General features: G+C 48.8%; 3 protein-coding genes and 1 non-coding gene across 4 annotated transcripts; 1 reads left to right on the forward strand and 3 right to left on the reverse strand.

Moving 5' to 3' along the window:
- Positions 1-3,694: 3,694 nt before the first annotated feature.
- On the reverse strand, positions 3,695-3,767 carry Trnar-acg. Its single transcript has one exon. It is a non-coding gene; the product is annotated as a tRNA-Arg (tRNA).
- Positions 3,768-3,992: 225 nt separating this feature from the next.
- Prmt5 (protein arginine methyltransferase 5) lies at positions 3,993-14,189 on the forward strand. The gene is made up of 17 exons (XM_038310010.1): positions 3,993-4,223; positions 4,836-4,954; positions 5,245-5,330; positions 6,114-6,248; positions 6,707-6,819; positions 6,934-6,983; positions 8,115-8,278; positions 9,445-9,606; positions 10,013-10,090; positions 10,183-10,241; positions 10,324-10,446; positions 10,533-10,708; positions 11,406-11,515; positions 11,815-11,908; positions 12,078-12,194; positions 12,421-12,485; positions 13,463-14,189. The coding sequence occupies exons 1-17, from the start codon at positions 4,114-4,116 to the stop codon at positions 13,613-13,615; spliced, it is 1,914 nt and encodes a 637-aa protein (XP_038165938.1). The 5' UTR covers positions 3,993-4,113; the 3' UTR covers positions 13,616-14,189.
- Positions 14,190-41,604: 27,415 nt separating this feature from the next.
- Positions 41,605-45,737, reverse strand: Rem2 (RRAD and GEM like GTPase 2). Its single transcript, XM_038310306.1, has 5 exons — positions 45,573-45,737; positions 44,134-44,478; positions 43,929-44,002; positions 42,911-43,118; positions 41,605-42,559 (listed from the first exon to the last, which is right to left on the reverse strand). The coding sequence occupies exons 1-5, from the start codon at positions 45,673-45,675 to the stop codon at positions 42,264-42,266; spliced, it is 1,026 nt and encodes a 341-aa protein (XP_038166234.1). The 5' UTR covers positions 45,676-45,737; the 3' UTR covers positions 41,605-42,263.
- A 5,290-nt stretch (positions 45,738-51,027) lies between these two features.
- Lrp10 (LDL receptor related protein 10) lies at positions 51,028-57,216 on the reverse strand. Its single transcript, XM_038310627.2, has 7 exons — positions 56,770-57,216; positions 56,431-56,475; positions 55,536-55,671; positions 53,936-54,126; positions 52,586-53,603; positions 52,180-52,309; positions 51,028-52,075 (listed from the first exon to the last, which is right to left on the reverse strand). Exons 1-7 carry the CDS (start codon positions 56,804-56,806, stop codon positions 51,488-51,490), a joined length of 2,145 nt encoding a protein of 714 aa, XP_038166555.1. The 5' UTR covers positions 56,807-57,216; the 3' UTR covers positions 51,028-51,487.
- Positions 57,217-69,373: the final 12,157 nt, after the last annotated feature.

Raw genomic sequence — 69,373 nt, forward strand, 5'->3', positions numbered from 1 at the left:
CGCAGTCACATGCTCTGCTTCCCCTCCCCCAGGGACATAGGAAAAGGTTGTAGGAGAGCAGGGCTGGGAACAGAGTTCCCAGGAGCTCTCAGCATCATATCCAATAGGCAACAAAGTCGGGTTTTTGGTTTGTTTGTTTCTCAAGATAGGGCTTCTCCATAGCTATGGAATTTGTTCTGAAACTTCCTCTGTAGACCAAGCTGGCCTCAAACTCACAGAGATCTGCCTGCCTCTGCCTCCTGAGTGCTGGGATTAAAGGTGTGCGCCACTACTGCCCTACTGAATTAGGTCAGTTTTAATAAAGAACAAAGACAACACAGATGGGAAAAATTCAGCTCCATGAGCATCCATGCTCCTGAAAGTCATTTTAACTAGTGAAAAAACAGTAGTCTACACATTTCTCTTCTTTTGGATTTCATAAAAAATAATTAACTTAATTCTATATTCATTGGTCTGAAGGTATCTGATTCCCCCGGTACTGAAATTACAGACAGTTGTGAGCTGCCATGTGGGTGCTGGGAATTGAATCTGGGTCCTCTTGAAGAGAAGAGCTCTTCACCGCTGAGCCATCCCTCCATCCCTCACCTGTGGATTTTTTTCGGGGGTGGGGCGGTTTCAAGACAGGGTTTTTCCTGTAGCTTTGGAGCCTGACCTGGAACTAGCTCTTGTAGACCAGGCTGGCCTCGAACTCACAGAGATCCGCCTGCCTCTGCCTCCTGAGTGCTGAGACTAAAGGCGTGCGCCACCACCGCCCGGCTTCACCTGTGGATTTTTAAGTCAGTGGAGCAACCACTACCTTGCTATCAGGAGTGAGACCCCAGCAACGACACAGATGGTCCACAACTAGAACCTTAGCTTCTCCAGAACAAACACTTCCCAAGCCTTCTGTGGATGTAGTTTGCTGGGTGCAGCTGAGGCAGAGAAAGGAGCCTTAGCAGCTGCTTTGTGTCCTGGGCTGTGGGCAGCGCCCTCACTTCCCAGGGACATCCACCTACTGGGGAAAGATCTGCAGCGAGGAATTGCAGATAAATTCTACAGATCTGGTCCCCATAGGGAGGAACTGGAGCTCTGCACTCGGGGTGTGGGCAGGGACGCGCGGAGTGAGATCCTTCCGGAAAGTATAGTGGGGACAGCGTCATAGGTAGAAAGGGAAAAAAAGAGGTCATACCTTTGTGAGTGTGTGTGTGTGTGAGAGAGAGAGAGATAGTGTTTGTGCATGAGTATGTGAGAGAGTGTGTGTATGAGTGTGTGTGAGTGTGTTTGTGTGTGTGAGAGTGTGTATGAGTGTGTGAGAGTCTGTGTATGAGTGAGTGTGTGTGTGAATGAGTGTGTATGAGTGAGTGTGTGTGTGAATGTGTGTATGAATGAGTGTGTATGAGTGAGTGTGTGTGTGGGGGCTGGTTTCAAGAGATCTTCCAGACGCAGTTTCCCAGAGAGCAGGGACTGTAAGTATACAGCTGCACCCGGTGGGAGACACCAGGCTCTCCTCCCGGCAATGCTGACACTCAGCATAGAAGTCATGCTGAAAGAGTTCACCGCTGTTATTATGGGATGGAAACGGCATGAGGCAGGGTGCTTGCTGGAAGTTTGAGGCCAGCCTGGGTTACACGGTGAATTCCAAGTCAGCCTCAGCTACAGAGGAAAACCCTTTTCCAAAAACCCAAGAACGGGGAAAGAAGGGAATGAGGAATGGAGGGAAGGAGGGATAGAGTAGGAGAGAAGAAAGAGGGAAGAGACAGGGAGGGAGGGAGTCTCTGAGTCTCCTATCTCTGATTTTCTTTCCCAGTCTAATCATGAGAACTTTCCATGTTGGAGAAGTTCCAACAGAAAGGTATCTTACAATATGCCTGTGTGGTGGTGTGGTGCTGGGAGTGTGGTGTGGTGTGGTGTGCTGTGCTGTGGTGTGCTGTGGTGTGGTGGTGTGGTATGATGTGGTGTGGTGTGGTGGTGTGGTGTGGTGTGGTGGTATGGTGTGGTGGTGTGCTGTGGTGGTGTGGTGTGCTGTGGTGGTGTGGTGTGGTGTGGTGGTGTGGTGGTGTGGTGTCATGTGCTGTGGTGATGTGGTGTGCTGTGGTGGTGTGGTGGTGTGGTGTGGTGTGGTGGTGTGCTGTGGTGGTGTGGTGGTGTGGTGTGGTGTGGTGGTGTGGTGTGGTGTGGTGTGGTGGTGTGGTGTGGTGTGGTGGTGTGGTTGTGGTGGTGTGTGGTGTGGTATGGTGTGCTGTGGTGGTGTGGTGGTGTGGTGTGGTGTGGTGGTGTGGTGTGGTGGTGTGGTGTGGTATGGTATGGTGTGATGTGGTGGTGTGGTGTGGTGGTGTGGTGTGGTGGTGTGTTGTGGTGGTGTGGTGTGTGGTGGTGTGATGTGGTGGTGTGGTGGTGTGGTGTGGGGTGGTGGTGTGGTATGGTGTGGTGTGGTGGTGTGGTGTGGTGTGGTATGGTGTGCTGTGGTGGTGTGGTGGTGTGGTGTGGTGTGGTATGGTGTGCTGTGGTGGTGTGGTGGTGTGGTGTGGTGGTGGTGTGGTGGTGGTGTGGTGTGGTATGGTGTGGTGTGGTGGTGTGGTGGTCATATGGTGTGCAGCTGGTACTGTAGTTGTACAAAAACATCCTCACCTCTCATGGTCCATTTTCTTGGTTCTCTGGTTCCTGACTGTCCTTCTTAGGGGTGCGGGGGAGTGAGACTTCCATTACCCAGGGCTCCTTAGAGCACATCCAATCCGCATCCTTCCTGTGTTGCCAAGGGCACTGTCTCCCAGAATCCACGATGATCTCACTAGTCAAGCTTTCTCGTCTGGAAACTTCCAAATATTGTCTGGTCCAGATGATTGTTCATGCACCTCTCTATTACACAGCACCCTCCTGATGACCAATTCTACACACCCGAACCCCAGATCTGATTCTCCCTGAATGCTCCCACTGCAAGGACAAACCGGTGGATGTCATCCCTATCCTGCACCCCCTCCCCTCCACCCCTACTCCTTGGTTCCTTGCTACTGAGTGAGTCCCTGAATTCTGTCAACGCCTCCTTGTCCTGGTTAGTTTTTTGTTTTTTGTGGTTTTTTTTTTTTTTTGTTTGCTTGTTTTTGTCAAGCTGACACAAGGCAGAGGGAACTTCAGCTGAGGAAATGCCTCCATCAGACTGGCCTGGAGGGCCCTCAACATTTGTGGGCGTCTTACCTTCAGGTATGTGTTTCTTATTTCCCTCCCTAGATCCTTCCTTCCTCTGTCATTTCCTTCCTTTCCAGCTGTGGACAGGAGGAAATGCGGAACAGTTTCATGATTCTTGGGCATTGTAACCTCCATTGAATTCTTTTTCTCTGAGGGGTGTGCGCACGCGAAGATGTTTATTTACATCTGAGTTTGAGACAGAATCACCAGGAATTAGTGGCTAAGTTACTATGGTCTATTTGTAAGTGTAGCATAGTAATGAGACAAAGCTCATCTTAATAGTCCATTCACTGAAATTTTCATGCTCAGATTCACTTAATTATACAAGAAGCGGCTTTGAAAAGACGAGTAGAAACGCCAGCATGCTTTGGCTACAACACCCAAGCAGGTTAAGACCTGAAATTGACAGCGTGAGCAGAATGAAGCAAATAAAGTGGTTGATAGACAAGGAAAGAAAAATACGTCTAAACTCGTTGTTTAGGAACAAATAATCTATTTGCAAGGGATGCAAATAAAGGAGTACCAGTCCCAACGAGCCAGCCAGGAGTCGAACCTGGAATCTTCTGATCCGTAGTCAGACGCGTTATCCATTGCGCCACTGGCCCGCAGACATTCTGGCCTGGCCCAATGATGATCCTTCAGGCTTATGCTGCAGGGTTGCATGGGACCTGTAGTCTCTCCGGAGCGCTTCAGACCGACAGGGCATTCTGGGAGATTGCTGGACGTCACCAGTGCGAGGTTGTCATTGGTAGAACCGGGGAGCCACAGCTACGTCACCGTGAGGCCTGTGGATTGGCGGGAGCGGCCGCAGGGTCCCTTCGCCTCCGCTCTGGAGCTTTGAAGACGCTCTGGTTGTTAGGGCGACTTGTCCCGCCTCCCGGGGACTCTTCTCAGCTTTGTGATTGGTCCTTAGTATCAAGGAATCCCGGCGTGGGCCGCGCGAGGGAAAAGATGGCGGCGATGGCAGTCGGAGGTGCCGGTGGCAGCCGCGTGTCCAGCGGCAGGGACCTGAATTGCGTCCCCGAAATAGCTGATACACTGGGTGCTGTGGCCAAGCAGGGGTGAGGGCTGGGCTTCCGCCAGAGGAATACGGGATCCAAAATTGGGGGACCAAGGAGGGCAGACTAGTCCCCCGCAGGGGATGAGGGCTTGAGACACCATTACTCTTTGAGTGGGGAAGACTTCGGCCAAGAACGAGAGGATGAAACTCTGGGAGGCGTGTGGTCACCGAGTTCAAAAGTCAGGGAGTTATTGGGTAAATTAAAAAAGGGACACAAGTCAGCCCATCTAGGGCCTTGGAGGCCGAGATTGAGAGTAGAAGGAAGTATAAAGGGGCGAGCGAGAGAAGAGGTTCATCTGGCTGGGGAGGCATGGGCAGTACTGGAACAAATCTGGATTCCACAGTCCTGGAAAGCCAGTGTTATTAGGGAAGAAAGAAAGCTACTTGACTTGGTTGTCCATCTTTTCTCATTCATCTTTCTCATGACTGTGTTTTGGGAAGAAATGAACGTACAATGTAGTGAAAGTGTGCCCCAGGCTGAGCTGAACTCAGTAGCCCGCGGGGAGATTGATGGCTTTATAGAACTGTGCAAAATCAAGACAGTTTAAATCCAGTTGGTTGGATCTCCGGGTCCTCACTTTACATGATAATTCTGAATCTGTCGCGGTTGTAGGTTTGATTTCCTCTGCATGCCTATCTTCCACCCGCGTTTCAAGAGGGAGTTCATTCAAGAGCCTGCTAAGAACCGGCCTGGCCCCCAGACGCGATCAGACCTGCTGCTGTCGGGAAGGGGTAGGGACAATCCAATGTGCCCTTAATTATTATTAGAGGCAGCAATGACTTCTGCTTTATAGGCCTTCTTTTCCTCCTTTTCTGACTTGGTTATATTGGTTAGTCCTGTGATATAGGTAACTCTTGTTTTCTTCATGTTTACTTAGTAAAAGCTGTACTCCCCATTCTTTATCTGAGAGAAAAGACTTGGTTTCCCCTCTACTCATTATTTCCTGCTGAGAACTAGACATTGAACAAGAAAATGCCAGACCTCAGTGAGTCTTTGTTTTTTCTTGGGTGGGGATGTGCAGACTGGAATACGCTAATTGTGGGAAAGCTTTCTCCATGGATCCATCCCGACTCGAAAGTGGAGAAGATCCGAAGGAACTCGGAGGCGGTAAGGCAATTTGATTTCTCTCTGGGGTCCTTTTGAAGATTAGGTCTGAGGTAGGCATTGTGGCACCTGCCTGTAATCTCAGCATTTGGAAGACTGTTCCACATCGGGAAGAAAATGAAGGAGGATTGAGAGCTCCAAGCCAGGAAAAGAAAAGGAGGAAAAAAAGAAAGAAATTAGTTCTGTCATCAGACTGGGTTAGAGTAACTGCCACTCCCCAGAACCTGGTGAATCAGAGTACAGTTAAATGCTGGCTGTGGTGGTCACATCTGTAACTCAACAGAGACAGGCAGATCTCTGAGTTGGACGCCAGCTTGGTCTACTTAGAGTTCCAGGCCAGTCAGGGCTACGTTCTAAGATCTTGTTTCATTCCAGTTTTAGTATATGTGCTGCCAAAGTGAGCGTAAGGCTCTGATTCAAAAAAAAAGTTTGAGTTCAAGGCTTGCCTGATCTACATAGTTCTAGGATAGCCAGGACTATGTAGACAGACCCTCAAAAATACAAAAATCACTGAGCAGTGGTGGTGCATGCTTTTAATCCTAGCATTTGGGAGGCAGAGGCAGGCGGATCTCTTCTGAGTTTGAGGTCAGCCTGGTCTACAGAACTAGTTCCAGGACTGTGGAGGCTGAGTGAGGAAGATTGCCTCCAATTCAAGGTCAAACTGACTTAGAATAGTGAATTCCAGAACAGCCTGGGCCGCAGTGTTGGATCCAGTTTTAACTTCTCCCTACCTCAAAAGGATTTGGTTCCTGGCTCTCAATGGTTTTCTCATTCCCTGTGTTTCAGGCCATGCTACAGGAGCTGAATTTTGGGGCATATTTGGGTCTTCCAGCTTTCCTGTTGCCCCTGAAGCAGGAGGACAACACAAACCTGGCCAGAGTTCTGACCAACCATATCCATACTGGCCACCACTCTTCCATGGTATGGTTTCTCGTGTGTGTTGTGGTAGTCAGCTGTGAGATGCACCTTTGCTAGTTGTGCCCCAGTGCGTTTGGCTGAATGGAAATGTCAGTACTGCCCACCTTCCACCCCCCACCCCCCCAGCCTCAAAGTGGTGTAGGGAGTTTCAGAACAGAATCTGTGGGGCTAGAGGAGCAGCTCAGTGGTGGATGACCTGCCTAACATACATGAGGTTCTGGGTGAGTCTTACACTGTAAAACAAAAGCTAGTCATAGAAAATACTTGATTGTTTCTAGTTAGAATAAAAGATAAGTTAGGCGTCTGCATAGGGACGTGTATAAAATATTAAACACAGATGTAATTAAATTTAGAAAAGCATATGAAGAGATTGTGATCTGGATCAAGGTCTTTTGAGGAAACTTTCTGGACCCGATTAGTTGAAAACAGTGTTCTAACTAATGGTACCTGTTCGCATGCAGTTCTGGATGAGGGTGCCCTTGGTGGCTCCAGAGGACCTGAGAGATGATGTCATTGAGAATGTCCCAACTTCACATACGGAGGAGTACAGTGGAGAAGAGAAAACGTGGATGTGGTGCGTCTCCTCTTCCTGCATGGGGTGGGGGGAGGAGTACGGGGGACTGGAGGAGGAGCTCCTTGAGCTGAGTCACATGCATTTGACGGTGTTTCTGTTTCTGATTCTGGGCAGGTGGCATAACTTCCGGACTCTGTGTGACTATAGCAAGAGAATTGCAGTAGGTAAGTCCACAAGGGCCCTGGGATAGGAGTAACCTCCTAGGAGTAAGAATCAGCAGGCTGGGTATGGTGGCCCACTGCTTTTCATCCCAGGGCATGGGAGGCAGAGGCAGGTAGATCTCTTTGAGTTCAAGGCCAGCCTGGTTTACAGAGCTAGTTCCAGGACAGCTAGGGCTGTTACATAGAGAAACCTTGTCTCAAAAAAACAAGAAACAAAAAAAACCAAAAAAAAATCCCAAACCAAAAGCCAACAGTCTCAGGATTGGAGCAATGGTTCAGTGGTTAAGAGTGCTTACTGCTCTGGTCTCTGAGGACCAGAGTTCAAATCCCAGCGCCCACACTGGATGGCTCACAACTGCATATTAACCCTAACTCCAGAGGATCTGATGCCCTCTTCTGGCCTCCATGGTACCTGCACACACATAGTATATGTACATACATAACGCTTGTGACATAAATAAAAATAAAAGTAACTCTAAAAAAACAAAGATCAACAGTCTCGTGAGATTGGGGGTGTGAGTCAGTTGGTAGAGCACTTGCTTGCATTTATACATGAAGCCCTAAGTAAGATTCATAGCACACACAAAACCAGATGTAAAGGCACGTGCCTGCAGTTCTAACACTCAGGAGGTGGAGGCAGGAGGATCAGAAGTTCATGAGAGTTCAGTGTTATACTGGGCTACTTGAGACCCGCTCTGAAAACAGAACCAGCACTGATCATTCTATTTTCATGCACCTTTTTTTTGGCGGGGGGGTTCTCTGGGTAGCCCTGGCTGTCCTGGAACTAGCTTTTGTAGACCAGGCTGGCTTCGAATTCACAGAGCTCCTCCTGCCTCTGCCTCCCAAGTGCTGGGATTAAAGGCGTGCGCCACCACCGCCTGGCCTATTTTCATGCACCTTTAATCCCTGAACGGAGGAGGTGGATCTCTATGAGTTTGAGGCCATCTAAGACTACACAGTGAGAACTTGTCTAAAAAAAGGGAGAAAGAAGTGAGTTCTGTTTGTAGTAGACATTTTGGCTGCTTTTCTTGGGCTCAACCACCAGTTTTCAACAGAAGGAAAAAAACTTGTACCCAGTAAGACAGGGTTCCCTGCCAAACCCCAGGTGATAGGCCTTTTTCTTCCTTTGTGTAGCTCTTGAAATTGGGGCTGACCTTCCGTCTAATCACGTCATCGATCGTTGGCTTGGAGAGCCCATCAAAGCAGCCATTCTCCCCACCAGCATTTTCCTCACCAACAAGAAGGGATTTCCTGTTCTTTCTAAGATGCAGCAGAGGCTGATCTTCCGGCTACTCAAGGTGGGTAGCCTTGAGTATCTCCTGACTCACTCACTTGTACTTGACTTTTTTCCCTCTGGAAAAGGGACAGGTGATTATTCGCTTTGTGATTTCTGGAGAAGGAACCAAACTTCATAAGAAATGTGTTACATAAGTATTAAATAAAGTAAGAGGCTGGGTGTGATGACTCACACACCGTTCATCCCAGCACTGGGAGGCAGAAGCAAGCAGATCTCTGCGTTCTCAGTCAGTCTGGCCTTCTAGGCCAGCCAGGCCCTGTTTGTCTCAAACAGACAGGCAAACAAGTAAGAAGTTAAAGGATCTTGTGTGTAGGGGGTGTGAAGTCCTTGTGTGTAGGGAGTGTGAAGCTCATTGCACTCACAGATCACCAGAGAAACCAGGAGTGTTAAGCATGCAGGATTGTCCTTTCAAAGGGAAGGACATAAAACCTGTTCTTCCATCCAGAAAGCTTGGAATATAAGTGATCAATAGTTTGGTGATCTGTGTTATATGTTGGGCCAAACCATATCAAACTTCTACAACCAGGACTAGCGGTGACTAGTAGTCTAAATGACCCTTACATTATCTGTGTAGCCAGGGACTTCCCCAAGCTCCCATCTAGATGTGGCTAACAGTCCAAATGACCTCTGCACTATATGTATGACCAAGACCAGGCCAGATCCTTCCTTAGGCCCTTAAGCTAGTACAGGTAGCCTATCTTTAGAACCCATCTTCTTGGAAGAAACGACAGATACTTTGAGTTGAGTTTTGATGTAGTTATGCCTCCTTGTGCACCAGGGATTATATTATCCCAGCAAACGTTTTCTCAAATTCTACTGTGTTTAAATATACTGGCAATGAACCGCTTGGTATCAGACTCCCAAAGTTTGATGCAGCCTAAGTCAGGCTGAACTGAATTTTCATTCTTACCTTTTTGGGGATTGTTTTCCTCCCTGCCATGTCCCTGCAGGGACCCCCCTCACTTGTGGCCCTTTGAGTCAGGATGATGCTTTTTTGGCATATGAGGACTTCATAGATTTATCAAAGCCCCACATTTTTTGGCACCGGGAATGTCGCTGGAGAACTGGGGTGTAGGTCTTATTTTATGTTAGGGCTTCTGGTCGTAAGCCATAATGTCTAAGGGTCCTGGTTTGTGAGCCGGGCCCAACGCTCTGACTTCCTCACAGTTGGAGGTGCAGTTCATCATCACGGGCACCAACCACCACGCAGAGAAGGAATTCTGCTCCTACCTCCAGTACTTGGAATACTTAAGCCAAAATCGTCCTCCACCCAATGCTTACGAACTCTTTGCCAAAGGCTATGAAGACTACCTGCAGTCCCCACTTCAGGTAGGTTTGGTGAGAAAAGGGACAGGAGAGGTTATTCAGCAGTTAAGAGTACTGGCTTCTCTTCCGGAGGACCTAGTTTGATTCCCAGCACTCCCCTGGTGGCTCACAGCTGTGACTCCAGTCCTGGATTCGGGTGCCCTTTCCTCAAGCACTGCCTGCATGCAGTGTACAGGCATACATACAGGCAAAAGACCCACACACAAATACTTTTCAATTGAAAAAAAAATCTCACAAAGCCATAATAATAATAATAATAACAATAAATAATAATAATAATAGCAAGAGCTATCTCTTGAGAGTAGGTGATCCAGGATCCTACTAAAATTCAGGAAGCAATGGGAGATTTTTTGATATTTTGGCCATTTGCCAAAAACTGGCCAACTTGTTCTCTCTTCTCATTTACCAGCCACTGATGGATAACCTGGAATCTCAGACATACGAAGTATTTGAAAAGGACCCCATCAAATACTCTCAGTATCAGCAGGTATAGTGTTGGCTTCAGGGTGGTGGAGCACAGGGTAGGATCAGTGAAGAAGGGGTCATAGCTATGAGCTTTTCTGTCCCCCCACTCCTCAGGCTATCTATAAGTGTTTGCTAGACCGAGTACCAGAAGAAGAAAAGGAGACCAATGTCCAGTGAGTGCTTTTCTTAAGTTCCTGGGGAGCTCTGGGCCTGTATCTCCATCTGCTCAGTTTGCTTGACTCTATCTTTCCTTAGGGTACTGATGGTGCTCGGTGCAGGCCGGGGTCCTCTGGTGAATGCATCTCTCCGGGCAGCCAAGCAGGCTGACCGGCGGATAAGGCTGTATGCTGTGGAGAAGAACCCCAATGCTGTGGTGACGTGAGTAACAGCCTGCATGCTGGGCGGCTTGTCCTGGGTCCCAGTGTCCAGCTCCAATGCTTCCTACTTTATCACCTCTGTTTCAGGCTGGAGAACTGGCAGTTTGAAGAATGGGGGAGCCAGGTGACGGTTGTCTCATCAGACATGCGGGAATGGGTGGCTCCAGAGAAAGCAGACATCATTGTCAGCGAGCTTCTGGGCTCCTTTGCCGACAATGAGCTGTCCCCCGAGTGTCTAGATGGAGCACAGCACTTCCTGAAAGGTTTGTCCAGGCTGGGTGGGAGGCAGTTGGTTAGTCTGGGAAGCAGCCTGGGGAATCGGATCAGATCATATGGCCTCAAAATGATATCCACTATCAAAGCTTCAGAGAGCTAAAAGTGGGGGGAACTAGAGATTCTTTACCTGAGGTCTGTGGCCTCCTGGAGTTATCATAATGTATATGCACTTGGAGGGCCAGGGAGTAGGATCTAGCCTTAGAGCATTTACCTAAAATGAGGCTCAGGGTACAACCTCTACCATAGGGTGGTATTTGAGCTTAATGTTCATTGGGAACTTTCATGGGGTGTTATGATCCCCACAAAATTTCAATACCATCAGATTACAGATACCCGTCAGCGGTGGGCTATGTACATAATGTGGTCCCATAGGATTATGTCATCAGGGACATAGTCACCTTAGTTTGTGTAAGGACCGTTGTTTTTCCATAGTAATTTAGCAGTCACCACAGAATTTGTTGTTACTAAGTAGTGCATGACTCTGGCACATTTCTTTGTGTTTACTCTGTGGCTCTAAATTAGTGGAATAATAATAAGAGTGGAATCCCTATGGCACATCAGCCTGTCTTCCTGCCATGCCCATAGTGGCCTTGACTTGGCTTGTTTTATTGTTGGAGCTTTCAGTCAGTGCAAACGTGCTATTTCCCTCCATTTGGAAACTGATTTGACCCTATTGCTCTGCAGATGATGGTGTGAGCATCCCTGGAGAATACACCTCCTTCCTGGCTCCCATTTCTTCCTCTAAGTTGTACAATGAGGTCCGAGCCTGTCGGGAAAAGGACCGTGACCCTGAGGTAAAGAGCTGCTTTTCTGGAAGGTGGGAATATTCTTTAGTCTTCTCTATTTTCTTCTGTGGAGCAGATGAAGAAGTGAAAGAAATTGGGAGTGAAGGAGGTGGTTGAAGAGAAGCAGTGATTTTGTCTGTTTCTTTGATTCTGGGGTTTGAGTTCCCTCTGGGGAAGTTGGTACCTCCTGTCGGTGTCCTCTGGTTCTTGCTCTCTTCCTCTGTGCAGGCACAGTTTGAGATGCCTTACGTGGTTCTTGCTCTGTGCAGGCAGTTTGAGATGCCTTACGTGGTTCTTGCTCTGTGCAGGCACAGTTTGAGATGCCTTACGTGGTTCGGCTGCACAACTTCCACCAGCTGTCTGCACCACAGCCCTGTTTCACCTTCAGCCATCCCAACCGAGGTAGGTTCTCACGTGGCCATCCTGACTGGGAAGGGTGTAAGCTCTCCTGCTTCCTCCCTTGTTATCCAAGTCTGCGCATCTAGTCCTCTGGGGCTAGATCTTACTCTACGTTCACCAAGTCGTCTAGGGTTTCTGGTCCCTTGTCATCCTCCCACATCTTTCCTATCAGACCCTATGATTGACAACAACCGCTACTGTACCCTGGAGTTTCCCGTGGAAGTGAATACGGTGCTACATGGCTTTGCAGGCTACTTTGAGACTGTGCTTTATCGGGACATCAGTCTGAGTGAGTGAATGGGACAGCATTAGAGGGCATCACGGCATGGGTGGCTCATGTTCAGTCTTATGTTCTTGAGGCTGCTCCAGAATACTCCTTCCTGGTCCAGCACACTAATTTAGTGGGGCCCAGAGTCAGGGAGTGGAGATCTTTGATTCTTCCTTTCATGATCACAGACGATCATAGGTGGGCGGGAAAGTGGAGCCTCAAGGTTTCCTTTGTTTCGTCTCCACAGGTATCCGTCCAGAGACCCACTCTCCCGGGATGTTCTCATGGTTCCCCATCCTCTTCCCCATTAAGGTAGGCATCACCTCTCAGGCTGTAGGCTAAGGGAGAACGCCTGCCCCTCAGCTAGTTGGCTGTAACCCATGCTCTGCTCTGTCACTTGCTCTGAGAAGTTGGTACATCTTGGTTGGGGTTACCTAAGTGACTTACCTGGAGTCCCGGCATCTCTGACCACTCCTGCCCAGTCTTTTTTTTAATTTTTTTTTTTTTTTTTTTTTTGGTTTTTCGAGACAGGGTTTCTCTGTAGTTTCTAGAGCCTGTCCTGGAACTAGCTCTTGTAGACCAGGCTGGCCTCGAACTCAGAGATCTGCCTGCCTCTGCCTCCCGAGTGCTAGGATTAAAGGCGTGCGCCACCACCGCCTGGCTCCTGCCCAGTCTTTACCTGGAACAGGAATCACTTTTTAAACTGTAATTTGCATTCGTCTCACTATTTAACCCCTTCAGTGCCTTCCTGCTGCCCTCAGGTGAAAATCTGGAATGATGTTGTAGGAGTTAGTTTGGTGGATTTTCCTGTCTCCCAGCTGTCGCCTCTAGTGTTTATTCCTCTCTGCTTTGCCTGTGAGGGTCTTTGCTCATCTTGCCTCTCTGCTAACTGAGCTAGGTTTCCGGGAACATTCCTACTGTTAGATGGTTTTCCAGGCCTCCTGGAGTAGGTCGGCTTCCTCTTAGGTGTTTTCGTGTTGTCCTGTCCATGCTCATAGGCACCACTACCCTTTGTCGCTAAGTGTTCCATATTTTAACACAGCAGGTAAGTTGTGAAGGTCAAAATATCTTGCTGTGTTTATCTTTTGTTGTTTGGTTTTGAGATAGGGTTTGAAATTGTAGCCCAAGTTGGCTTTGAATTCCTGATCCTCCTGCCTCAGCCTCTTGAGTGTTGGGGTTATAGGTTTGTACCCCACATTTCTCATCTAATCTCTGCCTATCCTAACATATTTTTATTACCAAGCATAGTTCATCAGGTCTCCTAACCCTCCCTGTCTTTCCTGTTACAGCAGCCCATCACGGTGCGCGAAGGGCAGAGCATCTGTGTGCGTTTCTGGCGATGCAGCAATTCTAAGAAGGTGTGGTACGAGTGGGCGGTGACAGCACCGGTCTGTTCTTCTATTCACAACCCCACGGGCCGTTCCTATACCATCGGTCTCTAGCCCTGTGTGCAGTGTCAGAGCCGTGGAAGCGCTTTGAGTTCTGTCCCCACAGCACAGAAGGTGCAGGACATCTGCTGGTACGGTTCACCTGTGAGCCCCCCGCCCGCCTGTCAGAGAGGACCGCTTCAGTCTGCTTTCCTACCTTATGTCACGGTGGGCGAGGGGTAGGCATTCCAGGACTAAGCATGCTGGTGCACACCTCTGATCCCAGCACTCTGGAGGCAGAGGCAGGTGATCTCTGAGTTCAAGGCTAGCCTGGTCTGCCTAGCGAGTTTCAGGCCAACTAGGGCTGCATAGTGAGACCCTGTTTCCCAAAAGGAAAAAAAAAAAGACGGGACACAAACCACCAATCCTCCAATACCTCTGGCGAGGGCACGAAGGATTAGTAGTGCTGAATGTGAAACAGCACGAACAGGAACTCAGCCTTCAGAGCAGGGGTCGGGGGAAAGCAAGGTTTGTGGATCAGCCCCAAGACGTGCACTGAACAAATTTCCAGCCTTTGCCTTATTCTGTTGTTGTTTGGATGGCTTTGTGTAAGGAGTTACACAATAAAGTGAAGTTATGGCCTCTGCTACTTTCTGCCTGTTTTCCTCCGCTTCCCTTAAATCTGGGCATGCCAGGTCTGCACTCCTGCCTTACCTAGGATCCAAAGGACCTAAGAAGCTGAGTGAGAGCTGGGGATGTTCTGTGCGTCCCCTGCCCCCACACCTCCACACACCCCTCCCCTGGGGCTTCTGGGTGTAGGCTTTCTGACTGGTCCATTAGGCCCATCAGTCTCTTCTCTAGGAAAGAGATACAGCCTTTGCTGTTAGTATTCAGGCATCTGCACTGGCCTGCCCTTGGAGTCTGTGTCCTCAGCTGTAGCCAATAAGAACGCTGCCCGTGCACATTCACTATAGTCCCTTTTAAAAGGGCCCTGCCTGCCTCCCATCCTCTCTGTCTCTGTGTTTGCTCTTCTGTCACTCCTGTCCCCAGAGGCTGGTCTCCCCTCTCTCATCCCCCCTTTTCCCATTCACTTTCACCCAATAAAAAAACCTCTCCACCCGAGCTCTGTGTATGGCATCTTTCTCTCTTGTGCCGCTTTTTCCTAAATTACATTTGCCACTTTGGGGGAATTAGTACTAACTTCGGCTCTAACCACCAGTGACTTGGGAGTAGTGCATGATTGGGCACTGAAGTCCCCAGGAGTTTTGGAGTGAGGGTTGGCACCATCAGTTCTTCTCATAGAGAATACTTAGTGCAGCATCCACGCCACCGAGGAATGACCTCGGCTTACGCTTGCGGTAGGGGGCAGTGTGGGGTGCTGATTTGGACAGCAGTATAGCCTAGGAACCTGTGGCAATATTCAAATCCCATGTAGTGAGGTCAGGAGGGGCAGTCTGGACGGTTGGGTAGCTGCCCACTCAGGATGGAGATGTGGGACCCTACAACACCATCTCCAAGAAAGCAGATCCTATCCTCTTCAAGTGCCCAACCTGTTGAATGAGGTACCATTAGCATCTGTATTGGGGGAATGAGTGAGTCTTTCCTCCATCTGTTTCCCTTACTTCTGCAAGTCACTTAGCCAAGGAGTGAGTGGTGAGCACCTGCCAGAACAACCACCAAAGCATCTACCAAAAGATACCTGCCAAAGCACCTTAGACATGTCTGGCCCAGGTCAGTGACTTTGCCCAGGTTCCGTCATCCCTCAAATGCCAACGTTTGCTAAGTTCTTCCTGAAGTGGCGGATTGGTTTTTAAGCATTCCTTCATCCTTTTAGCAATGTGGTCCTCATTTGTCAGAGTCCAGGCATTGCTACGGCGGGTGGTTAATGTGGTATTTGGAGCAGGGGTGGAAGAATAGCCTGCAGTGCTTTGATGTGATTTAATGCCCCTTGAAGGGCTGGAGAGATAACTCATCAGTTAAGGATACTAGCTGCTTTTTCAGAGGACCTGGGTTCAATTTCCAACACCCACATGGTATTCACAACCTTCCATAACTCCTGTTCCCGTACCTCTTCTGAGCTTCATAGGCAACAGGCACACACATGGTGCATAGGCATGCAGCCAGAACACCCATTCACATAATTAATGGATCTTGACCCGTAAGTTAGGGTCAAGTCTTGACAATTACCACCTTAAAATGTATAATATTTGGACCGTTACTGCTTTTAGAAGTCCTAGAAAAACCCAACTAAACCCAATGAGATTGTCAGGTTCAGGTAGGGTGAGGCTGAGGGAGGAGGATCAAATGAATCCTGGAGTTCAGGGCTACAATGCACTCCGCTACTGACCACAAGTTCCAGCATCAATTTGGTGGTAACTCCCTGGGAGAGAAGGGCCATAGCATTGCCTAAGGAGGGACCAACAACAGTGGGTCAGTGGTAGTTTGAAGAATGGCCTCCACAGACTCATATATTTGAATACTTAGTCCCCAGTTGGTGGAACTATTTGAAAGAATTAGTAAGTGTGGCCTCATTGGAGGAGGGTGGTGTCATTGAGGGTGGACTTTGAGGTTTCAAAACCAGCGCCATTCCCACTAGCCCTCTCTGCTTCCTACTTGTGGATCAGGAATTAAGCTCTTAACTACTGCTCTAATCCCATGCCTGCCTGTCTACTACCGTGCTCACCATGACGGCCATGGACGAACCCTCTGAAACCGTAAGCCCCAATAAGCTCTTCTAAGTTGCTTGGTCATAGTGTTTTATCATGGCAATAGAAAAGTAACTAAGAAGGGTTCAAATTGTCCTCTCTGATTAGTAGGGCTGTGCCTGTGAATAGCCACTATACTCCAGCCTGGGCAACATAGTAAGATATTATCTCCCCCAAACAAAACAAAATCAAAAAAATCTAATGAGTTTGCTATTTTTTTTCCAAGATGGGGTTTTCCTGTCTAGTTTTGGTTGTCCTGTAACTCACTGTGTAGACAAGGCTGGCCTTGAACTCAGAGATCCACCTGAGAAAGACGTGTTCCACCATGTCTGGCGTGCCAGTTTTTCAAATTAGCAGCAAAGGAGTTCCTACTCATTGGAACATCATAGTGTATTTATCTACGATAGCTAGTTAACTAGACAACATAACCTGGGATCACTGATTGACAGGAATGTCATGTAGTGCATGACTATATATGTCTGAGCTTAAATTGCTATGAATGAATGGAAACGTCAGATAGGTAGGATTGTCAGCTTCAGTGAGACATTTTTTGGGAGGATTGCTCACAGAGTCTCAAGCATACTATAAACACACAGAGTTGCATATCTCCTTTATTTATTTACTCATAAGGTTTCTCGTAGCCCAAGTTCTAGCTTTGACCTTGCTATGTAGCTGCGCATGACTTGAACTTATGAATTCTCCTGCCTCTCCCTGTTGAGTGTTTGACTGTGTGGGACATGGTGTCCGGATTTGCTCAGTACTGGAGATGGAACCTAGGGGCTTCCTGCCTGCTCTCTGGACAAACTCTGCCGACTGAGCCGTGTCTCCAGCCCCCAGTCAGTTTTTAGCTCCTTCGATTGAAAACTTTGTGCACGTGTTAAGATACTCTCATGCTGTAGCCCAGACTGGTTTTAAACTCTTGGCCATCCTGCCTCAGCCTCCAGAGTGCTGAGATTATAGGCAGGAGTCACCATGCTGGCTAGAGAAGACTAGCTCTTGAAGTCACAAGCATTTTATTTAGAGAGAGATAAACTTGTTCTGTATGTGTTGTGTGTGCTCTTTGCACTAAGCAGCGTGTCCTAGCTGGCTTTTACTGCTCCCTACCTTCTTGCTTTAAGACAGGGTCTCTTCAGAAGCTGGAAGCTCCTGCTTCAGCTAGGCTGGTGGGCTGGCAATTGGGGTCTCAGGATCTGCCTGTCTCCATTCCTCCAGTGACAGAGTTACAGGAAAGTGCAGTCACGTCAGCCAGTTTATGTGGGTGCTGGAGATTTAAACTCAATTCCTCGTGCTTATGAAGAAAGCACCCCACCCACACACCCCAGACAGGATTTCTCTGTATCTTTGGCTGACCTAGACCAGGTTGGCTTCGAACTCACAGAGATCTGCCTACCCTGCCTCCTGAGTGCTGGGATTAAAGGTGTGTGCCACCACGCCAGGCTAAGAAAGCACTCCTACTCACTGAGCTACCACACCGTCACCCCTGGGTTTTTTTGTTGTTGTTGTTGTTGTTGTTGACAGAATTTCATGACGTTGAACTTGATGTGTAACTGATGAGACCTTGAATTTTTTTTTTTTTTTTTTTTTTTTTTTTTTGGTTTTTCGAGACAGGGTTTCCCTGTAGTTTCTAGAGCCTGTCCTGGAACTAGCTCTTGTAGACCAGGCTGGCCTCGAACTCAGAGATCCGCCTGCCACCACCGCCCTGCGAATTTTTTTTAAAATTACTTTTAATGAGCTGGAGCAATGGCGTGCCCCTTGAATCTTAGCAGAGCTAAGCAGAGAGACCCTGTCTCAAAAAAAAAAAAAAAAAAAAAAAAAGACTGGTTCCTATTCCAGAGGGCCTGGATTTGATCCCAACACCACTCTGAGGCTGTGGCTCATACCTGATGCACAATACACAGACACACATGTAGGCAAACACCCATATACACGCAACCAATCTATATCTGTCCATCTTTTTTTTTACTTAATTAAAAAATTTTTGAGACAGTTTCACTGTGTAGCCTGATTGTCCTGGAACTCACTCTGTAGACCAGGCTAGTCTTGAACTCACAGAGATCCGCTTGCTTCTGCCTCCTGAGTGCTGGGATTAAAGGCGTGTGCCATTCCCCCACCCCCAGAGTCTTTGAGCTATATGTAGTTGACATACATTAAAACTTTCTACATTAAAGTTGATAATTTATTTTTTAATCCCTGTTTATTTATTTAAAGGCAGGGTCTCACTATGTAGTCCTGGTTGGCCCAAAACTCGTTATGTAGGTTAGACTTTAGACTCACGGAGATCTGCTGGCTGGAATTAAGTGTGCATCACTAAACCTGTCAAAGTCTACAGTTCGATGGGTTTTAATACACATAAAGACCTGTGAAACAATTTCTTTAGAAGGTTTTCTTAAGGCTTTTAAAATCCTTTTCTCCCAGCCTTTCCTTACTTGCTCCCATGCTGTGGCAATCACCAATCTGTTCTCTGTGTCTGTTTTCTAGACTTTTCCATTGGTGGATCATTTAATGATGTGGTGGTTTGAATGAGAATGGCCACCATGTGCTTAGTCACTGGGGAATGGAGCTGTCTGGAACTCATTGGGGGTGGGTCTGAGGTTTCAAAGAACCCAGGACAGCCCAGGTTTCTTGCTCTCAGTCAGAGCAGAAAACCAACCAATCCCTGAGCAGAAAACCAACCAATCCCTGAGCATGAGATCTAGCCAATCTGAAATCTGACCAATTTCCACCCTAAAAAGATCTTCTCCCTGGAAAAACTCCATCCCTAAGAAGCCCTATATAAGCCCTGTACCTGTTCAGTTTGCTGCTGCCTTTTCCTCCCGTGAAGAAGCAGACACCCTCCTGGATTCTTCCTTCGCAGTAAATCTCTTGAATGAAATTTGGGCAAGGACCAGATCAGAGACCCAGCCTGGGCAGAGCAGAACAAGACTGTAACAGTTTCTTGGTGGGAAAACCTTCACTTAGCAAAACCGAGTTGTTACACTTCCTCCACCGGAGCAGAACTGTTACAACTTCACTGGGAAAGCCCTCCCCTGCTGGAGTAGAGCTTTTACACTGGGGAAATCTTTCCTGAGAGCAGGGCTGTAAGTTGCTACACTTACTGTGACCTGTTGTACTTCTGACTGGAGATTGCCAGAATACTCTTCCATCTGAGCTGCAATGCCTATCTTTCCCTGTTTATATATTATGTCCAGTGACTTTTCCCCCGTTTTTTTTGAGACAGGGTTTCACTGTGTTGTATAGTCCTGGCTTTCCAGAATCTCATCACTCTGTAGAGCCGGCTGGCCTCCAACTCAGAGATCTGACTGCCTCTGCCTCACAAATTCTGGCATTAAAGGCATACACCACCACCTCCCAGCTGACTATTTTTTACAAACAGTAAGCAAAGCACCATCTCAGCAAGTTCTGCCAGGCACCTACACGTGGAAGGACCATGCATTTAGAATGGGAGGGGACTTGGGGGAAAACACATAGTGTGGTGGTGGCAATGTGTGCTTTGCCAGTAACCTGGTGAAAATAGAAAGTCACTTTACCCCAGACCTAATGCTGGTTTTTCCCTCTCCTGGTAAACAATGTCAGTGGAGTGGATATTGGTAGCTGATGGTTGTAGTTGTCTTTTTTTTCCTCTTTGCTATTTTTGGGGCCTGCCACTCAGCTCCCAAATAAATACACAGATAATAGACACTTATTCTTACTTATGAATGCCTGGCCTTATCTTGGCTTGTTTCTTGCTAGCTTTTCTTAACTTATTCTATCTTTTGTCTCTGGGCTTTAACTTTTCTATATTCTACATTTCTTCCTTTCCTTTTTTCTTTTCTTTCCTTCCTTCCTTTTTTTCTTTCCTTATTTCTTTCTCCAAGTCTGGCTGTCTAGCTGGGTGGACTAGCCCCCAGAATCCTCCTCTCCTTTTCCTCCCCCTTCCTCTTCTTGTTCTCTGCCTGGCAGCCCTGCCTGTTTCTCTCTTCTGCCTTGCTATTGGCTGTTCAGCGCTTCATTAACCAATCAGGTGTTTTAGACAGGCAAAGCAACACAGCTTCACAGAGTTATCTGCAACAAAAGAATGCAACACATCTTTGCATCATTAAACAAATGTTCCACAGCATAAACAAGTGTAACATATCTTCAACTAATATTCCACAGCAGATGGCTAACATCAAAGTTTACCTACTGTTCTGATCTTTTCCTTTGGGGGCTGTTTTCTTCTGTGAGGCAGAAAACTTGTTAGGTGGTTGAGAGCACTGACTTTTTTCCTTGCCTACCCTCATTCTCTGCTCAGCGAGTTGGTGGTGGTGAGACATCCTTGGCCCTCTTCTCAGGACGAGCAGCAAAGGCCAGAGCTTGCAAATGACTCTCCACTGCTGACCCCCAGCAGCATTAGTTGCAAGGCAGTACTGAAATAACATTAAAACCAATGGAAAGATATCCCGGCAGCTGGGAGCCAAGGATACCACAAAGTCACAGTGCACAACGAACCTTACTGAGCACTCGTGTGTCTCGAGGGACTTGCAAGTACTGGCTCGGGGAGGGAGCTCCACTACTGAGGAGACAAACAGCCAGTGTGGCCAAGAAAATGGGGAAGGAGACAACTGTGACTCTGGAGAAGCAACTAGAACAGAGGTGGATGCTCTATTTTCCTTTTTGGTTTTTTAAGACAGGGTGTCTCCGTGAAATAGTCCTAGTTGTCCTGGAACTCCCTCTGTAGACCAGGCTGTCCTCAAACTCACAGAAATCCATCTACCTCTGCCTCCCAAGTGCTGGGATTAAAGGTGTGCACTACCACCACCACCGGCCGAGGTGGGTGCTCTTAACTTCTGAGTCATCTTTTTAGCCCTCCCCCCATTTGAGACAAAATCTCACTAAATAGCCTTGACTGGTCTGAATTCTCTATAAAGACCAGGTGGTGGTTTGAAAGAAAATGGCCCCCAAAGGGAATGGCACTATTAGGAGGTGTGGCTTTGTTGGAGTGGGTGTGGCCTTCTTAGAGGAAGTGTGTCACTTTGAAGATGGGCTTTGAGGTCTCTTATATATTTAAGCCACATTCTTGAGTCAAGATGTAGGACTCTCAGCTACTTCTCCAGCACCTTGTCTGCCTGCGTGCTGTAAATGGAGGCAGAGATTTTCTTTTGTCCCGACTGAGCCTGGTTCCAAATAATCACACAAAAGCTTATATTTATTACAAAATACTTGGTCTAGACTTCAGGCTTATTACTAACTAGCTCTTGCAACTCAAATTAACCCATTTCTATTAATCTACTTTTTGCCATGTAGCTTCGTGGCTTTACCTGCTTTCCAGCCTCTCTCAACCCTGCCTTTCTCCCTGGATCTCTGTTTGGCTTTCCCACCTGACCTTATTCTGCCTTACTATAGGCCAAAGTAGCTTCTTTATTGACCAACGAGAGGAGTCCATATTCACAACATACAGAAGGATTTTCCCACAGCAGTATGCCACCATGTTGCTCCATGAAAATAATGGACTAAATCTCTGAAAATGTAAGCCACCCCAATTAAATATTCTTCTAAGAGTTACTGTGGCCATGGTGTCTCTTCACAGCAAAAGAAACCCTAACTAAGGCAACCAGGCTGGTCTTGAGCTCACAGAGATCTGTCTGCCTCTGCCTCCTGAGAGCAGGGATTAAAGGCACGCACCATCACCACACCCTACTTTAGGGGTGTGTTTTTAAAGACACGTTTTTATAGAATTGGTGTATTGTGGGGCTCAAGAGATGGCTCAGTGGTTAAGACAGCTTGATATTCTTCCAGAGGACCTGAGTTCAGTTCCCAGTACCCATGTCAGATGGCTCACAACTGCCTGTACCTGACTGTAGGAATTCAGTGCTCTCTTCTGATCTCTGTGGGTACCGCACACAGCTGGTGTCCACTCAGACACACACATTGAAGCAGTCCCTTCATCCTGCAGGACCTTTGTATTAGAAAACCATGGATGAGACGAGTGAGACAGATCAGTACTGGACACCTTTCATCTTTCCCCAGCACCATAGCAGAACTGTTTTCATGTCTGTTAACTGATTCTTCGAGGTTTATCAGAGGCTGCCAGCCACCGGATCTATTCTCTGGATTTAATCCAGGGAGCGTACATCCCTACAGCTGTTTACAAGGCTAAGGGTTGGGAGACAAGGTAGGCTATGTGGTATTGTAAGACTTGCTCACCTCAGAAGCATCCGGTAGGCAAGCCACATATCCCACCCAACCTGGAACCGTCAGTCCTACATGCCAGCCTGGGAACAGGTAATACCAGAGTAAACAAGGCCATCTGTTGGGCTAATTGCTCCAGAGTGGCAAGTGCGTTTAACTCTTAGTGTGACCTAGATGTGGAAAGGCTTCTGGTTTTGCCTCTTAGGTCAGCAACCCTGACATATCAGCAGGAGTCCCAGTACACACTAGGTTGCTGTTGCTGCAGGAGACTAAAGAGCAAAAGCTCCCTGTAGCCGCTTGATCGGAGTGCACGTGTGTGCATGTCGGGGCGGGTGCTATCTGAGCTCGAGTAGTGGCTGAGGTCTAGCATCCTTGAGCCTGAGACCTTGAGTTGGGAGAATCCTGATACTTGATTGAGTACTAAAACTTAATTGTCCTTAGAGATGAATGAAAAGCCTGGGAATCTTTTTGGCTCTCAACTTGTTTCTCATTTATGTATGTCAGTGCTGAGTTTGAACCCAAGGCTTTGTGCATTCAAGGCAAGCTCTCTACCCATAGGCCCCATGTGTCTTCCTCCTTTTAATTAACTAATTAATTTTGGTTTTTCAAGACAGGGTTTCTCTGTGTAGCATTGGAACCTGTCCTGGAACTTGTTCTGCAAACCAGGCTAGCCTCAAACTCAGAGAGATCAGCCTGCCTCTGCCTCCTGAGTACTGGGATTAAAGGTGTGCACCACCACCGCCCGGCCTGTAGTTTTAATTTTTGAGACACGGTCTCACTGTGTAGTCTTGACTGGCTTGGAGCTCACTCTTCTGTAGGCCAGGCTGGACTTCTGTAGGCCAGGCTGGCCTTTCACTCACAGAGATCTGCTTGAATCTGCCTCCAAGGTGTTGGGATTAAAGGATCATGCCTCCACATCCCCAAAAGATTTCATTTTATTTTGCCAGATTTATTTTATGTGTGTGAGGGCTTTGTCTGTATGTGTGTCAGTGTCCCAGATGCTCTGGGAGGTCGGAAGAGAACATCAGACAGATCCCTGGAACTAGAGTTAGAGACAGTGGTAAGCCACTGCTTGGGCGCCGGGGACTGAGCTCTGCTCCTCTGCAAGAACCTTACCCTTAGCCGGGCGGTGGTGGCGCACGCCTTTAATCCCAGCACTCGGGAGGCAGAGGCAGGCGGATCTCTGAGTTCAAGGCCAGCCTGGTCTACAAGAGCTAGCTCCAGGACAGGCTCTAGAAACTACAGGGAAACCCTGTCTCGAAAAACCAAAAAAAAAAAAAAAAAAAAGAACCTTACCCTTTGAGCCACCTCTCCAGCCCCAAAGATCTGACTTTTCATCGTGTGTGTGTGTGTGTGTGTGTGTGTGTGTGTGCGTGTCTGTGTGAATAAATGACATGTATGTGTGTGTGTGCCCTAGGAGGCCAGAGGCATCAGATCCTCTGCCTGTGGAGTTACAAATACTGATGAAAATGGACTGGGTCACCTGGAAAAGTAATACTCTCTTTTGATTTCTGAGTCATCTCTCCAGCCCCTGTACACCTACTTTGAAAACAACCCGGCTGACTCGATTTCTTGCAGGTCGACAGTCTTTTCTCATTGTTCAGGGTCTCAGTGAAGCTGGAGGAACGGAAAGTGACTGTCACCGTATTGGTTAGATGTAGTGATATTTCCTTTGTATTTTAATAAATAAAGCTTGCCACACTGGTCAGCCATACAGGCCAGGCAGTGGTGGCACACACATTTAATCACGGCAGCCACACTAAATTAGCCATAGAGGCCGGGCGGTGGTGGTGCATGCCTTTAATCCCAGCACTAGAGAAGAGTATATGGCGGGATGAGACAGGAACTCGCTCTCTTTCAGTCTGAAGATTTCATAGAGGTAAGAACTGTCTGGTAGTGTGGCTGCTTTGCTTTTCTGATGTTCAGGTTGAACCCCCCAATATCTGTCTCTGGGTTTTTATTATTCGTGCAACAGTTAGACAGGTCCTGTTCAGGGAACCGTTTTGGAGCAATGGAAATTTGAGGCTACATTTCCTGGGAACAAAAAGCTTGTGCCACAGCAAGGGTTTGCTTGGGTAAGCAGTTCTGCTGGGGCTATTGGGGCTGAGGAAAGTTAAATGGGCTTGGGGAATGTGGCCAGGGAGATGAGAGACCTAGCCTATGTGATCCTGAGTGCGCCAAGGAACCCTGCGACAATTGGACTTGCTGGTCTACCTGTGACAGTTGGCCATAAGACTAAGAGGGTGGATGATGGCTCAGACATCCCTTTTCTGATGGGGACCACGGGCCGGATCTGGTATCAGCAGGTGAATATGTGTAGCTTGTGGCCAAACTGGCAGAAGGTAGAGTGTCCCCGCCAGGTGAGGAACATGGAGGAGGATTGTAGACGGAGAACTGGAACTTCTTCCGCCACTGCTGTCGTTTATGTCTAAGTGGAGCAGTTCCCCTGGGCCCTGACCCCAGTGATTCCTTTCTTTTTTTTTTTTTTTTTTTTGGTTTTTCGAGACAGGGTTTCTCTGTGGCTTTGGAGCCTGTCCTGGAGCTAGCTCTTGTAGACCAGGCTGGTCTCGAACTCAGAGATCCGCCTGCCTCTGCCTCCCGAGTGCTGGGATTAAAGGCGTGCGCCACCACCGCCCAGCAGTGATTCCTTTCTTTACAGAGTCTTTCCGTTTATCCCTGGCTGTCCTGGAACTCTGTATAGACCAGGATGACCTCAGACACACGGAGATCTGTTGTATCCTGTTTGCACACTGTGTGATGATGCAGTGATGTGATTGGTGTAATAAACGATCAATAGCCAGGCAGGAGAGGATGGGGGGCTCTCCAGGGGTGGAGTGGGGGTGGAGGACTCTGGGGAAAAGGCGTTAATAACCAACAAGAGATGGAAGAAGAAACAGAAGGTACAGGATGGAGAAAGGTAACACCACATGGCAGGACATAGATTAATATAAATGGATTAATTTAAGTTTTAAGAGCTAGTTGGGAACAAGCCTAAGGTAAGGCCAAGCTTTCATAATTAATAATGTTTCTCTATCGTTGTGAGCTGGTGGTCCAAAAAAAAAAATACGACATAGAGACCTCCTGCTTCTGCCTCCGGAGTGCTGGGGTTAATGGTGTGTGTCTCTTCACCTGGCTTACCCATGTGGCTCTAACTGGCAGATTTACTCGAACTGGAAAAGGGAGAGAAGGGTCGGGCCTAGACAGAAAGGATGCTGTGTGCTCACTCTACCTCTCTGTTTTAGCTTTGATCAACTCTGAACACCGTCACTCAGGCAAGTCCTTCCCAGTGCTCCCAGCGCTCCAGCCTATACACGGCGCAGACACAGGGGCCTCAGGATTGGATCATTTATTCCAGTTATTCTCACTGTCATGGTCTCTCTCTCAGCTCCTCATCCGGTTGTTTTCTTACTGCATGTAAGTCAGGGATGGCTCCCCACCTCCTAAGGTCCCATTGGGCTTCTCAGCGCCTGGATGGCACTCTACCTCCTAAGGTCCCATTGGGTTTCACAGTGCCTTTTTTTTTTATTCTGTATACAATATTCTGTCTGTGTGCATGTCTGCAGGCCAGAAGAGGGCACCAGACCTCATTACAGATGGTTGTGAGCCACCATGTGGTTGCTGGGAATTGAACTCAGGACCTTTGGAAGAGCAGGCAATGCTCTTAACCACTGAGCCATCTCTCCAGCCCCCTTCACAGTGCCTTTTTTTGTTGTTGTTTTGTTTTTGTTTTTCGAGACAGGGTTTCTCTGTAGCTTTGGAGCCTGTCCTGGAACTAGCTCTTGTAGACCAGGCTGGCCTTGAACTCGCAGAGATCCGCCTGCCTCTGCCTCCCAAGTGCTGGGATTAAAGGCGTGTGCCACCACCGCCCGGCTTCACAGTGCCTTTGTATGGACTTTCCTACTGCCTTTCCTTCCATTTTGAGGACCAAGCCATTCTGAGGGTAAGGCCATCGACTCTGAAGAATGGGGACCTCTTTCATTTATTTAGTATTTATATTTATTTATTTTAATTTTGTGTCTGTGCTGTTTTGACCGCATGTCTGTCTGAGGGCCACATATGCACAGCACCCACAGAGGCCAGAAAAGGACATCAGATCTCCTGGGACTAGAGTTGCAGAGGGTGTGAGCTGCCATGGGGGTGCTGGGACTCGAACACTGATCCTCTGGAAGAGCAGTCTACATAGTCTTAATTGCTGAGCCTTCTCTCCAGTCCCATGGGGCCACTTTTAGACACCAAGAAGGATGTCTGCCAGGCACCTCTGGGAATGGACTCTGCTTAACACGGTGTCTGGATGAGGAGAATGAGGTCTACACCTCCACTACGCATGTCTGTCCCTGCGTATCCTCTCCAAAGATGCCTTTGCTCTTTCTCGACATCCCAGTCATTTCTTTATTTTCCCCCTGTTGCTAAGACCACGATCAGTAACTAAGGAAATTAGCCTTTATCCTATAGGCTATCAAGAAAGTTTGTAGGACTTCTGAATGGAAAAGATATTGGAACACAGGGTTGGGCTTTGATGCCATGGACCTGTGTATCCAGAAGCCTGCTGTAGGCTTGGCTTCCTCTTCTGCCAAGCAATTGGTGCTTAGGGGGATTTGAGGAGTTTAGTGAAAGGTGGGATCTGTCTTCCTTCCTGTGCACACTTGCCCTTCTTCATCAGCCCGACATTTGACCCGGAGTCGGAGGGCTGAGTGGGGCTGCCACTCTCCATTACTTGCTGTGTCTCTCCGGTGGCCTCAATCCTAGCAGTTAAAGCTATTCCTTCTTCTCTGTGAGCTCTTCCCACTGTGTGTTGAACCAGGTGTCCCCATCCATGCATACAAATATGCAGAGACTTCCACAACAGGCCAACTGGCTCCCCTTGAGATGGCTCTTGTCCTCCTGGGTGTGGTCTTAGTTGGGACACCTATCTGATGTTAACTTCTACACTAAAATCTTGATGCTTAGGGTGCTAAAACTTTGGTAACACCATTTCACCCTCTTCATTGTGCTTAGTCCTTAGGAAGAAAAGTGGACAAAGGTTTTACACCCACGTGGAGTTTCTCATTGGTATCTGGGTTACATTCTCAACCTCCTTAACCGTCCGTCTTTGTGCCTTTGCACACCGACACTTCCCAGTCTCTTCCTCGGGGCCTAAAGACAAATCTTGTCTTTCCACCAGGTGGCAGTGTGGTGCTCTGTGAGCCAGAGACGACTCTCAGTTTAGGCTCCTTACCCAGACTGCCTTTCGGCCCGACTTTTGACCTGTAGTGAGAATCCCAGCTCAGTATCCAAAAAGGCTTGAGCATTGTACAACAGGGCTCCCCACACTCAATTGATGTCTACAACTGTTTCCTCTTTGTAAAAAGTTTGTGGGGTGTAGGTGTGTCCTCTGGAAGAGCAGCACGTACCCTTAATCTCTTAGCTATCTCTCCAGCCCCTACAGCTGCCTACTAACCAGCTAACTAATTGTAGATGGTGAAAGCAATTCCAGAGGCTTGCTTTCGTGTAGCGCTACCTGGGATAACAGATTTGGAAGCCAGAAAAGCCCAGAGCATTGAATGTTCCAGCACTAGGTCTGCCCAAGAGAGAGGCATCCTCCTCTTTCTGCTTTGCATGGCGGGGTTAGGAGCCAACCCAAAGGAGAGGACCTGAATTCAGGGGCAGGGCTCTGTGGGGCTCCTCCATTCTTTACTGATCTCTATGGCAACAGAATGCTAAGACTTTATCATGCTAAAAATATGGATAATTGCCGTTAGCTTTTAATTTGTCAGCTTTCAGGCTGCTGGGTGGGGTGATGGTTGTGTGGAGACGTTGTTAGCCTCTGGAATTGCTTTCTGCGCTAAATCTTGAAGTACCGGGAGCTGGTGACATAGGTTAGCTCTGACTGGACTCTTGGCCGGCAAGCTCACCTGCGGCTATTCTTCTCACCTCCCCCTCCCCTGCTCAGTCATATCCTACTTTACTCTATGAGAAGGGAACAAAAGAACACTAACTATTTTGGGGTAGGAGCTGCTGGCTATGGCCCAGTCCCCTAGAGTTATTGATTTGGCGGCTAATGTGTCTTGAGCGGTGCCAGGGACCATTTTCTGTTAGTCATCCTGGGGCCATGAACCTGAGCCAAGGCTGACTTAGACTCCTCTAGACTCACAGGGCATGTTTCCTGCCCCGGGCTCAGAGGGGCCCCTATTTCTGTTTGACTTTCCTAATGTCCCCATCTCCCGCTAGGTGTCCTTTCTGAACACTGACTGGGTCGTCTACCTCGTCTTGTTACTACTCCATCCCAGCGCTTCTTGCCGAGAGAAAGACGAGATGGGTGTAAGGAAAGCTTCAGGACGACTCTTGCTGTACTTTTACCCCATATAAGGTGGCGATGTCTAGTCGGGAACAGCTGGTGTCATGGTGTGCGAGTCAGTGCTGTTACTCATCCCTCCATAGGGGTGGTGAGAGTAGGGGAGGCAGGCAATGAGCAGCTTCTGTCCAGGCTAAGATGGAAGAAACCTCCCTCCAGTTCTCCCACCTGAGCAGTGGTGGGTGGGACTGTGACCCAGATCCTTTCCCAGCAGGGTGAAGATTTTTTCCCCCACTAAGTCTCAGTTCTAAATAGGCTTCTCACTTGACTTTGGGCTGTTGTACGTTGGCTTACTATTGTTTTGATTAAACACTATCCGCAAGCAACTTGGGGAGGAAGGATTTTATTTCTTCAATGATGTCGTCCACCATTGAGGGGAGATAAGGCAGGCGCTTGAAACAGAAACCACAGAGGCACGGCTTTCTGGTTTGCTTCCCTGGTTTGCTCAGCTACTTTTCTTGTACAGCCCAGGCCTATTTACCTAAGGATGACACCACCTACAGCGGGCTGGACCCTCCTACCTAAATTAGCAATTGAGAAAATGCTTCACAGACATAACTAGAGGCCAGTCTGATCCAGATAATTCTTCAGCTGGACTTTCCTCTTCCTGGGCGTGTAAAGTGGCTGGCCAAACTAACCAGGGCATTCTCATAGTCTATGTTTACGTCTCCTCTAAGGCAGCCACTATACCTTCCTTTGATTTGCTGTGTGCTGTGGCTGGAGGGCTGGCTCAGCGCTTCAGAGCACTTCCCGTTCTTCCAGGGACCTGCCTAGCACCATGGTGAATAGCTCACAACTGCCTGTAACTCCAGCTCCAGGGGATCTGATGCCTTTTTCTGACCTCCTAGGGTACCCCACACACATGTAGCATTCACACACACACACACACACACACACACGACAAATCTTTAAAAACTATGTTCTTTTTTTTGAGACAAAATTTTGCTGTGTAGCTTGACTGCTCTCAAACTCATAGCAGTCCTACGCCAACCTCTTTAAAATGTTTTCATTTTATATGTATGGGTACTTTGCCTACATGTATGTCTGTGTACCATGTGTGAACCTGGTGCCTGAGGAAGCCAGAAGAGGGGATTGGATCCTCTGGAACTGGAGTTAAAGATGGTTATGAGACATCATGTGGGTGCTGGGAGCCAAACTCAGGTCCTCTGCAAGAGTAGCCAGTGCTCTTAACTGCTGAGTCATCTTTTCAACTTCTTGAGTTCTGGGATTACAGGGATGGTTCCCTAGGCCGGGCTTCTGCTGTGTGTTTGTGTGTGTGAGCACGTGTGTGCGTGTGCATGTATAGACAGAGCCTCACACTGTAATCCAAAGTTTGCATAGAATTCACTGTGTAGCCCAGGCTGGCTCCCAACTTGCTGCAATTGACATGTGTTGGCTTCCCAAATGCTGAGTTTACAGCTGTTTGCCACTCCATCTGGCTTGCTGTACTTTCTGTTTGTTTGTTTTGAGTCAGAGTCTCACTATGCAGTCCCGGCTGTCCTAGAATTTGCTATGTATACTTGGCTAGCCTCAAACTACAGAGTTTCGCTTGCCTCTGTTTCCCAAGTATTGTTGGGAAACAATATTAAAGGTGCGTACCATCTTGCACTGCTAAGAGAATAATTCTAACCACTGTGCTTATTCACATAATCTTCACAACTGGCTGAGGTAAATTGTCTTTTCTACAGCGTAAACAAGGAAACAGGTGTGAATAGATTAACTTAAAAACATTCTGTGGATTTAATAAAAACTTCACCAGCAGGAGATAAAGAGACAACTAGACAGAGACTTGCCCCACAATCTGTTGGCAGATTTAATTCCAATCGGTCTGGTTTAAGATCCTCTAACTAGCCAGTCACTGGTGTCACACGCCTTTAATCCCAGCACTTGAGAGGCAGAGACAGGTGGATCTCTTGAGTTCGAGGCCAGCCTGGTCTACAGAGCTAGTTTCAGGATGACCAAGGTTACACAGAGAAACCATCTCAAGAAACAAATGAGCAAACAAACAAAGGATCCTCTATTCTCTCTGACTTGTTTATCAACACCACCGTGGAAGCCTTGTGGTCACGGGGCCAGTGTCACATTTATCTACATCTACTGCTCTTGGTTGACTCTCACGTGTGCGTGCCTGTGCGTGCATGCGTGTGTGTGTGTGTGTGTGTGTGTGTGTGTGCGTGCATGCGTGTGTGCGCATGCGTGCATGAGAGGGGGGGGGGGAAACTTGGGGAGTCAGTTCTCTCCTTCCACAGACATCAAATTCAGACCTTCAGGGCCGGCAGCAGAGGCTTTTATTTATCTATTGAACCAACTCCCAGCTCCTCCCCTGCCCTATGCAGGGGATTTAATCCAGGGCCTCAGCGCAAGATAAATGGGCACTCTCGCACTAAGCTCCACCCACCTCTAACCCCGCTTCCTTCTGCCCTCTGCTGGTCTAAATCCAGTCCCTTGTGAACACAGCTCCTAGCTGGAGTTACTATGCCTTCCCAGTGTTGTCCTATCCTGGGTCTCATTCTGTGGTTAGTTGCTGGTGAGTTTTGTTGTTTTGTTTTGTTTATGAACTAATGAGTTTAATGAGTGTTATGTAAAAGTGAATGAGTGAGGAGCTATTTACAGAAGCACAGGTACCTCACTTTAGCTACACCACCGAGGAAAATGTCTTTCCTTTCCCCAGCAAATATTAACTACCTATATCTCCCCTCACGAGCACTTTGTGTGTGTGTGCGCGCGCGTGCGTTCAAGTGGCTATGCATGCCTGTGCACGCATGTGGACACTAGAGAATGGCCCAGGGTCCTGTTCTATCACTCTATGCCTTATTCCATAGAGATATGGTCTCCCACTGAACACAGAGCTAAGCTGGCAGCCAATAGGTGTGTGTGTGTGTGTGTGTGTGTGTGTGTGTGTGTGTGTGTGTGCTGGAAGATGGGGGAACACGTGTGGGGGTCAGAACACAACTTGTGGGAGTCAGTTCTTTCTTTCCACTGTGTTGGTACCGGGTGTCAAACTCTGGTTGTCAGGCATAGTAGCAAGGGAACCGCCTCACCAGGCAGTTTTGAATTTTTGAGGTACAGTTTTATGGCAGCCCAGGCTGGCCTCAAACATTCGGCGGGAGTCCTGCCTCGGCCCCTGAGTGTTGGGATTACAGGTGTGAGCATTTACAGTTCTTGGCAAATTATTCTTCAATAATTACAGTCTGCTTAAGATATACACATCTTTTTCATTATGTCTTTTGCTATGCGCACAGGATATGGATATGTCTGTTGGATTAATTCCCTCTCAAAGTTAGAGGCAAGCTTTCCAAACATTCCCTTCTAGTTTCCTCCAGCAGTTTCAGCCATTCCTTTTCCTCCGGGAGAGAGGATACATCGCTACTGTTTTTGGTGTTACCATGGTAGCTTGTGATACTTCTAAAGTGCTGCTTGCCATCCACCAGAGACTGATATTTCCATAGCAACCAGGTGAAGGCACTTGCTGGATGACTGGATGAGCTGGATACAGGAAGGAATTTGGTCTGAGTTGTGTGTCTGAATCTTCTAGCTCCGGCCTTCCTTTCTCTTTGTTTGCAGCATCCAGAGCTGGCTTGCTTTTGAGACTTTTTTTTCCTGGTTTTTTTTTTTTTTTTTTTTTGAGACAGGGTTTCTCTGTGTAGCCCTAGCTGTCCTGAAACTTGCTCTGTAGTCCAGGGTGGCCTTGAACTCACAGAGATCCGCCTGCCTCTGCCTCCTGAGTGCTGGGATTAAAGGCTTGCATCACCACCAGCTCCAAAACCACTTTTAAAGCTGGGTGTTCTGCCGCCTGTTTCAGATGATCGGGAGTCCCGGGCAGTCGGCTGAAGTCACCGCAGAGCCATTAGGCACTGTTGTTTTTAGAGCAATGGGTAGATGGACGAGGCCGCCTGAAGACTGGAAAGGAGCCAGTCAGCGTTGGCTTAGGAAGGAGAAACCATGACCTTGGAAATCAGACACTCGTCAAATGTGTGCCAGCATTCTAGAAAGTATACACCCCAGTCAGTGCTTAAGCATTCAGAAGCCTCGGTGTTTAGGTAGAGCGTGCTGGAATTTAGCTTCCTCTTCAGCCTCACAGTGAAGACAGCCGATGATAGCCCTGCAGTCAAACGCCGACTGCAGGGTCATTCGCAGGCACCCAGAACTGCAGGTTTCGGGGTCCTCTTCTGTCGCCGGTAGCTGACTAAGCTCAAGCCTTTCATTTACCTCAGATTCCCCGTCTGTAAAGGAAATGTGGTCGCGCCTATTTTTCATCGATGTGTTTGTTCTGAGGACAAAGAGACACGCTCAGCACATAGCGCTGAGAATGTGCTAGTCTATTACTGTCATCGTCCCCTCCTCTGGATGCTCGCTCAGTTGACTGCCCACTGAACATCCTTCTCACTTCAGAAAATATGCAAAATAGCTGGGCGGTGGTGGCACACGCCTTTAATCCCAGCACTTGGGAAGCAGAGGCAGGCAGATCTCTGTGAGTTCAAGGCCAGCCCGGTCTATAGAGTGAGTTCCAGGACTGTTTCACAGAGAAACACTGTCTCAAAACAAAACAAAACGAAAAAGAATACTCAAAATTTACAAGGAGAGAAGGGTGGATGGGGAATATGAAATTAATGAGTTCCTGATCACTCTATGCCTGAAACTCTGTACAGGCAGATCACAAGGAAGGCTTTGAAATCGCAAGGTAAGGCCCATCTAGGTATCTAGTGACTGCTTTGGTTGGCCGTGAAGGAAGAAGTCTAGAGTACCATTTCAGTCCTTTTCTAGTAGCCTGCACACCTTCCACAAACATACAGTGCTGCCTCTAAGTTCCCAGAGCCTGGTCCTACCCTGGCAAATTTTTTCTATTTGTTTGTTTGTTTGTTTTGGTTTTTAGAATCAGAGTTTCTCTGTGTAACAGCCCTGGCTTTCTTGGACTAGCTCTGAAGATCAGGCTGGCCTCAAACTCACAGAGATCTGCCTGCCTCTGCCTCCCGAGTGCTGGGATGATGTGGGAGTCCCCTCTGTGTGCTGTGATTACCATTAATGAATAATGAAACTGCCTTGGCCTTTTGATAGGGCAGGACTTAGGTAGGTGGGGAGGACTGGACTGAATCCTGGGAGAAAGAAGGGCAGAGTCAAGGAAACATCATGGAGCTGCCAGAGATAAACTTGCTGTAACTTTGCTGGTAGGCCATGACCTTGTGGTGATATACAGATTAATAGAAATGGGTTAAATTAAGATGTAAGAGTTAGCCAATAAGAAGCTAGAGCTAATGGGCCAAGCAGTAATTTAATTAATACAGTTTCTGTGTGGTTATTTAGGTTCTGGGCGGCTGGGACAAACAAGCAGCCTCCTCCTACAAATTGCTATGGGACAGTGATTTTATCCTGTAAACATTTGTTTCTTGTACTTGTTTAATAAAATGCTGATTGGCTGGTAGCCAGGCAGGAAGTAGAGGTGGGGAAATGAGAAGAAGAGAATTCTGGAAAGAGGATTCTGTAGTCTGTAGTCATGATCCAGACACAGGGCAAGCAAAATGTGACTGCCTCGCTGAACGCCCCCCCCCCCAACACTGGGATTAAAGGCGTGTGCCACCACCACCCAGCTAAGATCTCTGCTCTTTTACTTGTTTTCTTTTTTTCTTTTTATCCTCCTAGTGCTGCTGTGGAACCCAGGGTCAGTACATGCTAGGTGTTGACCAAGGTTTTCTGTCCCACTTGGTCCTGCAGCCATTAAGTCCCAAAGAATCACACAGAGGTCTACATTAGTTATAAACTGATTGGCCCATTAGCTCAGGCTTCTTATTAACTAATTCTTTTTTTTTTCTTTTTTCTTTTTTTGGTTTTTCGAGACAGGGTTTCTCTGCAGCTTTTTTTTTTTTTTTTTTAGAGCCTGGCCTGGAACTAGCTCTTGTAGACCAGGCTGGCCTCGAACTCACAGAGATCCGCCTGCCTCTGCCTCCCGAGTGCTGGGATTAAAGGCATGCGCCACCACCGCCCGGCATTAACTAATTCTTATAACTCACATTAACCCATAATTCTTGTCTGAGTTAGCCATGTGGATTGGTACCTTTTTCAGCGAGGCAGTAACATATTGCTTCCTCTGAGGCTGGTCATGACTGCAGACTGCAGAACCTTCTTCCCAGAGTTCTCGTTGCCCCACCTTAACTTCCTGCCTGGCTATTGGCCAATCAGCTTTTTATTAAAAATAATACAAGTAACAGGATAAAAGACCATTGTCCCACAGCATCTAGGCAAGTGCTGTACCAGCTGAGTTACATCCCCAGCAGTGCGTGTGCAAGTGTCTGTGCATGTGTGTGCGTGTGTATACATGTGCATCTGTGTGTGTCTGTGCGTGTGTGCATCTGTGCATGTGCGTGTGTGTGCATGTGAATGTGTGTGCATGTGTGCTTCTGTCGTGTGTGTGCATGTCTGTGCGCGTGTGTGTCCATATGTGCAGGCCAAAGGTCAACTGCTGCTGTTGCTTCTTCAGTGCCTCCCATCTTGACTTTTGAGCAGGGTTGCTCACTGGCCTAGAGCTCACCAATAAGGCTAGCTGGCCAGCAAATCCCACAGATCCACCTGTTTCTGCCTCATTCCTCTCCACTCCACCCTCCTCACTGCCCTTGTATTTAGTGCTCATCGCTACCCTTCCAATAGGTCCCTTCCCTTCTTCGTGTTATACTTACGGTGACATAAATGAAGTTGAGAAGTGTAAAGAGGGCAACATCCTGAGTGTTAACTGAAAAGCCTGCAAGGCCGAACTGAATCCATATTTAAAGCTTGAGTTTTACAAAGCCAGCAAGCTATGGCTGCCTGACATCTGTATTCAAATGGGTGAAGTCAGGCTGATGGTATAGACCATAATCCCAGGGAATGGAGGATGAGACAGAATTTTTGCAAAGCCAAAGTTTGCCTGGGCTACAAGTTGAGTGAAAGGCCGGCATGTTAGTTAGACCCTGTCTAAATTTCTTTTTGAAAAATTAGAAATAAAAATTTAGAAATTAAAACAACACATATAGGGCAGCCAGATGGTCCAGCAGGTAAGGTGTTTGCTACCAAGCCTGAGAACTGAGTTCTATCCTAGGGAACCACTTGGTAGAAAGAGAAAACAGACTCCCACAAGTTATCCTCTGACCTCTACATGTATGCCATGGCATGTATGTGTGCATGTATACACACAGCCACATCCACAACCCTCACACACATGTAAATAAATGTAATAAAAATAGCCGGGCGGTGGTGGCGCACACCATTGATCCCAACACTAGGGAGGCAGAGGCAGGCGGCTCTCTGTAAGTTTAAGGCCAGCCTGGTCTACAAGAGCTAGTTCCAGGACAGGCTCCAAAGCTACAGAGAAAACCCTGTCTTAAAAAAAAGAAAGAAAAAGCCGGGCGGTGGTGGCGCACGCCTTTAATCCCAGCACTCGGGAGGCAGAGGCAGGCGGATCTCTGTGAGTTTGAGACCAGCCTGGTCTACAAGAGCTAGTTCCAGGACAGGCTCCAAAGCTACAGAGAAACCCTGTCTCGAAAAACAAACAAACAAACAAAAAAAAAAACAAAAAAAGAAAGAAAGAAAAAGAAAAAGCCAAATAAAAAATAAATTTAATAAAAATAAACTTTATTGCTTAATTTTTTTCTTCATAACAAACGGGGACATCCAGGTTAGTGGCAGAGTGCTTGCCTAGCATGTCTCAGACCCTATGTTCAAAAGAAAAAAACAAATATATGGAAAGGAAGGACCTTGGGCAATCTATCCGTGTGCCAGGACAAAAATACTGGGAAGGAAGATGCCCCTGCCTATTTCTTAAGAGTTCTGGACAACCCGGCACGACCATCTACCCAGATCTCATTGCCTTCTGCACAGGGGTGAAGCGAGCTCCTCCATGTACTTTCTTATGTTGTTTGTTTTGTTTTATCCAGACAGGGTTTCTCTGTGTAACAGTCCTGGCTGTCCTGGAACTCACTCTGTAGACCAGGCTGGCTTTGAACTCAGAGATCCGTCTGCCTCTGCCTCCTGAATGCTGGCATTAAAGGTGTGGGCTCCCACGCCTGGCGCTCGTATATTTTACAATGTATGTTTCTCTCCTGTCAGTCTGTACTGTGTGCGTCTGTGTGTGTCTGTTTGTCTGTGTGTGTGTGAGGCACGGTCTCACTATACAGCCCTAGCTGTCCTGGAACTCACTCTGTAGCCCCGCGTCCTGACTATCCTTTTAGGTCTACTTCCTAGGTCTAGAATACCCAGAGCACAAAGCATAACCCACAATTACGAGTGTGGTCTAGTGGCTGCTCCTTTTGACCTGTTTTAACATGGTCACCACCATGCCCACATTTCCAGCTTTACCTGAAAGCTCCTTGAGGGTCTGAGATGGTATCATGCACGTGTCTGTCTTCCCGGCACAGTGCATGGCATATTGCATATGCTTACTACTTGAGGGGAACAAAATGTCTTCAAACATTTGTGGTTGAAATATTAAATTCCCAGAAAAACATACTGAAGATTGGCGTGAACTGAAACTGCTAGATTGACAGAGAAGATGTGTGGGCTTCCTGGGAGTCCCAGGGGACTTCTCCCCACAATGTTGGCATCCTTCCAGAAGGGAGAGCCCCTCTTCTAGTCCCTAGATGGGGTTTGAAGCGGCAGAACCTCAAGTCACAACTGTAGCAAAAGCCTGAAACGGAAAGACACCTTCCTCGACTAAAGAATTGTCCTCTTTCTTTGGCCTCTCAAAGGAAAGCATACAAGGACATTGAGGAAGCCTTATGGACAGAGCTACAGGAATAGTGGGGATGGGAAGGGAGCATGGACTTCAAGACCTGATTACCCTGGTTGAGAGCTCTGTGGGCATCTGACTTGGCCACAGGCAACCTGGGTCCCAAGACTAGTTGCTGACAGCTTGTGTCAGCCCAGGCCAACAACTCTACTTTGCCTTGGGCAACGGGATGATGGCTGGGCTCTCAGAAAAGACCTTACCTCGCCCAAGTCTGGTGGGAGCCTGGCTGTAGCTTCTATCTGTTCTGAGCTCTTTTCCGTAGGCGTCTGGAGGGAACACACAGATGGGTCTGGCTGATGGGACTGGCTGAGTTGGAGGGAGGGAGGTTTGTACTATGTGGCTCTCCTCCTGGGGGAGGTCCTGCCATCGCCTTCAATATGCAATATTCATTCTTGAAGCATCTCTCTCACGAAAGTACTGGGCCTTTGTTGTTCCTTATCCCTTGCTGACATCTGACTAGCGATGCTCTTCTTGTGTGCCCAATCCTAGTCCCTCTAGCACATGTATGGCAGCAGCTTCTCTGCCTTCTCATCTACTCAGGACTCCTCATGGTCCTCCTTTCTCTGCAACATTCACAGTTCACTTTTATATTATTATTTTTTTAAGTTATTTATTTAGTATACAATATTCTGTCTGTGTATATGCCTGAAGGCCAGAGAGGGCACCAGACCTCATTGCAGATGGTTGTGAGCCACCATGTGGTTGCTGGGATTTGAACTCAGGACCTTTGGAAGAGCAGCCAGTGCTCTTAACCTCTGAGCCATCTCTTCAGCCCCCCACTTTTATATTATTTAATAAGTTATGTATCCCTTCCTTCCTTCCTTCCTTCCTTCTTTCCTTCCTTCTTTCCTTCCTTCCTTCCTTTCTTTCAGACAAGGTCTCTCTATGTAGCCCTGGCTGTCCTGGAACTTGCTCTGTAGATCAGGCTGGCCTTGAACTGAGATCTGCCTCCCTCTACCTCCTGAGTGCTGGGGCTAAATGCATGTCCCACTACACTCAGCCAGACAGTTTATGTTAAATTATTATTATTATTTGTTTGTTGAGACAGGAATACCTTTCAAGTCCAGGGACCACAGGCATGCACTTCACGCCTGGTTTTGGTCCACCCTTATTTGGTCTTCGAACGCGCAATAAATCTTATGGTTGAAAATCCAAAGCCAGGGGGGCTGGAGAGATGACTCAGTGGTTAAGAGCATTGCCTGCTCTTCCAAAGGTCCTGAGTTCAATTCCCGGCAACCACATGGTGGCTCACAACCATCTGTAATGAGGTCTGGTGCCCTCTTCTGGCCTGCAGACATACACACAGACAGAATATTGTATATATAATAAATAAATAAATAAATAAATAAATAAATAAATAAATAAATAAATCCAAAGCCGGGGGTTGGTCTGGTGAGAGGGCTCAGCAGTTAAGAGCACTGGCTGCCCTTCCAGAGGACCTTGGTGCTGTCCTTAGCACCCACATGGTGGCTCATAACTGTCTACAACTCCAGTTTCAGAGCATCTAGTGCCCTCTTGTGGCCTCCACAGGCATTTTATGCACATGATGCACTGACAAACATTTGGGCAAAACACCCTTTCACAGAAAATAAGAATAAAATATTAAATTAAAACTAGATATGGTGGTTCATACTTGCTGTTCCAGGAGGCTGAGACAAGAGGATTCCTGGAAGTACAGAGCATCCTGGGCTGCAGTGAGAGACCCTGTCTCAAAGCAAAACTAGGATCTGCTGAGATGGCTCAGTGGGTAAAGGCACTTGCCACAGCCTGACAGGCCCAGTCAGTCCCCAGGAACCTTACGGTGGAAGGAGAAAACCAGCTCCTATGAGCTGTCGTCCATATACATGCCATGGTTTGCTTCTACCCCAGCAGACAGATAAACAAAATAATACATTTTATTAGTTTATTATTTTATATGCATGAGTGTTTTGCCTGCATGTATGCCTTTTTACCACTTGCATGCCTGGTCCCCACAGAGATCAGACAAGGGTGTCCAATCCCCTGGAACAGGAGCTACAGGCAGCTGTGAGCTGCCATGTGGGTGTTGGGAATCAAACCTGGGTCCTTTGGAAGAGCAGCTGGTGCTCTTAACTACTGAGCCGTTTCTCCAGTTCCAATTAAAAAGGAACCAATTAAAAAGTAAACCAAGGCTGGGGATGCAGATGAGAGAATGTTTTCCCAGCATGCATGAAGCCTCAGGTCCAATCTGCAGTACCTAATAAAGCCAGGCATGGTAGTTGACACCTGTGATTGAAATACTTGGAGGTAGAGGCAGGGGGATTGGGATACTAGGCAGTCCTTGGCTTTGCGTAGATCAGGCTTGACTTAAACTCATGACCCTCCTGTTCGGTCTCCTGAGTGCTGGACTAAGTACCATAATGTTGGACCTTCCAGCCCATGCTAGTTGTCATTTCTACTGCCACCGCCTAACGTGGCCCAGCATCACCTCCATGTGTATCCCTGTTTCTAGCCCCAGGGTGGCCCAGCGTCACCTCCATGTGGATCACTGTTTCCTAGCCCTAGCATGGCCCAGCATCACCTCCATGTGGATCACTGTTCCTAGTCCTAGCGTGGCCCAGTGTCACCTCCATGTGTATCCCTGTTTCTAGCCCTAGCATGGCCCAGCATCACCTCCATGTGGATCACTGTTCCTAGTCCTAGCGTGGCCCACCATCACCTACCTCCATGTAGACCACTGTTTCTAGCCCCAGCGTGGCCCAGCATCACCTCCATGTGGATCACTGTTCCTAGTCCTAGCGTGGCCCAGCATCACCTCCATATGGATCACTGTCTCTAGCCCCTGAAGTCAGTTCCACGGTTCTTACCGTCGACTGCTGTCCCAGTCTGTACACAACTCTCCCAGCCTTGTATTCTCCAAGGACCATGGCTCTCATGCTACACATGCAGAGACCTTCAGGGACTCACTTCCTGCAGTTAAGCACAAACTCCTCTGCTGACATTTAAGGTCCTTTGTGGTCGGGCTCCAAATCTTTCCATGCTCATCTCTTACCCTCCTCTTCATGTCCCTGAGGTTTCAACCCAAATGCACAACCATCTGGTCCCTTATTGGCCCCGTGTGTTTGCCTGCAGTTTAAAATCTGAACTTCCGCTAGTTGTGGTCTCCAGAGCTCCAGGTCTTCTCACTGCACCCATTGCTATAGCCAGGCGACACCCCTGACTTCCACCACGGCCATCCCACGGCTCTGCCAATTGCGTCCCTGCGTCTTCTCTGCTGTTGAACTGCAGATTTAAAGCTAGAATCAGAACAGCTAACAGGTAGAGACCGCGCCCGAATGTTTGCAGGGTGATTGCAGGCAAGCTGCTGAAACTGTTCCCTTCACTGTAAACAGACAGCCACGCCTTAGAAGGTCTTTAAAGAATTAACAAAGTTAAATGTGTTCCTAAGGATAACTTCGTTATTTGTATTCTCGTCTCATCCTCTGCGGGGCTGCTCTGCTCCCTAACTACAGGGACTTAAGAAGCTCCTCACCTCTTTCTACCGGGTTCTAGGATGCTGCCTGGGGTGGGTTGGAGGCCTGGCTCGCCAGCAGTCAAGTAGCTGAACGAAATGTCTAGAGGTGAGGAGAACTGCTGCCTCTGCTCTCTTTGTTCAAACTCATGGCTCAGGCAGCAGCAGGCGTGGGTGTCCCCAGGGGAGGCAGTGACAGCTTCAGTTCTCACACGGGCTTTGCAGGTGACAGCTGGAGCTGTTGGGCCCTGCCAGGGAAGGCACAAGCCCACCCTAGCATGCCCCCAGCTAATGGGCATCCCTGGGGGACCCCGTCTATACCTTGAACTAACCCAAGTCAAAGCTGGGTGGCTCTGGTAGCTCCCTGTAGGATGGGGTAGGATAGAGTTGGAACTCAGAACTGGAGCGTGGGACTCTGGTTATCACTTAAGTGTTTCTCTCCAGGACTGTTGTCTCAGTGTTGAGGGCCTGCCCAGGGCCAAGTCTGCTCCAGACCTTTCTTAAAGATGTCCACTTCTCACTTTTCAGGCCTCCCAGTTTTCCTGCCTGTAACTGAAGCTTCCCCTCACATCTCCTTCTCTGGGAACCACCAGAACAGAAAGCCAAGATCAACACAGTGCAATAGAAAAGAATTTTATTGGAAAGAAGGGCCCCTTGCTTGTGCCTCCTAGGCCCTGGCTAGAGGGATTGCCAGCACTCAACTCTACTTTAGGGCATCTAAAGGCAAAGAGTCTGCCCACACCTTAACTTCAATAACCTGAAAGCAAGGGGACGTGCCATAGTAGAATAGTAAGTAAATCAGAGTCCAATCTCAAGAATAACTTCCAGGCTCTTTCCTTTAAGAATTTCTTAACGGCAAAGAAGACCTGGGCGGCGGATAAGAGAACATTTTCAGTTATCTCTGGAAGAGTCATCTCTGGGTTTTTACCTTTAAAGTTTGCTTAAAGGTAAGGCATGTTTAGAGTAGTACCAAGGAGGTCAGCTCCTTGGTAAACGTGCTACAAAGCACTTTCCCAGTTCTTGTTTTTGGAGTCTCTTGCCAGGAGAGGTGGCCTCCTGCGAGTTAATAACAATAATAATAAAAAATACCTTGCAGCACGAATTTCTTCCCTGACTCGCAGGCCTTGAGGCGCTGTGGGTGCTCGGCAGTTCAGACCGGGCAGTGGAGGCGGTGGACAGACCAGCCACCCGGCCCCGCCTCCCGCTCACACCAGGGCATCCTGGGAATTTTTGGTTTCCTAGACGGACAGGAGTAAGGTGAGGGGGCGAGCGGAGGGCACGGTGACCATGGCGACTGCAGTGGCCATGGCGACCGTGGCTCAGAGCACGGAAAGGTCGTGACACGACCTGGAGCGTTGCTTGAAGAACTTGGCGTTGCGTGGCACCAGGTTGGCGAGGAAGCGCTTAGCCTTCTTGGTGAGGCTCTCGCGGCGCGTGGGCGGCGCGGGGCCGTCGGGGCTGCCAGGCTCTGGTCTCTGACCCCCGACATGGCCCCGGCCCCGCCGCAGCCTGATCTGGCGCACAGCGCCCTCGAAAAGCTCACGAGTGTTGTGATGCAGTGCGGCCGAGGTCTCGATGTGCTTGCAGCTCAGCGTCCCGGCCAGATGGCGACCCTCTGCAGGAAGGAAGCAGCTCAGGCGCCCGCCCTGATGGGCAGCTTTGCTCGGGACTAGGGTGGGCCTGCACAGGTGGGGCGGGAGATGGGGGTGGGACCACCAAATTCCAACTGAGAACTGGGTTGGGATCTAATGACAATGACTGAGGCGCAAAAGGGAGGGCAAGGTGCTTAGAAGGAGCAATGGAGGCTAGTGAAGGACCCCAGGAGCTAGGTAGTGGGCTCTTCCCTGACTCAAGGACTAAATGCATGAACCTGTGCACCAGTGAGGGTAAAAGGCCTCCCGGGGAAGGATGACCTGGAGAATCATCTCTTGAGATTTTAAGTACAGAATGGGTCCAGGATACACACCCTCCAGTGACACTTCCCGGGAGCGGGCCAGGTCACTCTTGTTTCCAACAAGGATGACGGGTAGGTCGTGGTGGGGCCTTCCGGCCCGGAGACGAAGAAGGGTTTCAGGAACTTTGGAGAAGCTTCGTCGATCTGTGACTGAGAAGACGATGAGAAAGGCATCCCCCGTCTGAAGGCAGTGGTCCTGCAGCCACCCTCCTGCATCCCCCTGCAGATGAGTAAGTAGAGAGCCATGAGATGCTAGAGCTGGAGACATAGAGACTGGCACCTGCATCTCAGCAAAGAGGAATCTGAATGTGAGGGAAGCCACTTGACTAGTACTGGGAGCTAGTTAATGGCAGAATTTTGATACCCAGGGGCCTTGTGGAGGATGGAGAAGTTAGTGATGTGAGTCCCACGTGGGAGAACTGGGGAAATAGGACCTCGGAGTAGAAGAATATGGAAAGGCTTACGGTGTAGCACACTGGTACAGTGCTGGTCTGGTGTGCACAAAGGCCTGAGTTCGATTCCTAGCATGTTACAAACCTATAATCTGTCACCCAGCAGACCGAGGCAAGAAGAGGAGTTGTGCCTTCCAGGCCAGTGTGGGCTACACTGTGAGACCTTGTTACCCAAACTAAAGAGCTAAAAGTTTTAAAAGTGGCAGAACCTCGCCTTTTCTTTCTCCACAGAAACATGTTCAAGCACTCAGAAGCTCCCCGCCCCCCCGCCATTCTCCTCCCTTTACTGATACTGCAGAGCCCTTCTTCCTGCCATAACAGACTTCCAGGCTGCTGTATTTACGAATGGGTCAGTTTCTGTGTGTTTACCCTGACTGGAAGCTGAAGAGTTTGTCAAATTCAGATTCTAACCGTGGGTGTCACAACCACGAGCCGTGATAAGCATCCCAGGGTGGGCCTTTGCTCCAGGAGATAGGCCAGTGCTAAGGCATATAATCATCCATGTTGGAGCCGGGATCGGTAATGCCCTTCCCCAGTCCCTGCAGCTTCACCTGCTCAAGACGCGTCTCAGGCCTCACCTGCTCCCAGATGTCGTAAACAATTAAAGTCACTTCTTCTTTGTCCACCATGATTCGTCTCTCATAAGTGTCTTCTGTTGGGAAAGAGGGAATGAAACCTGTGAGGCCTGCTAACCAGGAACACCTTAGCTCCCAACAGCAGGGAATCCCTTCCGGGTCTGTTCATACCAGAAACACTTTCAGCCTTTGAGGTGCCCCCAAATACCTGAGTTCTCCATCTCGTGAGCACTGTCTCCCTGGAGACCTCCAAAAGTGCCTGCTAGGGTGCTCTTGCCCACGCCACTCTCCCCCACGAGCATGACCTTAAAGACACCATCCTTTTGGGCAGGGGCTGCGTCCGCTGAGCCCAAGGACTCAGAGGAGCCAGAGGAGGAGGCCTGAGGCGGCCAGTCAAGTTCATCGACAGCTTGTCCCCGCCGCAGCTGGTGTTTGTAGGGTACAGGCATACTTCCTCTTCGTCTGGGGGCCCCAGGGACAGGAGGTGGCCCACTCCGGTCCAGCTCTGCCAAAAGTTTCTCTGGCTTCTGTTTCAAAAGTGTAGTATCTGCTTCTAGAGAGGAACAGACAAGGAAGCTAGGAGTAAGGTATAATGTAGGTAGCTGCCAAGTTTATTTGCTTCTTCAGAGCAGATAAAGACCAGGATCCCAGAAGAACTGAGAGTCATCAGTCTCTTGTACCAAAATTACCTAGAAAACCCAAAGTGAGGAACTCTCAAGGAGCTAGCATGATGGCTTCCCCCTGTAGATTCGGACCGCAGCCTGTTCAAAAGGTATGCCGTGTTGGGGAGGCACTGTGCACAGGGTTACACACCACTCACACCATGCCCTGGCGTAGGCACACCCTAGCTAGGCCTCTGGACCAGGTGGAACTGAGAAGCAATCCATCCTTCCACTGCTGGGCCCTCCCTCCTATTGCTTCCTGCACCGCAGTCCTCAAACGGAGCTGCTGGCAGGTGTGGGCAGAATCAGAAACTTTCCAGGGGCCTTGTTCGCAGGGCTGGGTGCTGGAGAAGGAGAGTGTGCTGTTTCCTCTGTCCCCGCAGGTAGGTGGGCATCCCCAGCGCTTGTCTGTGTGTGAGGGAGATTCCTCCTGGATTTTTGCCTGTCCCAGTGAGTGGGAGAGAATATTGTGTTTGTGGGAAGGTAGAGGGGGAGAGCGTGTGCCCGCGAGGAGGATGACAACCCAAGGGTTGGGGTAACTAGCGGAACAATAACAGACACAACAAAGGGGGATGCAGCGAGGCTATAAATAGCACAGGATCAATATTTGGCAGGCAGCCAAAGATGGAGCTAGAAGAAACCCTTACAACAGGTCCCCAGGGAAGCCCCCTCCACTGGTGATTCCTAGGTTTGCGGGCTGCTCCTTTCCTTTCCCCTTCCCTCCTGGCCGGCTCTGCTTCATCAGGGGTGAGGTTAACCTAGGGGCCAAGTACTAGTTTCTCTAGCAAAGCCCTGGGCGTGTTGGGGGAGGGGCACCTGGGCAGCTTTCCCCCTCCCCCTTGGCCGTTCAGATCTCAAAAGTGCAGGGGTCTCCTCGGCTGCATTGACTCTTCCCTTCTCGATGAACCTTGGCACTGACCTTCCCACAAAGCTTCAGCTCCCGCACCCATGGCTTCAGCCACGTTCTACTCCGATTAGCCCTCACCTGGTGTGGGTGTCCCTGATGGGGAGGCCTGGCGGCTGCTGGAAGAACAAAGTGCTGTGGTTTCTGTGTCCGTGTCCATGTTGGTGTCAAGGTCCGTGTGCATCGGTGTGCTTGTGCGAGTGCAGCCCCGAGGCTCCCTGCACCGGTCCCTCACTCAGCAGCACAGTCAGCTCTTCCCTTTAAATACCGCCCCCCCTTCCCCTCCCTCCCCAGACACCTGGGGAAATTGTCCCGCCTCCTGATGAGGTCACATATGCTAATGAGAAGTGATGTAAGCGGGATTCCCTCCTTCTGTCCCCCTCCTTTTTCTTTGTGTCACTTCCCTCTGGGAGCAGACTCAGCGCATAGGCACAGCCTGGTTAAAGCAGAACAGAGCTGCCATGGGGGCAGAAGAGCAGATTTCAGAGGGCAGCGTGGAGGAAGGGGGCTGTGGGTAACGGAGCTGAGAGTGGCAGGGGGCAGGGACCCTGGGAGCCAGAGTACTTTTGCTTCAGGGTCCAAGACTATACACGTTGTCTGTTGTTTCCAGCCCCCATCTCGCTGCCAGCTTAGGGTGGGTGCTTAGTGGCTAAAAAGAGGGTGCCAGACTGACTAAAGGCTAACTTGATAGAGGAGGAAGCTGGGGCATGGCACCCTCTTTCTGTCTGCCTCCTTCACTCTGCCTCTTCTGGAGTAAGAGCTACAGAAGTCCGCAGGCAGTTGAGAGCTCCTAGGAAGCTCTTTGTGCAGCTTCGGTTTCTCTCTGCTAGGTCGGTGCAGCCAGTGTTAGCCAGCAGCAGAAGTCGAGACAAAGCAGACTGGAGGACAACCGTCTATGGGAACAGGCACCTCCTTGACTCTTCCTCCCTTTTGGGTTCTGCATCCCCTTAAGCACCCAATCACCTCCCTGCTTCTCCCTCTTTTGTCAAGTATTCTTCTGTTAACTCTCTTCCTTTTCATGACAAAGGTTGAGAGTGGTTTGGAGAGTGGCCTGTCCCCAAAGCACTCAGACAAGTGTCACTAGGTTTCCCATCCTATCTTCTCAATGACGACAACTCCCACCCCCAATTCTACATAAAGCTGCTTGCCTTCTCTGTAATATCCACAGCCTTTTAAAATAATTTATTTTTATTTCATATGCACTCATGTTTTGGCTGCATGCATGCCTGTGTGAGGTGTTGGATTCCCCGGAACTGGATTTTCAGACAGTTATGAGCTGTCATGTGGGTGCTGGGAACTGAACCTGGGTCCTCTGGAAGGGCAGTCAGTGCTCTTGGCCACCAGTCATCTCTCCAATGTCTCCTTGCAACCTTCTTTTATTGGCGATATATTTTGGCATTCTCAGTGGAGTTTTCCTTGGAAGAAGCAAGTACAATCCTGAGAATATGTATAGTGCCACTAATCTGGAGATCAGCCCCAGGGCAGGATCTGAAGGAGCTACCACAGCGCGCACTTAACTCTGTAGAGCACCCAATCAGCTTCTTGTTCTAGCTTGCTTCGCTGTTGCTGCGATAGAACCCAAAACAATCCAGGGAGGAAAGAGTTTATTTGGCTAACAGGTTACAGGGCATCATGAGGGGATGGCAAGGCAGGAACACAGCCAGGAGCTTGGACAGAATTCATGGAGGAAAGCTGCTTACTGGACTGCTCAACTAACTTTCTTATATAGTCGAGGGCCCCTGCCCAGGAGAGCACTGCCTATAGTGGGCTCGGACCCCACAGATGTGGCCACAGACCAAACTGTCAGGCAATCCCTTGGGTTAGGGTTCCTCTTTCCAGGTGTATCATTTTTGTTAGCCTGTTTTGGTTTTTCAAGACAGGGTTTCTCTGTTTAGCTTAGGAGCCTGCCCTGGAACTCGTTCTGTAAACCAGGCTGACCTTGAACTCACAGAGATCCACCTGCCTCTGCCTCCAGTGGGATTAAAGGCGTGCACCATCACCGCCCGGCTCCAGGTGTGTCATTTTGACAACTGAAACTGACGTGACAATTATTTTATCCACAACTGTGGTCTATGAAGTATATTCTGTAATGGAGGCACATTTGGAGCAGTGACCTTGGTAGCCACGGGTTTCTGAGCCAGAGATCTGCAGCCCTTTGGAAAGTCTTACATATCAGATGTGTGTGCACCACATGTACTTAGTTAGGTGCCTGCAGAGGCCAGAAGATGGTGTCAAATCCCCTGGAGCTGTTGTGATCTGAGAGCAAACTCAGGTCCTCTGGTGCTCTTAACCTCTGAACAACATCTCCAACCCCCTCCGCCGTGTGTGTGTGTGTGTGTGTGTGTGTGTGTGTGTGTGTGTGTATGTGTGCATGCCTCCTGAGTGCTGGGGTTAGACACAGGTGCCACCATGATGCCTGGATGTTTTTCTTTTCTGCACTTACTTTTTGTGTATGTATGTCTATGAACACACGTATATAGCTGCAATCATGTAGAGGTCAGAGGACAACTTGGGAGCTGCTCTCTCCTTCCACAGTGCGTTCTAGGGATTGAACTCGGGTCTTCAGGCTTGGTAGCAAGTGGCTCTACCTGCTGAACCATCTCACCGGCTTGGCTTATTGTGTGTGTGTGTGTGTGTGTGTGTGTGTGTGTATGTGTGTGTATAGATATTTGCAGTTCTGGGAATCAACCCTAGGATGTCATAAATGTAAGATATGCCTGACACCACTGAGCTGCTTCTCCAGCTCTGTTTTTTTTTTTAAGATTTATTTATTTATTGTGTACACAGACAGTGTTTAACCTCCTTGTATGCCTGCAGGCCAGAGGAGGGCACCAGATCTCATTACAGATGGTTGTGAGCCACCATGTGGTTGCTGGGAATTGAACTCAGGACCTCTGGAAGATCAGCCAGTGCTGGTTTTAAAGTCGCTGGGCAGCGCCGCGCCTGTACTGCCAGGACAGTGGCTCTCCGCCTTCCTAGTGCTGCCGCTGGCGCTGCAGTACAGCTCCCCATGCTGTGCTTACCCCTGCCATAAGATTAGTTTTTTAATTTTTAAGGTTTATTTTATGTGTATGAGTGCTCTGTCTGCATGTCTGCCTGAACAGCAGAAGGTATCGGATCACACTACAGATGGCTGTGAGCCACCATGTGGTTGCTGGGAATTGAACTCAGGACCTCTGGAAGAGTAGCCAGTGTTCTTAACCTCTGAGCCATCTCTCCAGCCCCCCAAATTATTTTCATTGCTACTTCATAACAGTAATTTTGGTAGTTGTGAATAGTAGTGTATTTGTGTTTTCTAATGCTCTTAGGCAACCTCTCTGAAAGGTCATTCAACTCAAGGGGGTCATGACCCACAGGTTGGAAAAACACTGCTTTGGAGGCTGAGGCAGGATTATGGAGTTGGGAGACCAAGCCTGGCCTAGCCAGCAAGACCCTGTCTCAACACTAAATTCAGAAGACACCCTAAAGACGCAAGCTTTACTTACCGCAGACACACTTGGGTGCTCGCACTCATTTCTTTGGTACTTCATAAGGGTGAGTCAAAAGTTGCATACCCTGGTGAGTTTCCCACTGGGACTCTGCTGCCTCCTCAAACCAGTCTTGGAGGTCCAGCTGTAGGGCATTTTCCTTTTCTTTTTTTTTTGGGGGGGGGGTTGTTGAGACGGGGTTTCTTTGTGTAGCATTGGCTGTTCTGGAGCTCACTCTGTAGACCAGGTTGGCCTAGAACTCCTGCCTATGTCTGCCTCCTGAATGCTGGGATTACAGGTGTGTGCCATCAACACCTAGCATAGAGCATTTTCTTAGTGATTGATGGGGGAAGCCTCAGCCCATTGTGGGTGGAGCCATCCCTGGACAGGTGGTCCTGGGTTCTATAAGAAAGTAGGTTGATCAAGCCATGAGGAGCAAGTCAGTAAGCAGTACCCTCTTCCCCCATGGCTGCTGCATGTGCCACTACTGCCTGGCATCCTGATTTCTTTCAGTGATGAATGGTGGTGTGGACGTGTAAGCTGAATAAACCCTGTCCTTAACTTGCTTTTGGTCATGGTGTTTCATCACAGCAACAGGAACCCTAACTAGGACAGCCTCCAAGGGAGATGTGGCTCCCTGGCCTCCTCCTTGGCCCTACAGTTCACGTTAGTGAGTGATTTTACTATGCTTTATTTCGGCCATGACGCGGTGCTCCTCTCATTAGGCAGCATCACAGAGCAAACTCTTCCAGACTACTGCAAGACAAAATAACTGGGTGAGATCTTGCTGCATTCAATCAGACCTAGCAGGTATGATGCCCAGGCTTCAATCCCCAGCACTGTATATACCTGGTATGGTTACTTGCCTGTGATTTCAGCTCTTGGTGGGTCTGAGATTTTTTTTAAGAAAAGAAGGTGGGTGGGTGTGTGTGCTGGAGAGATGGCTCAGTGGTTAAGAACACCGGCGGTTCTTTCAGAGGTCCTGAGTTTAATTCCCAGCAGCCATAAATATGGTGGTTCACAACCATCTATAGTGGGATCTGATGCCCTCTTTTGGTATAAAGTCAATAGAGCACTCATATACATAAAAAATTATTAAAAAGGTAACTTAGTGACTGGATCTATTTCCTATTTTCCTATATTGTCTGCACAAGGTCAGTTCCTGCTTGTACCGGAACAGGATACACTTCTTCCAGGTACCTGATCTACAGGTCTCCCCCATGAACTCTGCTTTCAAGGGTCCTAGTCAATGTGTGGGTGCATCCTAAGCGAGCACTCTCACCTTAATCTCCGTCCAGTTTTGCATTGCGAATACCCAGGAAAGATTTGAAGGAGGCCAAGGGATTAAGGTATCCGTCAGCAGGGTCCAAGGTGGCTGCCCCAGAGCAGACAGCAGCTATCTCTGCTGAGGATGAGGTCAAAGTTTAGGGCATCCCTGATCCCAGTTGTTGAGGGTCCTAAGAGGGGAAACACTGGGGCAGCTTGCTTACCAGAGGCAGGGCTCCAACACCCCCCATTTCATCCCTTCATCTACCATCCCCAACAGCTTGGGCTTCATGGAGGCTGGGTCTAGCCTCCATGTTTAATTTGTTTGTCCTGCTTAGAATTTAGCTTACTGCTGGCAGCATGGTTGAGAACTCAGCTTGGACCTTCCTCCAAGAAGACCCCCTGCCTGGCTGGGGTGGAGCGGGAATGGCTCCTGGGTTTTGTCAGGGAACAGACTGCTGCTGTGCTCAGTGCTAGAGTATTCCATAAATGGACCCTTTCTTGACTTCCGCACTCAGCTGGCTCCAGCTTCTGGCCTGCAGTGAGGTCAGGCTTACTGCCGAGCCTCACATCAGTCAGTGTAGGGCTGGGCCAGAGGCTGAAGGTGGAGACGGTTAGTCCTCACCGTTCTTGACTCACGCTGCCTCCTAAGTAGCATGGAAACGAAAGGCAGGCAGTTGAAAAACAAACAGGAAGAGGGCAAAGGTAGAAGGATGATCCACTGCCTCTGGAGGAGGAGCAAGTGAGAGGGAAGGAGAGATGGGCAAGAGGCAGGATGGAGCTCATGGCTAATTTACCAAGGCTGAAATTTATGATTTTTTTTATTTTTATTTTTTTCCTTGATTTCCTGGGCAATGATGCAGCAAGCGGACAAAAGCACTTGTGTTCTCTAAGTGGGCCAGGCACCACAAAGATGGAGGCTGGCAAACCCATCACCCTGGCCACATCCCCTTGGGGGCTAGAAGATCTCTAGGCAACTGCAATCTGGTATTAAGGCCACTTTTGGGTGGGGAGTTGGAAAGGATGGAGTGTCCAAGCCTACGATCCTTCGGGAAGCTTTCCTAACACAGCCACCTGGACAGGAGGATGGGCAGAGGGTGGTGATTGAGTCTCTTTCTAGTCACACACAGAAGAGGCTCTCGGGGGCTTCCTCCCCGCCTGAGAGACACCTAACTTCCTGTGCTAGACACATCAGTGCAGAAGCCGAGCCACTTCCAAAGGATCATAGCATTGTGTCTGGAGCCCCAAGGCGGCCAGGTCCCCTCAGGCAAGCAGTGGTTCATCCTCTGTCTCGACTACCCAGACCTCTGGCTCGGCCAGTGGCATTAACAACACATCATCCTCATCCTCTGGGGCCAGGACTGTTGTGTGAGGTCCAACTGGGGTCCAAGTGGGTCCTGGAGACCACAGGCTGGGTAGGAGGCGACCTCGTAGGACCTGGACAACTCCAGACAACAGTGAAGGTTCTAGAGGCACTGAGGGTAGCGGTCCTGGGGGTTCAGAGACAGTCGCAGGGGCCGGAAGTGTGCTTGGGGTTGGGATGGGGGGCTTGATGGGTAGTGGAGGAGCCTGCTCCCCATCCTGCCCTCCTACTGCCCCAGCCTCACAGGTCTGGCTTGTGCTGTCATCCAGGGCCTCAGAGGGAGCAGCAGACGCTGTGACCTGGGATCTGGTCTCAGGGGCCCGAGCTGGGGTATTGGTTCGAGGAAGCAGGCCCCAACGACGGAGACGACGAACCAGACGACGCACTGAGCGGCCCCGCTGGCGACGGCGACCTCCTGAAGGACCTCCTGGACTAATGTCTTGGCGCAAGATCTGGAGCAGAGAACGTAGGTTCCCCAGCACAGAGTTCTGCAAGGACAGGAGGCAGACATCAGAGCAGGGGGTCAAACAGCTGGAGTCACAGTAGGGTACAAGGCTGGCATCACAGGTCCAAGATTGGAGGAGTTACTTACATCATTAGGGTTCTCCGTAGGGAAGTCTTCTACAGGTGGGATTGCACCCTGGGCAATAAGTTGCCCGTAGGAAGGAGGTGCTTGCTGCTGCACGATCTCAGCCTCCATCCGGGAGAGGGGGGCAAAGATGCTAGAAGAAAGGAGGACCGCTCAGTCACTAGTCCTCCCAGTGAGGGCAATGTGCCTCTCAGCCTAGAAGGCCTTTTCCCTCTACACCCAGGCCAGGGCAGATGGAGTTATGCTATGGTTTGTCCTAAGTCATGTCCCTTCCTTCCTTGAGACTACTCTCACGAACTGGTCATAGGAAAGGCTCCTCAAGGTGGATCTGCTCAGTCTTCGGGAACAGCACGAGTACCACCTCACCCTCCGTCCCCACTCCACCACAGCCAGCCTCACTCGGACTGACCTGTACTCCTGGGTGCGAATGGCATAGAGTTTGCAGGTGCAGCCCAGGGCGATGACTAGCAACAGGCCACACACTAAGCTGCCAATCACCGCTGCTGTGATGACCTTGCGGGGCAGGGCGTAGGAGCAGTCCCACTCATCGCTGCCGTCAGTACAGTCGGGCTGTCCATCACACACCCACGTCTCATACACACACTTCTCGTCCCGGCATCGGAAGTTGCCCGGCTGGCAATGCCGGCAGCGCCTCTCGTCAGCTCCATCGGCACAGAACGTCTGGTAGTTGCAGCGGTCAGCAGGCAGGTAGCAGGCTGTGGCACCAGGGGTGCCAGCAGCTCCACAGGGATAGTGCCCAGGTGGGCAGCCAGGGCAACCCTCCTCATCTGTGCCATCGGCACAGTCCCAGGAGCCGTCACAGCGCTGGGCCTCACTATAGCAGCGCTCACCTAGACTTTCGCTGGCCCCCAGACCTGAGCCCAAGCCACAGGGTCTGTCCCAGGGCAAACAGTATCCCCGAACATGGTAGGTAGCATTAAAGCCCCGACCACTGCTCCAAGCAACTGTGTGGTATGATACAACTGCCTGACCAGACAGAGTCTCCACAGTGACAGCCTTGCCATTGCTGAAGTGGGTGAGACTGCGTAGCAGTCGAGGGGTCTCGGGGGGCCCGGCACCGTCATATACATGAACTGCATCTCCATAACCCAAGTCCAGGGCTGTGAAGCGCACGGCCAGCCTCCTGCCATCGTGGGGGTCCAGCAGCCACAGGCAGGATTGGGGGTGGGAGACTGAGGCCAGGTGTGAATATCCAGGGGAGGAGAAGACCCCGTAGAAGTCCTCCAAGGTGAGATTGCAGGGTGGAGTTGGGGCAGGGGCCGGGTTCGGGTCAGGGAATGGATCTGAGCTGCAACCTGTCTCATCGGAGCCATCGCCACAGGCATCAATCCCGTCACAGCGCTTAGCGGCTGGTATACAGCGGTGGTTCAAGCACTGGAACTCTCCCTGCAGGCACAGGAGCCAATCTGCAGAGGCATCAAAGAGACTGGGAAGCACCAGAACACCTGGGATCCTGGCCTCTTCCCTGGGATGCCCACTTCCTCTTCTTCTTCTTTTTTTTTTTTTTTTTTTTTTTTTGTTTTTTTTTTTTTGTTTGTTTTTTGTTTTTAGAGACAGGGTTTCTTTGGAGCTTTGGAGCTTTCCTGGAACTAGCTCTTGTAGACCAGGCTGGCCTTGAACTCACAGAGATCTGCTTGCCTCTGCCTCCCGAGTGCTGGGGTTAAAGGTGTGCACCACCAACCGCCCAGCATGGAACACCCACTTCTAATGGTCCCAGGGCACTCCCCGTTTAGCCTACCTTGACTATAAGACAGCAAGAAGCCCTGGCCCATGGGTGCTCTGGCTCCAGCATAGCTGTAACTGATGGTGGCATTGCCCCCTGGAAGCTGCAAAGGGCTAGCAGGAGCCTCACACAGGGACACTGGTGGCTGGAGAGGGGAGTGCAGGACTAAGTGTTCTGAGCCACAGGCCAGGTGCAGCTTCTGGAACCTATAAGGGAGAGGAGAGCAAGACATGAGAGGTTTTAGATTTTTGCTAGTTCCCTCCCTCTTGATGACAGGACCCTGGCAGCCCAAGAAGCACAAACACTTGCTTAGCCATGATTCAAAGATCCAAATGAAATCAGCCGAGCCCTTGGCAGTAAATACAATCAACAGGAAAAGTTCCAACGGAGGCCAGTGGCACCATCAGAACCCCTCCTAGAGCATCCTGAGAGAACTGACTACTCTCAGACACTGACCAGGCTTGTTAATGTAGTAAGTAGTAAGACCTCTCTCCAGCTGCTGCAACACCATCGTCCAAGTACAGTGCCCAGCAGTTGGCTGACACAATGTCACACCGTAGTTCAATTAACCACAACAGCTCAGCTCTACAACCTGAGAGGTAAAATCTGGGCTCTCCACGGCTGTCCCCTGGGCTGCAACAACTTCTTTAGATTGTTCTCTTCTTTACGCACCTTTCTGGATATATTCTTTTTTCTCCCCCCAAGACAGGATTTTTCTCTGTGTAGCTCTGGCTGTCCTGGAACTAACTCTGTAGATCAGGCTGGCCTTGAACTCAGAGATCTGCCTGACCCTGCCTCCCAAGTGTGGAGATTAAAGACGTGCACCACCACTGCCAGTTGACATGGGCCCCAGTGAGGAGACTTAGAATGTTAGTAGATTTGGAGTAAGGGGCTGAGATTGTTGCTTAGAGATAGAGTGCCCACCTAGGGGGTGTGAAACCCTGAGTTGTATCCTAGTACTGTAAGCCAAATAAACAAAACAAAAAGGGAAAAAAAAAGAAGGAAAAAAAATACTGGGCATGGTGACTGCATAGGAAACCCCAAATCTTGGAAGGATGAGATGTAGCACAAGATTAGGGCTAGCCTGGACTACATACTGAAATTCTGTCTCAAAAACAACAAACAGAAAGAAAAGAGATTCAAGGGGAGGAAAGAAGGGAAAACAGAGGGATGAGGGAAGAGACGAGAAGCCCAGGAGAAAGGTGAGGGTAGGACAGAGGGGAAAGCCGGAGAGCGGATGGAGCAGAGCGAGGCAGAAAGGCAGGCCTGGGAAGGGTCGTTTCGGTAGAGGCTGAACCCCTGCACACCCTACACAAGTGTTCCACCAGTGAGCGAATAACACAGTCCCGAGGAAGGTCAAGTAGGCTATGCTATGGATCAAAGGACTCATCACAAGCCTAGTTGAGCCCAGAATAATTTCTAGAGTCTTTTGGAGACGGCCAGTGCCCAGCTAAGCATCTCACCACAGTCCAGCTTCAGCTGGCCACGGCTGACCTAGAAGCCAAGCTTTTGCAGCAGTCCAAACCCAGATCTGGTCTTCTGCTGACAAGGATGCAAATGCCATAGAGCAGTGATCTTTTCCGAGGGAGATAGAAGGGGATTTGCCTTTTCTTACCTGACAGTTACTGTCTGTTCCTTGCTGCCCAGGATAACCCAGGTGCAGTTGGCAGGGGAGCTGCGGCTGTCCCTGCCCAGAGGTCTCTGTAAAGTGCCCTGTACTTCCAAGAGCACAGCTGGGGGGGCCTCACAAGCTGGAGGGAGAAGGTGGGGACACTGGTAGAGTTCTTTCACGCTCGGCCCCTCCCAGGGTCCCTCCCTCTGGATGCCTCAAGAAGGTAGAGAGAGCGCTTTGCCCATCAGTTACAGCCCACTGATCTCTCTCTTCCCTCCATTCCTTTTTGTTTGTTTTGTTTTTCGAGACAGGGTTTCTCTGTAGCTTTGGAGCCTGTCCTGGAACTAGCTCTTGTTGACCAGGCTGGCCTCGAACTTACAGAGCTCTGCCCGTCTCTGCCTCTGGGATTAAAGGTGTGTGTCACCACCACCCATTCCTTTTTTTTTTTTTTTTGAAGACAAAATTTCATGTAGCCTAGGCTATCCTCAAAGTCACTATGTGGCTGAGGCTGCCCTTGTACTGATCCTCCTGCCTCTGTCTCCAAGTGCTGGGAATGGACACCCCCATTTCTTTTCATACTTCGTGTTAAATATCAATACCGTACGTAATGTTGAGGTAGCCTTTGTGCCAGCCACAGGATCAGTAGGCAGAAGAAAAACTGTTTCTACTCTCAGGAAGACCCTACTCTAACTATGGAGACAAAATACGGAAATTACACGTAAAAATTGAGATGGTTCATAACAACTACCAGGTGCGTACTCAGGTGCGCTGGGCCTCAGTTTCTCCTCTTGTAAAACAATGGATGGTTCCCATTCTAAAATTACAGTCTATTTCAGAATTCAGGGGTTCATCTTCATTCCCAAGCTCCAGAACTCTAGGAAACACTCCCTCTACTCACCAGGACTTGGGAAAGTGATCCGGTCTGGACGGGCCAGAGCACCTCCTAGAGGGGGATCGAGAGAGGGCAGCCGAGTGAGTCACAAGTTTTCTTCACCTGGGCAACTCCAGAGAGAGGCCCAGCAGAGACTTCCGGGTAGTTTATAGGAAGAGAGAGGTAGAGGAGCCGGAAGGAGGTGCTTGACCTCGCCGAAAGGTCGCCTTCCCCGGCTGTGGGTGGGACGGACGGTGTGGGAAAGCCAGAGGGGCCAAGGCTCGACGGGCCGGAGGACGCAGGGGACGGGGGTCGCATTGGGGGGTGCAGGACGGCGGGCAGTGACACCGGGGCGGGGACTCTTACCGAGGAGGAGGAGGAAAAGGGGGAGGGCCGGCAACATCCTGGGCCGTGCAGGGGTGCCGACAGGGTCCTGGGGCGCCGCTCGTCTACCTGGCAGGGAGCTCCGCGGGGCCGCCTGGCGGGGACTGCATAGCCCCGGCGCGACCCGGGCACGCGCGGCGGGGCGGAACACGGGCGTCACCTCTTGCCAACTTCAGAGTTGATCGCTCCTCGCCGGTGCCCGGCCGTGCTCGCCCGCAAGGCCGCGAGCGCCCCGGCCAGGCCCAGAGGCACCTGCTGGGCTCGACGCTGCGTTCTCCGCGGACCAAACTTTGTGGACTGTCCGTCTCCGAGCCCGCGCGCTGCTCAGTCCCCGCGGCCCTCGGGAGCGGGAAGGCGGCTTTGCTCAGCTCACAGTACCCAGTCGACCCCGACCGAAGCCCAGCAGCCGGCGACGAGGGGCGCGGCCAGCCTGGCCCCACCCCTGCCAGTCACCGCGCGGCCCGCCCACCCGCGCTCAGCCCCTTTCCGGGTTCCTTTTGCAGTCGCTCTCTGGTTTGCCCTTTGCGTGCGGCCCGCGTTATTTTTCGGGACGCGTCCTGTCACACTATGTCAAAGGATGTCTGCTGTTAAGTGTCTTTGGACACTTAAATTCTCAGTACTTTTCTTGACCCAGCGCCTGAGATCCAGTGGCCCTTCAGGCCTTTACTGTAGCAATTACCAGGCGCTATTATAATTATCTTACAGTGTTTATTCAACACTCCCGCCCCCGCCTCAGCTTTGGAAGCTGACACTTCCTGTAGGCTAGGGCCTAAACTGTGTACCTTTTTCCCAACAGTGCTACTTACTCCCCTGCTGAGACTCAGTACGATCGCAACAAATAGTAAATACATAATATGGCTTCATCATTTGCTGGGTCCGTGAACGTGAGAAAATTACTCCTCCGTTCAGCAGTCCTACAAAACTGAGGTTCGTGATAGTGCAACGCCCTGCTATGGTACTTGGGAACACTTAGGGAACTAATGTAGACTGAGCCCTAAACGCGTTGGCAGACATAGGAAGTGAAGTGCCCGACCCAATAGCAGCTCTTCTTTTTAGTCACAGGAGGTGTTATTAAAGTTGTGGGCTTAAGGTTACCGGTTTCCTGTGGCACAGGTGGGTAATAGTTAGTTACAAAGAAGAACAAATGGAGGTGTTTCCACATTTCAGGTTTATTCCTAAGTAAAAATTTAGTACACACAGAGTAAGTACTTAACAGGGAGATGTCTGCTCCTCCAGCCAGCAGTCCTGGTAGGTAAATTCGGTGGTGACTTCTATTTTAAAGATAAGGACATGTAGGCATGAAGAAGTTTCCCCAAGATGGACATCCTAATCTGAAAAGTCAAATCCAGAACACTCCCACAATTTTAAATTATTTGAGCACCAACATAGTGGCACAGGTGAGAGATTCCATCTGCAGAATTGCTGAAATATATTGATTAAATTTATCTTTAGGCTACTTGCAAGGTGAATATGAAGCATGAAGGAATTCCATCTACCTGTGTGCTGTGGCGAACATGCAACCATGTACATGTACACATATATAATAAAAATAAATGTCAACAAATATTTCCAGTGCTCCTAGGATTCCTCACATGTGCCAGGCATGGCTCATAGCATTTTACAGATATTTACTCAGTGACAGGTGACCACACCTCTGGGAAGTCGGTGTTATTTTTAATCTTCGTTTTATAATTGAGGAAACTGAGTCAGAGATAGTTGCAATAGCTTGTTCTAAATCATACTCTTACCATGAGCTATACTCAGTCAACAAGAACTCAGTCAAGTTGTCTGTACCAGGCTCCCTGCTGTCCAACACGACACGGTACATTCTAGAATCTTCAGATCAAAGACTTTGTCTTAGGAAGGGCCTCTTGTATCCTCTGCTGGCCTTGAACTCCTGATTCTTGTGCCTTTATCTATAGACTATAGAACAAAGGTACAAAGGTACAAAGGTTTGTTTATTTGTTCAGTTTTTAAAGACAGAGTTTTATGCTCTGTAAACTAGACTGAACTTGAATTTTTAAAAAATATTTTTACTTTATTTATTATGTATACAATATTCTGCCTGTGTGTATGCCTAAAGGTCAGAAGAGGGCACCAGACCTCATTACAGATGGTTTTGAGCCACCATGTGGTTATTTGGAATTGAACTCAAGACCTTTGGAAGAGCAGGCAATGCTCTTAACCGCTGAGCCATCTCTCCAGCCCTGAACTTGAATTCTTAAAGACCCACCTGCCTCTGCCTCCTGAGAGGTGGGATTAAAGGCGTGCACTACCACTGTCTGGCTAGAAGGATGATTTTTGACACCTAACTACTTTCTAGAACAGATTCTATCTTAAACAGCTGGTGACATCAGTGCAGCCTTTAGTCATATTCAGGAGACAGAGGCAGGTGATCTCTGTGAGTGTGAGGCCAGCCTGGTCTATCTAGTGAGTTCCAGGCTAGCCAATGCTACATGATGAGAGCCTGTCTCAACCACAAACAAACAGAAAACCCAGACTGTTTTGTGAATAAGGCAAGAGGTAACCTGTCAATTACTCACCGTTTTCAGATTCATTGTTCTACTTCTTTATGCATAGTGCATTTCCCAGGCTCCCTTTCAGAATAATCTTGGTCTAGTCTCAGCTATCAGGGGAAGCCCTGGCAGGGAGGAGGAAGGAAGATCCAGGATGTGCCCTAAACCCCTGCTTCAGCTTGGGTGCAGCAGGAGCTATCTGTCCTGGTTCCAGCTCTGGTTGAGTAGCTTAGCCTCTGGCTACTCTGGTTTTTACCACCTCCTTCCTTGGTCCTTCGGCTTCTCTGACTATTTCCTTTTAGTGTTTTAGCAATTTAACCTTATCTGTCCATACTTCTCCCATACACTTCCCACTTCTTTTTTTATACCCAAGATTTATAGTTATTTACGTTTGTATGAGGGTCTGTGCCACATCACGTGTGAATACCTGCAGAGACCAGAAGAGGGCATCAGATCCCCTGTGGTGGAGTGACAAGCTTTGTAAGTAGCCAGATGTGGGTGCTGAGTACTGCCCTTGGCAAGAGCAGCAAGCCCTCTTAGCTGCTGAGCCATCTCTCCAACTCCTTCCTCTTAGTGTTTTGAAGCAGTCACATGCAGCTGAGCCTTGCCTTGAACTCCTCATCTTCTGCCTCTGCCACCCCAGTGCCAAGATCACAGATATGACTTTAGCCACAGCCGTGTGCAGAGCACCTTTAAGGACTATGGAAGCTTCCCAGCAGGGAGGATGCTTCCTGCTCAGTACCAACTTGATTTCTCCTCATCTTGTAACCAAAGTGTGTGAGCCCAAGCTACTGGACTAATCTGAATGTCTGTTTCCTTGACCAGCAGTGGTCATTGCTAGTAAGTGGCATAGTTCACAGACACATTCTAAAATAATTCTCTTTCAGGGAGTATTACTTGGGTAGTATCATAAACTAAGACTATCTGATTCAAGCCAAAAGGAAGGGAGATACGGGCTGAATGATAGGACAAGTAACAGTCTTAGGTTGAACAATGTATACAGAGTAAACACATTAGAATTGATGCCAATTAGGAGAGTCAATTAATGTATAAACGTTAGGGACTGGGGAGATGGCTCATCTATTAAGCCCACTGGCTGCTCTTCCAGAGGTCCTGAGTTCAGTTCCCAGCAGCCACCTGGTGGCGCACAATCATCTGTAATGAAATCTGGTGCCCTCTTCTGGCATGGAGGTGTACATGCAGGAGAAACATTAATAAATAATAATTAATTATAAAAAAATACCAGTTTACTAAAAGGTGAGCTGAGGGGTTGGAAAGATAGATTAGTGATTAAGAGCACCATCTCTTTTTCCAGAGTACCTGAATTTGGTTTCCAGTCCCACCTCAGGTGCTTTACCTGTAAATCCAACTCCAGGGGATCCGACACCATATTCTGGCCTCTGTGGGGATCTGCACTCATATGTCCATTTATACACACACACACTCAAAAAATAGATAAAAGTAAAAAAAATTAAGGATGACTTAAGTGTTGTTTGTAGAAAAACAAGTTAGAAGCCAGGCAGTGGTGGTGCACACCCTTAATCCCTGCACTGGGGAGGTAGAGGCAGGTGGACCTCTGAGTTCACGGCCAGCCTGGTTTACTTAGTGAGTTCCGGGATAACCAAGGCTACACAGAAAAACCTGTCCTGAAAAACAGCAACAAACAAAACCCCAAAACAAAAAAACAGAAAGAAAGAAAGAAAGAAAGAAAGAAAAAAAAAGGAAGAGAGGAAGGAAGAGAGGCGCAAGTTAGTGATGTATTTAAGTGATGGCCTTAGAGCTCACGTGGCTAGCTGGGTGTGCCAGTGCACACCTACAGTCCCGTCACTCAGGAGGCTGGAATGCAGTCACACGCTGAGAACCTGCTGCAGAACAAAAGCAAAAGTAGGGGTTGTGAAAGTAAAATGCTTCAAGTAGTATTCATGATGGTCTAGGTTCCTCACCTCCGCACCCCAGAAGCCAGACATGATGTGTGTCTGTCAGAAGCTCGAGTCCAGTCTGGCATACATGGGACTCTGCCTCAGTGGGTCAGAACACTTGCTTTGAGTTCAAGTTCCCAGCCCCCACAGAAAAAGATGGACATTGCAGTTCAGGCCTGTAACCCCAAGACTGGGGGACAGAGACAGATGGATCCTCAGATTCACGGGTTAGCCCCCTAACCAAAGTGCTGGGTTTTGGTTCCGTAAGAAGTAAGGTGGAGACAGTGGAAGAGGATAAACACTTCTGATCTGGCCACATGCAGCACACACACACACAGGCAGAGAAACATACTGCATTGGTTTGAATGAGAACAGCTTCCAGAGGCTCTTTTGTTGAGTATTTGGTTCCCAGTGGCTGGAACTGTTTGGGAAGGATTAGGAGGTGTGGCCTTGTTGGAGGGGTGTATGTCAGTGGGGATAGGCTTTGAGGCTTCAGCAGATTCCATTGCTATCCAGTGTCTCTTTCTCTGCCTCATGGCTATGGAACAAGATGTGCACTCTCAGCTGTTCCTTTGCTCCACCATCATGGGCTCTAAACCAACCAAAAGCCAAATGAAACACTTTCTTTTCTAAGCTGCCTTGGTTATGGTGTCTTACAACAGTAGCGGCAAAAAAGTAACACACACACACACACACACACACACACGTGTGCACACACACACGTGCGCACACACAAGCTAACATACTGGAAATAGTACTGGACTCTGGAGCCAGCCAGCCTGTCTGTTTTTCATTGCAGCCATCTAAAGGTTTGACTGGGGCTGGAAACTACATTTCCAAGATACTTCATTTCTGTGCTTGACAATAGGCAAGATGCTGGCAGGAAGACCCCATCCTTTCCGTGTGAGCTTCTTCCCAGACTGAGTGTCCTCATGCTGTGGCAGCTGGCTCCTCCACAAGGGAGCAAAGTGAAGTACAATGCCCCTAACATCAACCTCAGCAATCATAGTCCAAGGCTGGGGATGCAGCTCAGTGATGTTTTTCCTGGTGATATGGTTGGTTTCGGTCAGCTCTGCATAATCCTATACATAGCTGGAGGGAGGGGATCCCTTTGAGGAATTGCCTCCATCAGATTGGCCTGGCAGACATTTTCTTGATTAGTGATTGGGTGGGAGGGTCCAGCCCATTGTAGGAGGTGCCACCCCTGGGCAGTTGGTTCTAGGTTGTTTAAGGGCTGGCTGAGAAAGCCCTGAGGAGCAAGCAAGTAAGCATCTTACCTGTATGGTTTCTGCCTCCAGGTACCTGCCCTGTTTGAGTTCCTGCCTTGGTTTTCCACAATAGACTGTGACCTGAGTGGGATGTGTAAGCCAAACAATCCTTTCCTCCTCATGTTGCTTTTGGTCAGTGTTTTATCACAGCAATAGAAAGCTACTAAGGTCTGGGTGTCCAACCAAGTGTGCATAGGCCATCTGTGATTGACAGTGAGAGCACCCATTAGTTCCCACTTGGACCGGACATAAATTCAGTTTGTATTTACAGGTGAGAGCAAGGAGAGGGATCATGCTAACGGAAATTGTTACAAAAAAGCAAAACACGAATACAAACCAAAACAAACAAACAAACAAATAAACCACTAAGAAGGCCAGGTGTGGTGTGTACACCTTTAATCCCAGCATTTGAGGGTTAAAGACTGGTGGATGTCAGATCTGTATGAATTCAAGGCTGTTCTAGCATACATAGTGAGTTCCAGTCTACCCAGGACTACAGAGGAAGACCTTGTCTTTTTTTTTTTAAATATTTATTTATTATGTATACAATATTCTGTCTGTGTGTATGTCTGCAGGCCAGAAGAGGGCACCAGACCTCATTACAGATGGTTGTGAGCCTCCATGTGGTTGCTGGGAATTGAACTCAGGACCTTTGGAAGAGCAGGCAATGCTCTTAACCACTGAGCCATCTCTCCAGCCCAAGACCTTGTCTTAAAAAAAGCAAAACTAACTAACTGAATACCATATGCTGTCATTTTCACAGCATCCAGATCACTGGGTCCACCCTGAAGGCTGCCTACCATAGTCTACCCTCAGTTCCCCACAGATCCATGTCCCACATACACAGATGAGCATAGCACTCCCAAGGCACTCAAAGGTTCAAGCTATCAACATATCAATTTGAAGTCCAGAATCTTGTTATTTTAAAATAAGCCTAAGCACAGTGGGATTCTTGATTGGTGCCTTATGGACAGCTCATTAGTTGCCAACTGTGGTGAGCTGAAGACCTATGAACACACAGAATCCTTGTGCTCCCTGCTCCTACCCATTCCCAACACCTAGCGGCAGAAAGGGAAACAAGGCAAGCACAGAGGAAAACTTCCATGGCTATTCCCATTCACTAGTCCACAGACAGTCCAGGTCCAGAAGGGACAGCTCGGCTGTTGATATTAGATTTCAAGACCTGAGCATAATTTTCAGAGTGCTTGCCTCCTCCAATAGTGGGTTCTTTATTCTCTGTCTTTTGTCCCTTTTTTTGTTTTAGAACTCAGTGGTCCAAAGGTTGCTTCTCATTTTGTATCATTTTTGCTTCTTTCAAGTGAAGTCAGCAGGGATTCTGCCAAATAATTCTTTCAAACGTCTGTGATCTTTTATTGGTGAGATGACTGAGTAGGTAAAGGCGTCGCTGCTGAGCCTGAGCCCCAGCTCAAGCCCCGGGAGCCCCCCGCTGGGTGCAGAGAACTGACCGCCTCCCACAGTTGTCGTCTAGCCTAAACCCACACACGCATGCAAAAATAAAGCCATTTAACTTTTTTTCAAACAAAGCTTGTGTGGATTCCCTATGAATCATACTGGGGCTCTGTTAAAAGAAAGTTGTATCCACAAATGTCCTTGTGATAATTTCTCTTCTCTGAGAATGCCAAAGAACAGTGGTGTTCAGATTTTTTTCTTTTAATGGTGGTAAGGGTGGTACTTGGAACCAAACTCAGGGTATCATGCATGCAATACCCACATTCTACTTCTGAGATACATTCGAAGCCCTGTTCAGATTCTTCTTTTTTTTGAAGCTTTATTTTGTGTGTGTGTGTGTATGTGTGTGTGCACTCATAGAGATCTAAGGCTCCAATCTACATTGAACTGAAGTTACAGGTGATTGTGAGCCACTTAAAATGAGTGCTGGAAACGGAACTTGGGTCCATCTGGAGAAAATAGAAAGTGCTCCTAACCACTGAGCCATCTCTCCAACACCTATTATCTCAATTTTTTCTTGAATATGGGTTAGACTCAGTCACTCATTTCTGATAGGACCTAGCAGAAGTGACAGCATATACTCCAAGAGTAATACCGAACAGGTGACATTGGTCTTCCACTGTGCTGTCTTTGGGATTGCTCATTTGAGGAAACCTAGCTGCCATGCTTTGAGACACTAGAGAAGCCCAGCAGGTCTTCAGTCCTGGAACAGAAGCTCCCACTACTTCCAGAGAAGACTTGCCTGGCACAGGAGGGATGAACCCTCTGGATGCCACCCTTCAGAAGACTGTGGGTCCAGCTAAGATTGGGACAATGGTCAAATGTGAGGACCTGGGCCAGGACCACAGATATCAGGCACAGATGCCTTCAACGATCTACTTGAATTTTCCTCAGTTTCATAGCTACCTACCTTCCTTACTTTCTACACAACTCCAGAATAACAAGCATAGCCTTTCCTCCTGTTCAAAACATTCTCCCTTACCTATAAATTTTCACTTTTGCCTTTAAAATAACAAAAGATTTACTTATTTTATCTTTTTTAAAAAATTATTTATTATTTTATTATGTATACAGTGTTCTGTCTGCATTTATTCCTGTAAGTCAGAAGAGGGCACCACATCTTATTATAGATGGTTATGAACCACCATGTGGTTGCTGGAAATTGAACTCAGGACCTCTGGAAGAGCAGCCAGTGCCCTTAACCTCTGAGCCATCTCTCCAGCCCTACTTATTTTATCTTATGTGTGTACCTGAGTGTATGTATGTATATGACATGCATGCAGGTGTCTGTGGTGGCCAGAAGAGTGAGGGCACTGGGTCCTTGGAGCTGGAGTTGACAGGCAGATGAGAGGGCTGAAAACAACCCAGATTCTCCGAAAGAACAGTCAGTGCTCTTAACTATTGAGCTCTACCCTTCCCTCCAAGTCTTCATTAAAGGCCATCATGGATCTCAGGTCTCCTAAAGCTACTCTCAGGCACGTAGGTTTTCATTAACACTGCTCTCAGTCTTTAGCTTCTGAACATCAAAGAGTTAAGTGTCTGGGCTTATGGGAAGCGTTATGTGGCAGCGGTGGTTGTGCTCCCGGCAGACTGCACTGGATTACTGATAGAACACTATTTGTAGTGCTAACATGGCCTTTCCTTCCTTTCCTCCTCTTCAAAGGCTCCCATGCATCAGAATAAGCCTAAGTTTTTGCCGGACATCATGGTGCATGCCTAGGATTCCAGCTCTCAGGTGTCTGAGGCCGGAGGAATAGTTCAAAATCACCCTCAGAAACAAAGTGAGTTCAAGTCCAACCTTGGCTACATGAGACTCTGTACTAACAAAACAAAACACCAACAACCAACCAAACAAACTAAAGCCAAGCTCTCATCAGTGACCTACAAGGCACTGTGACTGTGGTCTCTCGCCCTGGTACCCATCTGGCCTCCACTTCCACTCTTCTTGCTCCTTCTGTCCAGCCACACTGCCTTGTTCCCTGTGGACTTCACGAGAACCATGCCGTCATCCTCAGGCTTTTGGCAGGGTCTTCCTGAGAACTAACACAAACCTTGTTTGCTGATAGCCCAAGATTCCCGTGGAGCCTTCTCTAGCCACACCATCTAAAATCGCCCTGAAACAATGTCTCCCTTCCCCATCCCAGATGTCCCCTTGTGGGGTTGCCATCCAGTACATTATATATTTTCCTAATTTATCACATTTGCTGTTCACTTCACTCACAAGAACAGCTGTCCCAGGAGATGGAAGATCATTTGATTTCTGTTATGTCTTTGGTCCTACAAGTGATGCATGCGACGGTGTGCAGGGAATACTTGTGAAGCGAGCAAGTATAAAGGAACGCATTAATCAGAAAGTCAGCGGCTGCTGGTCACAGGCATCTCTTGGATGATGTCTTTTCATCTATTCGATAATACACCCTTTGTATTGCTAGTTGCTCATTGAAGATGAGGTAGAAAAGCTGAGGGCCTACGTTGGTTAGGACACCTGTTGTCGGGGTCTTTGGTGCGCCTTCACAACTCCGTGACTCTTGGGTGACAGGACTGTCTAGCTTCACAGAAGACAAGGACAATGGGGGGGGGGATTATGAAGCAAGTTGTGCTAGATGCCAGAGAGGGTTCAGGAATACAGTCATAAATGGACTACCGACCCCGGGGTCCCAGATACAGGCATCACAGAATAATCAGGTTCTATGGAGCCCACGGGGAGGGGGCATTGTGACAGCTCTGAAGAGGGTGCAGAAGAGCCTCCTCTTGCGGACCTATGCCCTCACCCCCTGCACCCTCTGTTCCTGAGTTAGTGAGGACTGCCAATCAACCCCCGCACCGGAACTCAGGACAGGACAGCGACGGAAACTCTGACCTTTTGTCTCGGTGGCTGCGAGGCTAAGAACAGCTGCGGGCCCCGTCTGGCCCATAGTTCCACCCCTTTAAGTACAGGTGTCTAGAGCGGAAACATGGAAAGTGGGAGGGAGGGTGGTGGTTTCTTTGACTCCGACCAGTTTTACCGTGACTAAATTCTGGGTTCCCCAGGGTCGACTTCCAGTCCTAACGTCGAACACAAGGGGGCGATACCACCCTGCAAACCCTGCCCACTTGGTTTCTGCTGTAGAAATGGGCGGGCCCCACAGAGTGGGGTGGGAGCTCCCCCTAGCTCCCTTCCCAGCTTCCCTTCTGGTAGAACTTGCAATTTTGTTCAAGGTGGGTAGGGGGAGGGTTGGCCTCTGTGGTACAGGGCAGCACAGGGTAGTGAGACAGTTGGCAATCTCTGCCATACAGGTTAGAAGAATGTGGAAAGAAACTCTGCTGGCCCTCCAGGTTTGGGTGAGAACTGGCTGGCTGTGGCACTTGAGGGCCACAGTGAAATCTCCTCAAGAGCTGGGTCAACAGAGCCTAACTCCCAGGTTAAGGACAGGCTGGGGGTGGAGAGGCTATATCCTGGAGTGACAGAGTAGGGTATAAGCTTCTACCTGGATTTATTTCTTTTTGTAATATTTCCCTTTTCTATCCTAGGAACCCAACCCAAGAAGGCCCTTCCTCATGCTGGGCAAGGGTTCTACTACTGAGCTACACCCTCAGCCCCATTTATTTATGCATGTATATATTGATTTAGATGTAGGAGCTCATGTTATGAGCTGCAGGTCAGATTCTGTCTCAAGAGAACAGAAAAAGGGTAGAATCAGAAATTCATGGTTATCCTTGACTACACAAGGAGTTGGAGGCCAGCCTGGGCTACTTGAGATCCTGTCTAGATTGGTAGGTGGATGGATAGATAGGTAGGTAGATAGGTAGATAGATAGATAGATAAATAGATAGATAGATAGATAGATAGATAATATATAAGAATCCTCTGCCTTGTTTGAATATACTCAGAGGCATTTTTGTGTCCAAGACATATCTTCAGGGCAATCATGCTCCTAGCATAAAACCAGACACTGAACAGATGCAGAAAACATTTTTTGGGGACTGAACTTGTCCTCTGACCCACTGCTACATGTCACTGGATGCTGAGTGAAGGGGGACTCTGATTGCAAAAGGACCAAAGTGACTGGAGCCTGGGGCATGTACATGAATCTTTAAGTCATCTGAGGCATCAGCCTTGTGTTTTGCTTTTTTTCCCCCCAACACTGAGGAAGGATTTGCATTAAAAATATATTAAGAGAGTAGATGAGATAGCTCAGCAGATAAAAGCATTCTCTCTGCAAGCCTGGCGTCTTGAGTTTGCTCTCCAGAACCCATGCAAAGGTGGAAGGAGAGAGCCATCTCTACTTGTATGCTGTGTATACATGCCCACCCCCGTCATGCTTGTGTGTGGGTGTGCGCACATGCAGCAGTCAGGCCTGTAGTCCCAGCATTTAGAAGGCTGAGGCAAGAGGATCAGGAGTTCCTGGGCAGCTTAGGTTTCATAGTGAGAACCTATCTCAACAAAACAAAACAAAGAATGAATGAGCAAAAGAGATGCTTACCCTCATTAGGATTTACAGAAATACAAACTAAATTGACCGAGCTATTGCTCCACCCCATTAAGGTGGTCAAGCCTGGTGAATCCACATCCCAGTGAAAATATGAAGCTATAAGGCTGAGATATTTGTACAAGGGAGTCTGATACAGTAATTAAGTGAAATGTGGCTACACGTACCATCATGAGCAAAGCTCAAAAACATCAGGGAATGAGCAAGACAAACAACGGGGAGCCCATCGAGAGAACCAGGAAAGCTCAGAGTTGGAGAGATGGCTCAGTGGTTACGGTTACTGCTTGTTCTCACAGAGGACCTGAGTTCAGCTCCCAGAACACACACAGAGGCTCACGACTCCAGTTCCGGGAGATCCCATGCCCTCCTCTGGCCTCTGTGGGAATCAGACCCACATGTGATATCTTTACATGCAGGCAAAATATTCATATACATAAAATAAAAATAAATATTAAAAAGAAAGAAAGGCAAGGAAACATTACAATACTCAAGGACTTGGTACCTCTGTGGAGAAAATTTGGGAAACACACAGGGGCCCTTTAAAGATATTGGCTCAGGCTCAGGGAGAGATGGCTTGGTGGTTATGAGCACTGACTGCTCTTCCAGAGGACTGGGGTTCAATTCCCAGCACCCATATGGCAGTCATAAGGGTGTGTAAATCCAGTCCCTGGGCAATCTGACACCTTCACATCGTTGCTCATAAAAAGAGTTAGACATTGGGTCTATTTTCTGAAGTGATAGACTAGACATATTGCTATTTATTCTTTTTCTCTAACTTGCAAGGAGCCGGTTATTGTTTTCCCCCCTCTCTTTTGTGGGCAGCCTGGCCTTTCCGCACTGGACCCCATCCTTCCCGGAGTTAGGGAAGTGCCAAGATGGGAAATCCAGTGAGTAGCAGGATATGACCCATACTGAGGCTCATCTGGTCCCTGAGTCAGTGAGCT

This window comes from Arvicola amphibius, chromosome 13, assembly GCF_903992535.2.
Source record: "Arvicola amphibius chromosome 13, mArvAmp1.2, whole genome shotgun sequence".
NCBI classification, from domain to species: domain Eukaryota; kingdom Metazoa; phylum Chordata; class Mammalia; order Rodentia; family Cricetidae; genus Arvicola; species Arvicola amphibius.

Excerpts from the sequence above, each read along its gene's own strand:
- Prmt5 (XM_038310010.1), top strand. The coding sequence starts at position 4,114 with ATGGCGGCGATGGCAGTCGGAGGTGCCGGTGGCAGCCGCGTGTCCAGC. Across the intron at positions 4,224-4,835 it reads GGTGCTGTGGCCAAGCAGGG|GTTTGATTTCCTCTGCATGC; the intron begins GTGAGGGCTGGG and ends TCGCGGTTGTAG. Across the intron at positions 10,709-11,405 it reads AGCACAGCACTTCCTGAAAG|ATGATGGTGTGAGCATCCCT; the intron begins GTTTGTCCAGGC and ends ATTGCTCTGCAG.
- Rem2 (XM_038310306.1), bottom strand. The coding sequence starts at position 45,675 with ATGCACACGGACCTTGACACCAACATGGACACGGACACAGAAACCACA. Across the intron at positions 44,003-44,133 it reads TCACGAGATGGAGAACTCAG|AAGACACTTATGAGAGACGA; the intron begins GTATTTGGGGGC and ends CTTTCCCAACAG. Across the intron at positions 43,119-43,928 it reads TTTACGACATCTGGGAGCAG|GGGGATGCAGGAGGGTGGCT; the intron begins GTGAGGCCTGAG and ends ACTCATCTGCAG.
- Lrp10 (XM_038310627.2), bottom strand. The coding sequence starts at position 56,806 with ATGTTGCCGGCCCTCCCCCTTTTCCTCCTCCTCCTCG. Across the intron at positions 56,476-56,769 it reads CCTTTTCCTCCTCCTCCTCG|GAGGTGCTCTGGCCCGTCCA; the intron begins GTAAGAGTCCCC and ends ATCCCCCTCTAG. Across the intron at positions 55,672-56,430 it reads GATCACTTTCCCAAGTCCTG|CTTGTGAGGCCCCCCCAGCT; the intron begins GTGAGTAGAGGG and ends TTCTCCCTCCAG.